Genomic DNA, 70228 nt, shown 5'->3' with positions numbered 1-70228 from the left:
GCTAGTCTGGGTACCACCCAGCTGTATTCCCCAAGTTACTTGCCAATATGCCGTCCTGTCTGAGCTGGATCTGCTCTAACAGGTCACGTTCTTTCTTCTTCTTTCTTTTCTCCTCTTTCACTGTGGCCCCCCTGGGAGGCCCCAACACCAGGAGCCAAAGCTCTGCCTACTTCTCTTCTGGCCAATTATAAGCTGCCCGGCCTTTTCTTAATTAATTAATGAGGGATAATTGGGGAGCAAAGTTTACACAACTTGCTTGTACAGCAACCAGATCTTGAGGACCCAGAATTTTGCGTTTGTATACGTAGCACCAGACCATCCCCCACCAGTCTGTCCTTTCCTCGTTAGGGCTGAAAGCAACATAGCTTACATGACCAGAATGGCTCAGGATGATAGTGGGCTTGGATTTGTAGGATTGAGTCCCTGAGCCTTGCACTGGCCCTGCAAACCTTAGCCCTTGCTTCTCAGGCTTATGGAAAGCAAGCACTGCCTACTCTACTAAGAAAGTCTACAACCCAAAAATAAATAAATAAATAAATAAATAAATAAAAAGAAAAACAGAAACAAAAAAATAAGAAAGATTAAATTAAATTAAATTAAATTAAAAAGAAAAGAAAATCCACAACCCAATGCAAAATGGTATTCGGGGACACCAGGAAACTCTTGGGGTAGACACAAGGTGGACAGTCTTACACTGTGGCTGCTCTCTCTGGACACAGCAGGATTAAGCCAGACAGAGAAGATTCTAAACTAAGAGGCAAGAAATGGATGGCAAGAGACATTGCCCAGGACTCATAAAATGGCTCAGCCTGAAAGAAAGAGCCTGCTGCCAAGCTCGATGGCTAAGACCCACACAGTAGGAGGATAGAACTGACTCCTGTAAGCTCTCTTCTGATCTTCATATGTGTGCGCACACACATATATAATAAAGATAAATAAATGAATGTAATCAAGTCTTTTGAAGAAATATTATTGAGCATAGGAAAAAAATCAGGAAACAATAAAACTTACTTTGAAAGTATAAAAAAAAAAAAAAAACCTAAAGGAAATGGAAAGATGGATCAAGAAAGGAAATTCATTTTTCTACAACATAAAGACCAGGGAATCTTTGAAGACAAATTAAGAAAACGAAATACCCATTCTGCAGCAGATGGAACCTTTCTATCACCCCAGAAGATCCCTTCAGATGGCCACACTCTGGACCATTGCTACTCTCTATTTTTGTCATTTAAGTCATCACTGGTAACCCATCTTATATTAAAAAAAAAAAAAAAAAGCCATGTAATGCATGTGCCATTCTTGCCTGATTGGGTTTCCCGCTACCAGACTCCGCTGTGTGACAACCCACTCTGACTGTCCCTTTGAGGCCCAGAAGGTCGGCAGGCAGAATAGATGCAGGTCTAGGGATGTACAAGAGGTGACCTGCAGAGGGCATGGTGTGGGACACAGAGTCCACACCAAAAGCTGGTAGTCGATGTCTTTCTACTAAAGTCCTGGACCCAAAAGGAAGTATTCAGTAAGAGTGTTTAGGGCTGCTGTCCTGCTGTTCTGCCTAGGGGGGCGTTGCAGACCTTGTTTCTGAGAAGACTGACTGTGATGGACAGGTGCTTACAGCTCCTGGCGCTTGCATGCTGCCCTGTGCCCACGCTTCCTCTGTGGCCTTGCTGCCCTGTGGCCATGCTGCCCTGTGGCCACGCTCCCCCTGGGGCCACACTGCCCTGTGGCCATGCTCCCCCTGTGGCCACGCTGCCCTGTGGCCACGCTGCCCCTGTGGCCACACTCCCCCTGTGGCCACGTTCCCCCTGTGGCCATGCTCCCCTATGGCCACGCTGCCATTACCAGGGACACCAGCCTCCATGCACTTTCCTTTTTCTGTCCCTGTGGGTCTCTGGGATGCAGGAGGTTGAGAAGCAAAAGTTGCCTTCCTTGCAGCCCCTTCTGAGCTTAGCATCCTGCCTACAGAGAGCCAGTGACAGGGAGGCCTGGCTTGTAGATCACAGTGGCTCTTCTAACAAGACTGCAGCTTAGGGCTGAGAGCTTCTGCTGCCGAGGAAGGTGGACTGAGGCAAGATCTCAGATCCCATCAAATCTGGCTCCTTTCATCTGACACAGGCTCCCTCTCTCCATCAGAGTCCTACCCTCAAGCCCCTGAATGTCCAGTCCCCACACACCCGTTGTAGAAAGTATAAAAATATCTAATAATGTTTATTATTAAATTAGCCTATAATTATTACGGCAGTATTATCTAACCCACTGTCATAATCACTAAAAGGCACAGACACCTTTTGTGTTTTAGAGTAGGTTGACCTGGGACAGGGCAGATATTTACCCTCTAAACTATCTTTATCACTTCTCAGCCCCCATCCCAGGTCATCTGCTTTAAGCACTCCTATCTGGGTACTCCACCCCACCCCACCCCCACCCTCGCCCATAAGCCAAACATACTTGCTAATGTTCTTCATCTGGGCTGCATCTTCCTATGTGGAACTTCAGAGTCTTCCTGGCCCACATTGTTCTTGTCTAAGCCACGGCAATTCTGCTTCCTGTTTCTCCTCTGTACCGCCCCGCCCCTCGCCTCACTCCCTGCTTCGTCGTGTCCCCCACCCCAAGCCTGTGATCCTCAAACTCCACCTCTCTGTCTTCCTCCAAATCCCAAGCTTCAGCGCTTTTTATTAACCAATCAACTTTAAATAGGTAGAGGGAGTTTTCACAGGGACAGGTGTACATGAATGAGAATCTGCTCCTCTGGGCAGCACACAGGTCTTGGGGGCTAGTAACTAGCATCAGAATACAGAGCACCAAACCGACCCCCAACACACACCGTGCAAGGTCCACACCGACCCCCAACACACACCACGGAAGGTCCAGACTGACCCCCAACACACACCGCGCAAGGTCCAGACCGACCCCCAACACACGCCACGCAAGGTCCAGACCGACCCCCAACACACACCGCACAAGGTCCAGACTGACCCCCAACACACACCGCACAAGGTCCAGACCAACCCCCAACACACACCACGCAAGGTCCAGACCGACCCCCAACACACACTGCACAAGGTCCAGCTCAGTCTTCAATAATAGGAAAAGTGAATTAGCGAGAGAGTCCTGCTGTCCCAGGATAATACTCAGGGATGGTCTCCAGGGACAACAGCGGCTTTCTCCGCGACTGTACAGCTTTCAGCTTTCTCCGAATGAGCTAAGCCGGTCAGGAGAAGCTGCTGCTGGCTCTGCTGGCCGGAGAATGCCCAGGGAGTATTTGTTTTGGCATTAGCCAAAACTTTGTGAAGCCTCCTACCTTGTAAAGAAAAGAAACAACTGGGCATCTCACCAAGCCACTTACATATCTGCCTACAAAAAAAAAAAAAAAAAAAAAAAAGGTATTTTTAAGCCGTTCCTATTCCCAGAAATGTGGATCCTTTCTCTCTCCTGAGATCTTTGGGGGAAATGCTGTAAAAACATTGTGATTTGACCTTGTGAGTGATCTCTCTAATAATTACCTTTTTTTCTCACTTTTTCCCCCTTTCCAGCTGAACTACTATGACTGTATGAAAGCTGTCATTTCCAGCTCCAGTCATGAGCCCACGGCCTTAGTGATAGGTACAGTATCTACTTCTTCTTTTTGTGGGGGGTCTCCCACCTTTTGGGCTTCTGCGTGGTAACAGACATTCTATACCCTGAGGAGAGCTCCTTGGGGAGCTGCTGAGAAATGAAGGACCCCCTTGATGTCTTATCTCCACCTATGAAATGTACCAACTCAAGCTGAATTATAGTCTATAAATGTAAGTTTATTGGGACAGTGCTGGGTGGGCTCACTGGTCCCAAGGAATGGGGCCAGTGAAGTCTCCATGCAGGAGACAGAAAAGGGCGTGCAGCACAGAAAGAAAGCGTCCTAGCAGAGAGAGAGAGAGAGAGAGAGAGAGAGAGAGAGAGAGAGAGCGCCTCTGGGGGGAGAGGAAGCCCAGGCCCTAAACTAGGAAGTTCAGGTAGAGACTGGAGGATTCTGGGAGAACCTGGAGTCCAGGCCTGCTTTTGTTAAACCTCAGCTGCTCGCCCCAGGTCTGAATCCCAACAACCACCATGCACTCCGAACCACAAGTTAAAATAAACCCTCTCCCCTCCTTTAAATTGTCACCTTGGCCATTTTTGCCACAGCGACAAAAAGATCAACGGACACAAATAGTTCCGAAGAAACTGCTCACACCTGCTTAAACTGCAAGCATTTGCACACTAGTGTGCACTTTCCAGAAGTGGTGCCTGGAAGGGAGATTAACTAGCAGGGCAAAGCAGGGGGAATGATGGCTGTACAGAGTCACAAAACGAACGGGACAGAAGGCCGGACACTGTGTCTGTCCTGCTTTGCTTCTCTGCTCCCATGGGACGTGGCTGACCCAAGGCAGCTTGGGCGTGTGTGTGTGTGTGTGTGTGTGTGTGTGTGTGTGTGTGTAAGATTTATTTAAGTTTACAGGTCACGGACCATCATGGAGGTAGGGGGCCAAGGCTGGAACCCAAGGCAGGAACCTGGAGGCGGAAGTGGGTCACTGGACACTCAAAGAAACCTGCGATAAGCCTCACCCATCCCTGTGGCTCCTCCCAGCAGGTCCCACCCCGCCCTCTGCCTTCAGTCTCTCAGGCTGGGCTTCCTGTTCCCTTCCAGCAGCTTCTCTTTCTGATGTAACCCAGCCACTGTGGCTATGTAGCTTCTTGGTTCTCTTGGTCTCTCAGCTTCCTCCTCTCTCCTCTGTCTTCTTTCTCCATCTTCCTCCATCTCTCTCCATTCGTAGACCAGTTCAGTCTGGACCCTTCCAAATGCCTCTGGCTGGCCTCTCATTTCTATGACAAACCTTCTCAACCCGACTTTGGAGCCTTCGTGTTCTTGTTTTTTCATTCACAGGGTATATTTTGTCCCTGGAGCCATCCTCTTCATGTCTTCGCTTCTTCACCACCAAGAGGTGGACCGCTTTACTCTGCCATGTGCTTCCACATAGCCCGGAAGCCGTGCAGCCAACTGAAAGCTCTGAGACTGGGAAGGGAAGCTGACTAACGTGGTGGCCACGCCCTAGGGCTATGCAATGAGTCCGCAACTAAATCAAGTGATCAAGTGATGGCTGGCGTGCATGTCAGTTTTGCCATGGCAACACCCTGACTTTTCAGTGGCTTCTCCCTCCAAGACATCCTTGCCTATTCCAATGCATTTCACTATGCTTCGGAATTATTTTGTAAAGCTCCTGATACCGTCTTGGAAAACCCCATGCAATTATTCAGTGGGTCTGGGGTCCTGTTTAATTTTTTTTTTTCATGATTCCTTTCGTGTTTAAAGATTTTTTTACACTTGTCAACGGTTCCCTGGTTCCAATGGGATGACCTGTGGAACTTTGTAAAAATCAGGTTACCTGAGTTTTTCCCTCAGAGATTTTGGCTCAGGTGGTCAGATGAGGAAGCTCTCAGCAGGCCTTCTTCCCTCCCGCCGTGCCCTCTACTCCATCTGAAGCCTTCCCTCCCCCGGCACCCCCCTCCCTCCTCCCCCTTCCTCCTCCCCCCCCCCCCCGACTCTAAGAACCTTCTGTGAACTCACCACGCAACCCATTTGTGATGCATAACTCAGATCAGCCACCCACACGATGTCAGCCTTGAGCATTTCTGAGCCTTTGAGAAAACTGACTTCCCCGCCCCGCCCCCCCCCCACCCTTTTATCCTCTAAAAGCTCATCCGACTTACCACAGAGCATCATGGAGAATCGATCCGACTTGTAGCAGGGTCTCGGCCTCCTGTGACTGCTCTCTTGCTGCTTTCTTGATAGAAACCACCAGGGGCCTCTCCCAGGCCCCTGGTTCACAGCCTCGGGACTCTCAGTATTTCCTTTATAAATTTCTGATCCATTGACATTTAAGTCCTCAGAGTGCTAGAAAGAAATGCGAAGTAGTTGGATTTCTTGGGAGCTTTCATTAGTTTTTTTTTTCTTTCTTGGAACTAGAAATGCTTGTTTCTCTAGAATGCTAGTGGGTCCGGATTCTAAGAAGCCAGGACTCAGCCTTTGGAGATATAGCAGCTCAGAACGCAGTGTTTTGTTTGGGAAGATCAAAAGCAATTGTTCCAGAAAGAGGATCAGGGTGTTCTGGTCTTGACTCAGCTGCTAATTCGACCGTGATGCTGGGCCTCGGTTCCATACTTAAATAAATGGTGTGGTTTAGATTTCATCTGAGTGTGTCTCCCAAGGGTCATGTGCTGGAGACATGGTCTCCAAAGTAGTAGCCTTAGGGTATGGTAGATTTTTTTTAAAGTGGGGTGTAATGGAAGGTGGTAAAGTCATCAGGGACATCATATTTGAAAGGTTTTAATGTAGTTCTCCTGAGACCTGGGCTAGTTTCAGAGTAGGGAGTATGTGTGTGTGTGTTTGTGTGTGTGTGTGTGTGTGTGTGTCTGTCTGTCTGTCTCTGTGTGTGTGTGTATGTCTGTCTGTCTGTGTGTATCTGTCTGTCTGTCTGTCTGTGTGCATGTGTGCGTGTGTGCGTGCATGTGTGTGTGTGTGTCTGTCTGTCTCTGTGTGTGTATCTGTCTGTGTGTCTGTGTGTGCGTGTGTGCGTGCATGTGTGTGTGTGTCTGTCTGCCTGCCTCTGTGTGTGTGTGCATGTGTGTGTGTCTGTCTGTCTCTGTGCGTGTGTATGTGTGTGTGCATGTGCGTGTGTGTGTGTGTGTGTGAGAGAGAGAGAGAGAGAGAGAGGGACTACCCTCTCCTCCTCCTATAGCTCCTTGTTTGCTTTCTTGTCATACCCCCCCATACACACACACACCTCCACCACCATGACATCCCTCGTATTGTACTGTATCTGCCTTAGCTCAGTTTCTGTTGCTGTAATGAAACACCATGACTGAGAGCAATTTGGTGACAAAAAGGTTTATTTCATTTTACAGATACAGCGTACAGCCCCGTCACAAAAGGGCATGTGAAGTTCCCTCTTCCCAGATGATTCAAGCTTGTGTCAAGTTTCAAGGGGTGGGGTGGGGAAGCAACCAGGATGGTACCCAAAGGACTCCTCTCCAGAGGCTGAACAGGTGGACTACCTGATCCCAGATTTTAAGCCTACAAAACTGTGATGTAAATAGGCCTCTTTTGGTCCAGCTAGGCATGGTGCTAAGCACCAGTAATCAAAGCATCCAAGATGAGGAGGCAAAAAGTTCACAAGTTCAAGGTCAGCTGGGACTGGGTTGTAAGACCCTGCCAATAACAAGCATCTCTTTTCTGCCTGAGCATCGAGTCTCAGGCATTTTGTCATAGGAACATAACTCAAACTAATACAGTCTAACTGACAGGAGCTCGAAGGGTCTTCCCAGCTGAGGTTCTAAAGGCTCAGTGTGCCATAAGTACCCTTCTCTCATCACAGAGGGAGGCCATGAAAATCATTTACTACTCGAAACTGCAACGAGTCTTATCAACTGAACTTCTCTGGATGCCTCTGAGAGGGAAGGATTAGCCCAAGTCAGCATCATTGCACTCGCTCTCTGTTAGGTGGTATGCTAGATCAGTGTTTCTCACCCTGTGGGTCTCAACCCCTTCATATCAGACATATTTATATTATGGCTCATGACAGTAAGAAGATTAACATTATGAAGTAATGATGAACTAATCCTATGGGGGAGGGGGCGAAGTCACGACTACATGAACTGTCAGGAAGGTTGACAACCACTGCAGTAGATGACGATGCTGACTCTTACGGAGCCTGTAGAATAAAACTTCCAGGAGAGTTGGCTGCACATGGCCTTTGCCATTGTCCCTTCCCACTTTCTGTCTGCACCCTTTCAACCTGGCCTTGATCCTTATCATCACATCAAAGGGTCAGCAATGTCCTTCATGGATCTAATTCTATGAGCCTTTCCCTATCCCATTTCCCCTCTCTGCTACTGAGACATCTGCCCACTCTGGCCTCCTTCCTGAAGTTCTAGCCTCTTCTGCCTCTCTTTCCTTCCCACAGGCTATCCTTTCTCTGTCTCTCTTATCCCTTCCTTCACATCTCCTTGACCAAATGTGGAGTTCAGTCTTCAGTTCTCCTCTTCCTATTTCTGTACCTTTCCCTTGGTAACCCTGTCAGTACCATTAGCACACTGTCTACATGTGAATGCACACCTCTAGCCCATCTCCTCTGGGTATTTGTGACTTCCCTGTCGATCCAGATAGATGATGTACATCAGAGATTCTCCCTCACACCTGTTCTACCGTCTTCTCCACCTCAGTTAGGACTAAGTCCATCTTTCTAGATGCTCATGTCAAAAAAACAAAAAACAAAACAAATAGTCACCTGGAGTCTTCTTTCTTGCAATCAGCATCTGGACTAATGACTCTCTCTGTGCTCGATGCACCAGTAATGTGGCTACTTCCCACCGGGATCATCTCTTGCTTTCACTAGGGATTGCTGTCTTTGCTTATCTAAATCACTTCAAGAAGCTCATAGCTGGTGTCCCTGCTTCCATCTTGTATGCCAGGACCACACAGTCTATTTAGCACATGCCAACCAGAGAGTGTAAAAGTAACTTTGATTCACCAGATGTAATTGTCATCTCAGAGTCTTACTGCAGAATAAGCTCACCCTTATGAGATCTTTCTGAACTCTGGCTGGCTGGTTCGACTCAGCTGTTCTGGCTCAAACTCCTCTCCAAGATGACTGATTCAAACTGGCTTCTCTTGGCTTCTGACTATATTGCTCTGCTTGGGAAAAACTGCCTCTGAACTCCACAAACTGAACCGCAGACTGCAGGAACTCAACTGCACTCAACTGAAGTGCACTAAACTCCACTCAATTCAACTCCACTGCACTGGCTTCCAACTGACTGAACTGAATCCAACTCTACTCTTTCCTCTGCCATGCTGTCTACTCTACTGAACTCTATTGTATTCTACTGTGTTGTCTTCTCTGATCTCTCTCTGCTGTACCCTACTCTACTGTCTCAACTCTACTCTACTGCTCTTATGTAGCTTCTCTTTCCTCTCCTGTTCTCATAAAAGTTGGTCATATCCTATCTCTGACTCACTCTGTCAAATCTTTCTCTGAGTCATCACTTCATCTATCCCTCAATTAGATGTCACTTTCAAACACGCATGCTTCCTTCTACAAAATAACTTTACTTTAATTGTTTGGGATTAAAGGGGTGTGGTAAGGGTGTGTCTATATCCCAGCCATATCATTCTGTAATCCAAGGCACGTGTGCATTCCAGACAGATTACTAAAACCAGCAATGTTGCTGGATTAAAATCCCTCTGCAAAAGAGAGAGAGAGAGAGATGGTAAAACCGGATGTCACATTCCCCCCAAGGTCCCCTGATTTGTTATTTTTCTCTTTACTTCTGTGATAAAACACCATGGCCAAAAGTAACCTGTGGAGGAAAGAATTTATTTGGCATACATGTCCAGATCACTGTTCTTCTCGAGCAGAAGTCAGGACAGGAACTCAAGCAGGACAGGAACCTAGAGGCAGGAACTGAAGCGGAGGTCATGGAGGGTTGCTCACTGGCTTGCTCTCCACGGCTTATTCTTCCTGCTTTCTTGTACCACCTGCCCAGGGACGGCACCGCCCATAGCGGGCTAGGGCCTCCCATATGCCTATGGGCCCATTTCGCAATTGACTTTTCCTCTTTCCAAAGGACTCTAGCTTGTGTCAAGTTGTCCAAAACGAGCCAGCATATCTGGCGAACCCCTCTTTCACTTGAATGAAAGCCAAAGTTTGCTCTACGTGACTGACCCTAGCCCGTACCCATCTGTTGACAGTATTTGGGACCATGCTTTCTTTTTCTGAGAAGATTCCCACAGTTCTCACACAGCTTACTCCACCTGCCTCAACTCTTTGCTCGCGGGTTGCTTCTCGCTAATTTATTCTCCACTTCTTCGTGTTTGGGAACTGCCTAGCCTCCTACTCCAGCCTTCCTTGTCTTGGCCTTCCCTGACCTAACCCCTTTCTGATCTGTTGTGTGTGTGTTCTTTATGGTCTTGCTCCCCTCAGTGCCAGGAACCCCCAACTGTTTTTTTTTTTTCATTGTTCGTTTCCAGAGGGTTAGAAAGGCACCTGCCATCTGACAGGTACCCAACAAATGTTCATTAAGGGAGTTCGCTTGCAAAGCCAGAGCTCAAACCACATCCATCTCTCATGCAGCTCTTTGAAGGGTCACACTCAGGGGCAACCAGAGTGCTGAGGTGACAGGCGGTGGTGGCACACGCCTTTAATCCCAGCACTTGGGAGGCAGAGGCAGGTGGATCACTGTGAGTTCGAGGCCAACCTGGTCTACAAAATGAGTCCAGAGCTCTGTCTCAAAAAACCAAAACCCAAAAACAAAAACTGAGTTGCTGAAGCAACAATCGTGTCACCTGTTTTTCTTGCACTTTGTCATCCTCACCACACCCCACCTCCCCAAACTCAGCTGATCCATGTAGTCCCCAGTGCCTGCTGATTGCTACAGTGTGTGTGTGTGTGTGTGTGTGTGTGTGTGTGTGTGTGTGTTTATGTGTGAGAGAGCATGTGTCTTTTTTGTTTGTGTATGTGTGTGTATCTATGTGTGAGAGAGTGTGGGGTTTTTTGTTTGCATGTGTGTGTGTGTGTGTGTGTGTGTGTGTGTGTGTGTCTGTGTACGCCTGGCACCCTCAGCAGCAGCCACAGTCACAGCCTCATCAGTGAGGTAATTCTTCTAACCCTAAGACTCCCCCCATTGCCCCCTTTTAAGCAAAGAGACCTGGGACAGAGCCTGGGAGGCCCCGCCTTCACATACTTGGAGGATTTAAAGCTTGTCTTAAGGCCAGCAACTTATTCCCAGGTAGATTTACCTTGTGAAAGGGGAACATGATGACAGAAGAGTGTGGCTGCCTGCCAAGCACCTCATCCCACTGTCAAGCCATTGGAAGCACTTCCCGTACTGCGGTGTATTTAAGGCAGAATGTCTTGCCTCACTGTTGTCTTTAATAAATATGCAAAGGAAAACGTGTCTTGGTTAAGGCCACTGGGAAAACGGGATGCTTAACAGTGTCTTGTCGCCTACACACAGGACCAGGGTTCCATTTTGTGGCCCCAGATCTGTAGGGTACCTACCTGCTTTGGTGAGGAAAGAACTGGAGAACAGGGGCTGGAGAGGTGGCTCAGAGGATAAGAGCACTGGCTGCTCTTCCAAAGGTCCTGAGTTCAGTTCCCAGCAACCACATGGTGGCTCATGACCATCTATAATGAGATCTGGTGTGCAGGTGTGCAGGCAGAACATTGTATACATAATAAATAAATAAATAAATCTTTAAAAAAAAAAAAAGAACTGGAGAGCAAAGAGGACCACTTGGCAGGGGAAGGAAGAGAAGTGAGTCCGAGGAGGTCAGGGCTGGGCTTCCTGAGAGTACAGTGACCTGGCTGCTGACCCTACGGGCCACTGTGGCTTGGGAGTGGCATCTGGGTCAGTCTGACGCTGTGAGTCACATTCTCACGTCTTCCAGCACCATCATCCCTGAAGACTTGCCTGCTAGCTAATGTGCTGGGGACCTGAACTGGCACTATATTTGTTCTCGGTTTCCATGGTGATCGCTTAAACTTTTCATCATCCTTCTCTTCAGACCTTGGAGAAGAGCGATGCTCTCCGGTTTCCATGACAACCACTTAAACCCGGCTCCGTGTCCGGCTCCACTTGGAAGAGAGTCGCCGGAGTTCATGCAAATGAACTGGCCCTACCCTATTTTTTTACTTGGGCAATAAAGCAGAATTCAAATAGAGTGACACACCTGCGTAGAAGTTTCAGAACTCTGTTCAAAACCAGGAGGGTGAATAGCGTGCCAACTGCTATCTGAGGCAGGTGTCCCTCGTCGTCTCATTGGCACTTAAAGTGCTCACCCAGATGCTCTGCCTAGTTATGCTGTCTTATAAAGGGGGGAGGGGCAGGGGGCGGGGCGGAGTGGCTAGCCAGCGTTTCTACCCAAAACAGGCTTTCACTGTTGTTGGGGAGATAAACAGGGCTCTCATCTCAGTTCTCTGTCCGGTACGTTCACTGAAGGTGACCCCAGACTTGGATGACAGACGTGAGTAGTGTGGAGGTCATGCACAAGTCTCTGGGTGACGTTCCTCGCTCTCTAGTAGGACTAAGCGCAATTCTCAGCCTTGGGGCTTTGGGCCAGGCAAAAGGAAAGCGGTCCAGAGAAACGCGAGGTGAACACGAGGCCCCCCCTCTACATTTCTAGACCTCTCTCTGAATGCCACGACAGAGATGTCGCCCCGAACCAGAAGTGCCAAGAAGCAGACCCAGAATAGTGGCGACATTGAAAACTGCAAGTTTGCACTGCAAATAGGGACTTTGCGTTTCCCTTGAGGAATCCCCCAGAATGGTCCCTGAATAGGGTCTGCGGATGGAGCCGCACGTGACCTTGAAGGCGGAGCCTTCGGTGACGTCATGGAGCTTTCCTGAATGGCGCTTTCTTCTTCCTGATTCTTGGGAACTTGTAGACCGTGTGCCTTGTAGTAACAGGCACAGCACTCGAGCAAGCCTGACCCTAGGCCAGTGGCGTCACAGGCGATGAGTGGGGGATGGGAAACAGAATATTGTTCCTTAGCCTTCTTTCTCCAAAGCTCTTCTAAGCTGCTTGGGACACAGTGGAGCTGAGTGTCTGGGGAAAACCAGGCGACAGGGGTCAGCTTGATTCACCCTCAGGTCAGAAATCCACAGGTGGACATTGATCCGACCATCTGGATCCTATTGTTAAGACTCCTAAACCAACCAATCATTTCTGCTCAACATATCTGTCCAAACAAATATAGGAAACAATTGCCTGGTGCTCAGTGCACTTCAGTGGAGTTTCAGGGCGGCCTGGGTTCAGAGTTTCCTTCTGCAGTCCTCTTTGAAATTTGAACATTAGTTTTTATGTGTATGGGAGTTCTTTCAACATATATGTGTATGTGCATCACACTCATGCCATGTCCCGTGGAGGCCAGAGAGGGCATCAGACCCCCTGGAACTGGAGTCACAGGTGGTTGTGAGCCACCAGTAGATGCTGGGAATTGAACTCTGGTCCTCTGGAAGAGCAGCCAGTGCTGTTAACCACTGAGCCATCTCTCCCGGATGGCCCCGGTGTTTTCTGGATGGCAAGGGTTCTGTGCTTTCTCACTCTAAGATGGAGATGGCTGTGCTTGAAAACTGAGTTTCTGAAAGACACAAAAAGAAGCATTGTCAGAGAGTCCCAGACGATGAAAGCCTGATGGCATGCAGCCTTAATGCCACCGCTGCCCTCCCAGGTGTCTCCTGTCCCTTTTTAGGAAAGCAGAAGGAGTGTTTTCTTACTCGTGTCACTTTTATTTTCAGCCTGTCTGGAATTTAGCCCCTGGGGAATGAAAGAAAATGCCCGAGTCATTACCGAGAACGAGTCTGGGACCTTAATAAAAAAAAAAATTAAAAAAAAAAAACATAGGCTGTTTTTGAGAATTGAGTGATCACAGTAAGAGACCGTGTCTTGTTTTCCTCTGGATATTTTTAGGGTTCACTACGGGAGCAACAAATGTCAAGGAAAGGCTAAAAGAGATGAGAAGCGTTGGGAAGACTGTTAAGCCGGGGGACAGCTCGGCGTCCCTTGCCCTGCCCGGAAGGCATGCAGAATGGGCTCGCACTGTGTTCCGCATCCGTAAAGGGGTCCAGACTTTCTCCTTCTGCAGGAGGCAAAACCTGCTGGTGACAGGTGGCATGGATCGGCTCATCCGGCTCTGGAACCCTTACTTGCCTGGGTAAGCTGTCTACCGAGAGCATGTGACCGGGGACCCCCTGTGAGAATCATTTAAAAGCCTGTGTCCAAACTTAATCTCCCCCGTCACAGAGCCTCTAAAGGCTGGAGAGACGGCTCAGCGGTTAGAGCACTAGCTGCTCGTCCAGAGGACCCAGGTGTTCTAGTCCCAACACCCACATGATTGCTCAAAGTCATCTCTAATTCCAGCCCCAAGGGTACCCGGCTCCATCTTCTGGCTCCCATGGACGTGTTGAACAGATACACACACAGGCAAAACACTCATACGCATAACATAAAATATTTAGTATTTTTTCCTTTTATACCTGTTATGAATATGAACCCCAGCCCGTAATGCCGGTACTTAGGAAGGTTAAGTTCAGGGCAACCTGGGCTACATATGCAAAGCAAACGTGACTACTTCACAATGACACAGAGCTGTGGGATGTCATTCGCCCGGATCTCTGTGACTTCCTCCTGTGTGGCGGCATCTTGCCCTTACCTGGCCACGATCAGCTACAGAGAGAACCAGAGACTGTTATGTGCTGTGACTGTATCCTCAGCATGCCTCACACCCAGCGGCCCCACATATCCTCCTGAGAGCGTGGGGTTCAGCCCTTTCAGAACTAATGACTCTACCATGCCTGCATCTTAACAGGATCAACATAAGCAACCAGGTGTAACTGACACAAGAAAGCCATGACGGTTCTGCAGAGGCTGGGGTTGGGGTCCTGGAAAACCTGACAAAAAGTCACCGAAGGCTTATGGCTACTAGCCCCTCAGTGGGATACTGTCTTACGCTTTGGGCCAGGCCTGCAGGTCACACAGTAGGCCCTTCTGAGCAAGCACCCAGAAACATGTTAGTGTTTCATTCATTTTATTCTCTTCCTACGTGTGTGTGTGGTATGCGCTCATGTGTATGCACTTTAGCACGCCTACGCGAGTGCTTGCGCACATGCGTGTGTGGCCTGAAACTGACGCTGAGAGCGGTCATGATTTAGGTTTCTGTCAGCTTGGCATAAACTAGAGTCCTCTGAGGAAAAGGGACCTCAAGTGAGGAGATGCCTCCCTCAGGAATGGACAGTGGCCTGGGAGCTGCAAGCTGAAAAGAGCGCTTTCCTTCCCACGTGATGTTTTTAACCACAGCCATGGAAAGCAGGCAGGAGTCTTCCTCTGCCCCGCTCCACCTACTGCTCTGAGGCAGAGCCTCTCAGCTGAACCCAGAGTTTCCTGTTACCGGCAGGATAGCCAGCCAGCTTGCTTGGAGGATCCTCAGTCTCTGAGTGCTGAGTAAGAAACAGGGTGCCACTCCCCATGCGACACCTCTGTGGGTTCTGTGGATACGAGCGCCATTTCTCAAGCCTGTTGCTGCACAGCAAGCGCTTTGTCCCCTGAGTCATCTCCCCTAGTCCTACCTTCTTGATAACCTCTTGCGAGCTGCTGTGTAGCAACAGCTGCAGCCCAACTGTCATCTCTGGCCCCTGCGTCAAGTCCGCTTGCCAATGGGACACTTGGAACCCAGGGAAGCAATGGCAGAGGCCGAGCCCCACAAGCAGAAGTACGGATGTGGGGGAGAGTGAGATGTAGGGAAGCTGATCTCTGTGTTCTGGGAAGCAGGAATCACATAGGCTATGTTCATCTATGGTACAGGCGGTAGCCAGGACCACGAGGCACAGCGGGTAAGACCTTAAATCTCTATGGCTTTCTCCTGACCGCCTGCAACAGACTCGCCTTTCCCATTTACAGGGGCAACAAGCTACTCACCCTCTAGGGTAATAATGAAAATAAATAACAACGAGAAAAGGGAGACTCAGAACAACGTGCAATACGTAATAAAAATGTGGAGGGATGGGTCTATGGCTAGGGTGTGAAGTGAATTAAAAAAAAAAAAAAAGATTCAGTTACGGGGTTAAGAGCAGGCCTGTGGTCTCCGTTAGCCTCAGTCAGGCTCCTTCCTCCTCCTCGCCCAGCCCCCACCGTGTTGTGACCCTCCCAGAGAACCCAGGCCCTGCAAGGGCACTTTAAATTGCACCTTATATTGTAAGCCCAGATTTTAATGCCATTTACTCAAGTCTATAGAAAGCACCCAGATGCCACGGAATCGATGGCAGCCCCACCCCAGGCTCCCCCTTACCTATTCCTTTTATGCAGCTATTGTTAACAGCTGGAGAAAGCAGAGCATCAGGTTTCCTCTCAACCCAAGTTCTGTTGCTGAAACTGCTAATTATTTCGCCTCAGCCCTTTTATTACATGGAATACATACCAGAGGGAAGTGGAGGCCTCCAGGATGAATGGAACACCAGATCCAGGCCAGGATGATGTTTGCACTTTAAAAATAGAGCAGGTAGACTGGCTTGGTGCTCATTTGCTCTTTTCTTTCTAGAAAACCAACAGGTGTGCTGAAAGGCCACAGGGCTCCTGTGATCTACGTACACATAGCGTTTGAAGAAAAGAAAGTGCTTTCCATGTCTGCTGACAACACAGTCAAGGTCTGCCCCTCTCGTGGGTTTTTTTTTTTTTTTTTTTTTGGCAGGGGGGTGAGGGTGGAGGTGCTTTGAGACAGGGTTTCTCTGTGTAGCCCTAGATGTCCTCGACTCGATTTTGTAGACCAGGCTGGCCTTGAACTCACAGTGGTCCCCCTGCCTCTGCCTCCCGAGTGCTGGGATTACGGGTGTGCACCACCACACCCGCTCCCTCTCATGTTTTGATGATGTTCCTTTAGGCAGGTTTTATTCTTTAGCTGATTTATTTATTTATTTATTTATTTATTTTTGAAACACAGTCTCTCACTGTAGCCCAGAATAGTCTGAAACTTCCCACAGTTTGTCTCTCTTAGCCTCCTAAGCAATTTGCCTGTCTCCATCTTTGGCAATGTGGGAGTTGGGGGGGCTCTGCCTTAACGATGGCTTGTGTAGTGTTTAGTTGTGTGCATTTGCTTTAGTAGGGGTGTGTGTGTATATAGGCGTATGTATGTGTGTGTCTACGTAAGTGTCTGTGTGTCTCTGTGTATATGCGTGTTTGTGTGCATGTATGCATGTGCATGCATGTATTTGTATATATGTATGTGTTTGTGTGTGTATTATCTGTGCATGTATGCATGTGTGTGCATGTAAGCTTGTGTGTGTATGTGTGTGTATGTATATGTGCGTCTTTGTCTCTGTGTGTCTGAGTCTAAATCTTTGCACATGTGCCCAAGCAGCTGATTGCCAGGGAGCTCTCCATGCTGGTGTTTGGGGTGCTGTGCCGCCCTCCCAGCATGTGGGCCCTTGCCCACACACTGCCCATAGACCCTGTCCGAGTCATTTCCCCATGTGTCTGGAGGACAGAGAAGTGAGCTGGGAATCCTGCCCTTACCACCACTGGCTAGCTGTCATTCCGCAGCGCACGCTGGGCACGCGCCTTCCTGACGTGTTACCCGTGAGCCTCAGAACCTAAACATCTCTGACCTAGATGGAGGCAGTGACATCACAGTTTGGCTTTGTTCCTTTCATATACTGAAGATCCTGTCCGTGTCTAACAGTTGGTTATCCCGGGGCCTCTGTCGTGCGCTGATTGCTATGCAAAAAGCAGTCTGACTGGCTCTCTTCCCCGTCGTTAGACTGGCTTCTTCAGGAGTGTGACTTGACTTCACAAGCCATCTGCTGGCTTTACTGAGCTGTTGGTGGACACAGGGTAGGGATTGGGAACACATTGGTATGAGGAGGAGATCCTGTCTCAGAAAGAAAGAAAGAAAGAAAGAAAGAAAAAGAGAGAGAAAGAAACAACTCCCTAACTTTGGGTTAGGCATTAGTTTCTAAAAGATAACATCAAAAGTTCAAGAAACAAAAGAAAATAAATGAGCCTTTGCCAAAATTAGAAACACCTGGGTTTGGCCAGCATTAATGGGAGACATAAACAACGTATGTAATGGAGGCGGATATTGCAAACCATATGCTTGATAAGGAACTTGCATCGAGACCACAACGGTTAGTGCTTAGCAATAAAGCTACTGACGGCCGATGGAAACACACACGGGTAAAAGAGTTGAGTGGACCCTCCTTCAAAACTGGCCAATCATGTCACCATACAATGTTCAACATCACAGTCATGGAGAAATGGAACCCTGAGATACAGCGTCACACTCGGGAGGATGGAGAGAAAATAGACATGAGCAGATGCCGGTAAAGATGAGAGGAAATGGAAGCTTCTATATATTGACGTGAAAATGCCATATTTTTTTTTTCAGGAGTCAGTTTATCATTTCTCAAGTGGTCCTGTAGGACCCAGGGACTCCACCCCAGGGATGTGCTCAAGCATGCATCCCTCAAAAATGTACTTGTCAGTGCACATAGCAGTATCATTTGCCATGGTTAAAGGGTAGCTGCCACTGACATGTCCAAGCTAGTAAATGGTGAAAATACAACAAAAATCCAGTGTGTGAGAGTGAAAGAATGGAGCATCTGTCTACGTTATAACATGGATGAGCCGTGCATGACGCTTGGTGAGAGTCACAAAAAGCCACACTTTGTCTTGCTTCTTCCGTTTGTATGAAACCAAGAGACATGCAGCGTTTTAACCAGGGACTGCGTGTGGACAGAACACAGACTGGCTGACATGAGATGGGGTCCTGAAACACCGATGGGATGTCCTCGTGGTAGGTAGTGCAGATGGCTGTGTAATCCCGTGGCCTGCTGAAGATGGCTGTGTAATTCTGTGGCCTGCTGAAGATGGCGATGTGATTCTGTGGCCTGCTGGGGATGGCTGGGTGATTCCGTGGCCTGCTGAAGGTGGCTGTGTAATTCCGTGGCCTGCTGAAGACGGCTATGTGATTCTGTGGCCTGCTGGAGATGGCTGGGTGATTCAGTGGCCTGCTGGCGATGGCTGTGTAATTCCGTGGCCTGCTGGCAGTGGCTGTGTGATTCCGTGGCCTGCTGGAGATGGCTGTGTAATTCCGTGGCCTGCTGGAGATGGCTGTGTAATCCCGTGGCCTGCTGGAGATGGCTGTGTAATCCCGTGGCCTGCTGGAGATGGCTGTGTAATCCCGTGGCCTGCTGGAGATGGTGTAATCCTGTGGCCTGCTGGAGATGGCTGTGTAATCCTGTGGCCTGCTGGAGATGGCTGTGTAATCCTGTGGCCTGCTGGAGATGGCTGTGTAATCCTGTGGCCTGCTGAAGATGGCTGTGTAATTCCGTGGCCTGCTGAAGACGGCTATGTGATTCTCTGGCCTGTGGGAGATGGCTGTGTAATTCCATGGTCTGCTGGAGATGGCTGTGTAATCCTGTGGCCTGCTGGAGATGGCTGTGTGATTTCGTGGCCTGCTGGAGATGGCTGTGTAATCCTGTGGCCTGCTGGAGATGGCTGTGTGATTCTGTGGCCTGCTGGAGATGGCTGTGTAATCCTGTGGCCTGCGGGAGATGGCTGTGTAATTCTGTGGCCTGCTGGAGGTGGTTGTGTAATCCTGTGGCCTGCTGGAGGTGGCTGTGTGATTCCGTGGCCTGCTGAAACCCCCTGAATTGAACATGCTTTAAAAATGCGAATTTTTTGATATGTGAGTTGTAGTCCAATACGAGCAGTTTTTAAGGCAAGAGAAGAGTCAATGGGGGGAGGGAAACACCAAGATTTGGGATCTAAGCCCAGATCTGAGGCAGGGAACATGGCAAACACGGGCTGTAAGGCCACAGAGCCACTGGACAGAGCAAACTAGGGTTTAGGGGGGTAGGAGCTGGGGCTAGTGGTATAAAATCGGGCATTATTAGCATTTAGGTAGAATCTTAAACTCTGGACTGGGTGAGATGACAAAAAGAGAGTGTGAGCAGAGGAGGGGAAAAGTCTGCCCAAGACTGCAGAGCCTTTTCTCTGTGTGGGTCCAAGATGGCTCCTGTACCATGAACCTGGGAAGGCTGCCAAATACAAACAGCCAAGACACTAAGGATGCAACATTTATATAATTCCTGATTGTGTCAGGGTTCTTCTTGCTATAGGTACTTTATTGTATATATGTATAGTAATATAAATGTATATGTAAAAAATCAAAAATATTTAATGAAAACGAGGGGGGGGGAACGTGATTCCGTACAACCAGCTGTGGAGACTACAGACAGCAATAGAGCGGGGCCATGGCACAAGCTCTGTGCAAACTTGATTAAAATGATGAGATTTATGAACTCCACTGTTTGATTTATCTTGAAAATCAAGCTCATCTGAAGGCTTCATCCTAAGTCATCGTGTGGAGGACTCTGAGTTTTTAATGAGCTTTTTCTCCCGCTTTGAATCTTGCAGCTCTCGGATAATCATAATCTTCTATGTGGGGACATGTCTTCCATCCGACTCTCTCTCTCCATTGCCTCCCCATTCCAATCTCAACTTGTGATTACAAGATTAGCACCCGGCCCGTGGTGACTCAGGCATATTGAATAGCTTCCCAATGTGTATTTAAAATATATTGAAATCCTGTCTTGGAAATATGGTGTGTAAGTTATTTCAGACTGTATGATTCCTAGCAAACAACAGCTAATGAACCGGAAGCCAAGCAGTTCAATGCCTAGCATGCCAGAGTAGACAGCCTTCATTCTTTGAATTATTTTCCAGCCCAAATATTTTACTCCTCCAAATCATGGGGACATACAAACATTTCAGGAGGCTTCTGGCACTCTCTAACCGAAAGCTGGTGATGGATTCGGGTTGCCTTTTTCACTTGGCATCCTCTGAAAATGTAAGGCTGCAAGCCACACATGGGGCCGTCTTTTGTCAACTAGAATTAGAATTCAAAGAAAGCCCTTTCTTCCAAGGAAGGTGGCGTGGCAGAACACGCTCCCTAGCATAGCACGGCGGGCGCTTCTCTTAGGTACACCCCATGCTTTCTCTAGGTTAAGGCAACAGGTTTGTTTCTGTCCGTTTTAACACTGGTGGCTCTGTGAGTGAGTGCTCCCACTCATGAGCGGGCGTCTCCCCGGTCAGGGGGCCCACCCTCTTCCTCCCATGCTAAGAGGCAAGTAAAGAGTTAACAGTGCTGCATGCTCCTACCTCAGCCACCTCTTCTCAGTCAGGAGCTGAGTTCCAGCCATGGTGGGTGAGTGGGAAGTGCCATGGGCCTTGGGTGGGTACCCTCTTCCCAGTAATAATTCCAGAAATGGCCGAGGGCATGTGGGTTAGGGACAGGGTGACAGAAGGAGACATCCAACCCTGAGTTTAAACTCAGAGACCACAGCCAGGGGGATTCACTCAGTCCTTCGGAGTTGACTCGATTCTTCCACTGGGTTACTCTTTCCCACAATGGGAGAAAGGCACGCCTTGCTGAGCATTCATCCTTGCTAAAGGCTGTGGGTGCACTGGGCTCTCTGCACAGCGGTTTTATTGGGTGAGGCTGATTTCAGCCCAAGAGACGTGGGTAAAATGTGCCAAGGCAGGCTGATGGCTTGATAGCCAAGACGCAGCCACTGGGTGAACTGGGGAGCAGCTGGAGTCAAAAATGGCCCTCTCTGCTCACGCCTCTCACTTCTGCTCCTCTCGTGTGTTGACGTGGTGAGCTCCTGCGTCACGCCGGCTGGGTTTGCAGTAGCTTGGACAGCTTGATGCCAATTTGGTAACTCAGCCTAAGCTTCTACGTAACAAGTATCTCCCCACCTTTCCTTCACGGGTCTTGGGAACCAACTCATGTGACCTGAGATGGCTTTTCCAGACTCCAGAATCTCATGTTTTCTCTTGGGATCCTTCTGTGTTAGTCCATTCCTTGGGGCTATAACAAAGTACCTGAGACAAGCTAACTTACAAAAGAGCCCAGGTTTGGTGCTTCTAAGGCTGGGAAATCCAACAGCATGACATTGATGGCCAATTGGCGTCCTCTTGCTGTGTCAGAAAACAGTAAGAGGCACGGCATCGTCAGTCAGGGCAAATGTGCCAGCTTAGGTTTCCTCTTTGTTTTTCAACACATTTTCAGGTGCCCAGGGTGGAGCCAATGCCTTGCACATTCTAAGTGTCTTAGTTAGGGCTTTGTTACCGTGAAGAGACACCATGACCGTGGCAACTCTTACAAAGGAAAACATTTAACTGGGGCTGGCTCACAGTTTTCAGAGGTTTAATCCATTATCATCTCAGCCGGAAACATGGCAGCGTGAAGGCAGACATGATGCTGAAGAAGGAGCTAAGAGTTCTACACCTGGATCCGCGGGTGGCAGCAGGAGTCTATGGAAAACACTGGGTGGTAGCGTGAGCATAGGAGACCTCAACGCCCGCCCCCGCAGTGACGCACTTCCTTCAACAGTGCCACTCCATAGGGGCCAAGCAACCCTATTCAAACCGCCACACTAGGCAAGCAGTTCACCACCAAGCTATACCCGTAGCTCCGTCTTTTCTGTCTTATGAGCCACTAACTCCATCATGGGAGACCTATGCTCATGACCTCATCAAATCCCAAATGCCTACCTTTGGATACCATTAACATATGAATTTAGGGTTTGAGTTAGCCATAGAGACCTTTGGAAGCATGCTTGAATCAAATGGCTGTGCCGCTTAGCTTTTTTCCCACCCAGCGAAACGAGTGTGCTCCACCACATTGATGCTGGAGAAAGGAGAGAGGGCTGTCCCTTGAGCCAAACACACTTGGGGCTGCCTTTTCCACTGGGAGTCAATAGTGAACATCCACGCTGACTTCACAACGGCCACAGATCCACACGGATACTAGGATGGGCTGGAGCTTTTGTAGCCAGTGCGCTGCCAGCTCTGAAAACAAATGGGAAATAAACAGAGTCTAAATTCCAAGGGTTAGGGTGCAGCTGACCAGACGAAGGCTTCCAACAGCGTTTGGCATCTGGGTCAAGGAAGACAAAAAACCCTGTGTGGGCCCACGAGCTCACTCTGGTGAGATTTTCCTGTCTTGGCTACTTTCTGGCCTCTAAGTCCAGACGTCACTGGATAACATCTGCCTCCCCAAAGCTGGCTTATGAGACCAATGGCTTGTGAGGATTGGCTCTAGTTTGCTTCAATGACCTGAGTATTAGGGGCTTGGTGCCCAGCACAGAAGCTTTGGGGGTGGGGGAACGTCTAAGGACTTTGTATTGGATTCCTTGGAACTGTGGGTCAAAACAGACCTTTCCTCTCTCTAAGTTTAGCTTTGAAGGTGTCTACAGTAATGATAGAAAGCTGACTCACGTGGGCTGCCGTAACAAAGTACCAGAGACGGAGTGGCTTAAATAACAGAAATGTTCCGGCTCGTAGCTCAGAGGCTAGAAGCCCAAGGTGTCAGGTGGCTTGGGGCCTTTGGTGGGCTGTGAAAGTGAGCTGGCCCCAGGCCACCTGCCTACCTCCTGGCTGTCTTCTGGCAATCCTGGGATTCTCCGATTGTAGACATCCTGCCTCTATCTCTGCCACCATCCTCACGAGCCATGTTCTCACCGAGTGTCCCTCTAACTCCCCTCTTCTCGACAAGCCGCCCGCCGCAGTTGAGTAGAGTCTAGCACGCTCCGCGGTGATCTCTTCTTTACTACTTGCGTCTCAGCAAAACCCCATTTCCAAATTTTGCCTCATCCTGAGGAACTGGAGTTATTTGCCATTTGAAAGGAGGCTAGCAATTTGCCCATAACAAAAAGGGAAGGAGACCAGGACTCCAGGTAGCTGGCACAATGGCTTCAGCCGCTCTCCTCTCATCCACCACAGCCCTCCCCAGCTCACACAGTCTGCTAGACGAATACCAGAGCCACCCACCACATGCTTTACCCGCATAGCAAATCATTGGCAGAGATATTAGTGGCGCACGCCTTTAATCCCAGCACTCGGGAGGCAGAGGCAGGCGGATCGCTGTGAGTTCGAGGCCAGCCTGGTCTACAAAGTGAGTCCAGGATGGCCAAGGCTACACAGAGAAACCCTGTGTCGAAAAAAAAAAAAAAAAAGAGAGAGATATTATTCTAAGCGTGTTGTACCATTACTATATTTTAACCACGTCTCTAAGTACTGGGTTTGTTTGTTTGTTTGTTTGTTTATAATTAATTTTCTAAAATTCTTTAAGCATCACTCTAGAATAGGCAGTTTTGTCTCTCTGTTGTACAGGCAACACTGAGAGGAAGAGATGTTGGGGACTTGCGTGAGGCTGCCCAAGTGGAGCCCCATGGGTTCCAAGCCAGGCAGATGGACTTCCGGTCCTTCCTGTCCTCAAACACCAGCCCCGCAGGAGCCCGTCCCTGGGACGTCCAAAGATCTGCCCGGTTACAGGGCTGGTCTTGTATGAAGATCTGGGAACAGGGTTGATGAGCAAGGTGCCACAAATCGGATCCACGCATCAGCTCCCCATGAAAGGGTTGATGAGCAAGGTGCCACAAATCGGATCCACGCATCAGCTCCCCGTGAAAGGGTTGATGAGCAAGGTGCCACAAATCGGATCCACGCATCAGCTCCCCGTGAAAGGGTTGATGAGCAAGGTGCCACAAATCGGATCCACGCATCAGCTCCCCGTGAAAGGGTTGATGAGCAAGGTGCCACAAATCGGATCCACGCATCAGCTCCCCGTGAAAGGGTTGATGAGCAAGGTGCCACAAATCGGATCCACGCATCAGCTCCCCGTGAAAGGGTTGATGAGCAAGGTGCCACAAATCGGATCCACGCATCAGCTCCCCGTGAAAGGGTTGATGAGCAAGGTGCCACAAATCGGATCCACGCATCAGCTCCCCGTGAAAGGGTTGATGAGCAAGGTGCCACAAATCGGATCCAAGCATCAGCTCCCCGTGAAAGGGTTGATGAGCAAGGTGCCACAAATCGGATCCACGCATCAGCTCCCCGTGAAAGGGTTGATGAGCAAGGTGCCACAAATCGGATCCACGCATCAGCTCCCCGTGAAAGGGTTGATGAGCAAGGTGCCACAAATCGGATCCACGCATCAGCTCCCCGTGAAAGGGTTGATGAGCAAGGTGCCACAAATCGGATCCACGCATCAGCTCCCCGTGAAAGGGTTGATGAGCAAGGTGCCACAAATCGGATCCACGCATCAGCTCCCCGTGAAAGGGTTGATGAGCAAGGTGCCACAAATCGGATCCACGCATCAGCTCCCCGTGAAAGGGTTGATGAGCAAGGTGCCACAAATCGGATCCACGCATCAGCTCCCCGTGAAAGGGTTGATGAGCAAGGTGCCACAAATCGGATCCACGCATCAGCTCCCCGTGAAAGGGTTGATGAGCAAGGTGCCACAAATCGGATCCACGCATCAGCTCCCCGTGAAAGGGTTGATGAGCAAGGTGCCACAAATTGGATCCAAGCATCAGCTCCCCGTGAAAGGGTTGATGAGCAAGGTGCCACAAATCAGATCCAAGCATCAGCTCCCCGTGAAAGGGTTGATGAGCAAGGTGCCACAAATCGGATCCACGCATCAGCTCCCCGTGAAAGGGTTGATGAGCAAGGTGCCACAAATCGGATCCAAGCATCAGCTCCCCGTGAAAGGGTTGATGAGCAAGGTGCCACAAATCGGATCCAAGCATCAGCTCCCCGTGAAAGGGTTGATGAGCAAGGTGCCACAAATCGGATCCAAGCATCAGCTCCCCGTGAAAGGGTTGATGAGCAAGGTGCCACAAATCGGATCCAAGCATCAGCTCCCTGTGAAACCTGGGTCTGTGGAGAAGCAGGGAGACTGGTCATCTCCTCATGGGACTAATAGAGCCTAGAGACTCATGGTCACAACTGTGCCCTCTCTCAGGTCACCTTTCACACTCCCATGATCAAGGGGACCAGGGACCCCTTTCAACATCTTGGTGGGGATGGACATGGGTTACAGTTTGAACTTGGTCAAGGCCAGCCCTACTCACAACAAACAGCGGCTGTGGCAACACAGCAAATGTGCAAAACGTGTTACTAGCTGAGTGTGTGGCACACACAGGATTTAGAGTCTGAGGGAGATCCTAGTAAAGAAAAAGGAAGAAGGAATCAAAGCCCTTAACTTTCCTCTGTTTCCTCTACAGATCTGGGATCTTGAGACCCACGGCTGCTGCTGTACAGCCTCTTCCAGAGCCACTGGCCTCACGGGAGAACTCACAGCCTGCCTCTACCTCCCCGGACAGAGAGCCCTGTGCGTGGCCACGGATGGCCTGGCTTGCCTTCACCTGAAAGTGGGGTAGGGGACTGTCTGCCCTCTGAGCTTTGTAGGTGCAATGTCCTAGAGGTTTCTAGAGAGTTCCAGTGGTATGGTCAACATCCTATTTATTGCTCAGGCTGTAGGCTCTGAAACCACAGCCCTGAGCCTCCAGCCTTCAGCTTGTATTTGATGAGACTCTTTCAACACTACCTTGAGCTAGCGACACTGGAGTAATCTGTACTATCCAGAAGTGACTTCTCCCACGCACTAACATTAATCCTCTAGAACATAAAGATTCATTATATGGGAGCCAAATCCAGATCCAAAGGCAGAAGCTAAGCAAACGGAGATCTGGGGATTTGGAATTCCCACAGCGCTGTTGCCTCTGCCACACCCCGTGCCTTAGAGGCACCCCCACCCGCAAAGCAAGCTAGCCAATCAGGGCAGCACATGCCCAAGTGGTGAGAAAGGCTGGAATCAAAACTCCTGAATGGATTCTCTTCCCCAGTACCAGGGACTGTAATGCCTTGGGAGTGGAGCCTCCTCAATTCCACAAGCATTGCAGCTTCCTTGACACCCCTAAGCCCATCCCCACCAGCTAGAGCACCGTTGCCTCATTGGCAAAGAATCCAGTGGCCACTTGCCATCCCTTTCACCTCTGCCCTGCCTGGGCTGACACTGTGATCTTATGCCTCAGGAGGGGACACTACACATCTATACCAGGGGACTCCGGGCACCTTAGCTGTCTCTGCCTGAATAGGGGCTTCCTAGTCTTATAGTGCCGTCAGGTGTGCAGAGCTTGTTCAACCCTTTGTAAGTGCATAATTAGTGACCCAGGAACTGAGAATGGATTGTTGTGGCACGTGGGAGCCCGGAGCAAAAGCAAGGCCCCCCACCTTTGGAAGAAGGCAGTCCTCTGGCTTCTTTCTGCACCAACGCCCTTGCTGAAATGAACCAAAGGGAGAGGCAATGTTACATTAAAAAGACAAAACAAGGAGGCAGGCATGGTAGTGCACGCCTTTAATCCCAGGACTCGGGAGGCAGATGTAGGTGGATCTTCTCGAGTTCAAGGCCAGCCTAGTCTACAAACTGAGTCCAGGACAGCCAGCGCAGCACAGAGAAAGCCTGTCACATTGTTTAGGGACTGGAGAGGAGCAACCACATTTGATGTGTCACAACCATCTATAATGAGATCCGGTGCCCTCTTCTGGTGTGCAGGTGCTACACACAGGCAGAGCACTGTATACATAATAAATAAATAAATCTTAAACAAAACAAAAACAAGAAAAAGCACAGGGAACATACAGATGTAGAGACACACAGATTGGCACACAGACAGAATTGGAAACTGTAAAATATAAGCAAAAGACCTGTAGAGTTAGAAAAAGGAAAGAAAGAAAATGCCCAGACAAGCATTATGAAACAAACAACTTCTAAAGATGCCATTGCCTTTGTTTTGTGTCGGCCTCTTCTGCTGGTCATGGGACCTGGCTTTACGAATGCCTCATATACCAACTGAGAAGCAACTTTTCATCTGGGAGTGGTTATGGGTTGGCGATAGCTTCTGGCCTAGGGATGTGGGTTAGTGTTCACCTCCACACTCACCTCTGGCCATGCTGCCACAGTGTCTCTGAGGTTGCTGGTGCATCAGTCCTGCTGTGTTTAGAAGGCTTTGTTTCCTTGGTGTTTCCGGTCCCCTCTGCCTCCTCTTCCACAGGATTCCTTGAACTGTGAGGGAGGGGGATTGATGAAGACACCCCAATTAGGAGTGCTGCACACTGTCCAGCTGTGGGGCTCTGTGCTCCCATCTGCTGCAGGAGGAAGCATCTCTGGTCATGGCTGAGGGGGACACTGGCCTATGAGGATAGCAGAATGCCTTTAGGAGTCGTTTTGTTGCTTTGATAGAGCAGGAGTGTTTGGTTTCCCCTAGGTCCCCGGCCTATCTGGTCTCAGTTTCCTGGTCACCAAGCAGTGTTGGCAGTGGGTTCCATCTCATGAACTGCTTGTGTTTTTAGGGAATCTCTGTGTGTCTCTACATCCATACGTGCTTCTTGGGCTTTTTCTTTGGCTCTTTATTTTTCTGTTTGTTTGGTTTTGTCTTATTTAAGCTTGTTTGTTTTTATCTTTGTCCTATTAAAAAAAATTTTTTTAGATGCCTGTTTGTTTTCTAGCGAAAGAGCAGGAGTGGATGTGGATTTAGGTGGGCAGGGTAGTGGGAGAGAAGCTGGGAGGAGCTGAGGTGGGGGTGCATAATCAGAATATGTTGTATGAAAAAAACAATCCAACAAACAAAAAATAATCAAATCAAATCAAGACAAACAAGCAAAAAAAAAAAAAAAAAAAACCCACAAGGGGTGGGAGAGGTGGTGGTTCAACACTTAAGAGCCCTTGCTGCTCTTGCAGAGGACTGAGGTTAAATTTCAGCATCCATACGGGTAGGTTGCTGGTGACTCACAACTATCCATAAATCCACTTCTGGGGATTCTTTGCCTTCTTCCGACTTCTGCAGGCATGAGACACCCATGCGGTGCATGTGCACACATGCAGCCAAAACACTCATGCACATTAACTAACTAATGTAAACCAAAGCATCAGACAGAAGGAAATCTACTTCCTGGAACCCTTTCTCACAGCCTGCAGGAAAGCATCCTCCATGCCCTTAGAGGCCCGGAGGCTAAGGCATAAGCCACGCCCTTCTGTGGAAAAAGAATTCTCCCCCTGCCCTGCCAACTTGAGTACCGGGGTGCTTGGCATGTGCTTTGAGCACTGAAAGGCTCTCTGCTCTCTGGGATCTAAGAGCACAGAACTCATTACAGCCAGCCTAGCGCAATTTGTTATTTTTGTGCGGATACTGGAAATCAAACCCAGGTCCTCTGGAAGAACAGTCAGTGCCTTTAACCTCTGACCCATCTCTCCAGCCCCACACAGGCCACTCATAATCCCTTGTCACTCCTCCTGGCTACACAGCATATGGTCCTCCTCCCCACCACAGCTTTTAGCAGGGTCCGGCAGTTCTGAGAATCCAAAGCCAGGGTGTAGATGGCCCAAGACAGGGAATCCTTACAGTGACTGCCACAGCCTGTGAGGCTCAGATACTGCCGCACGATGGCGGCTAGCTTCCTGAGCGCCACCTTTGTCCTCCCCACATTTCCTCCTGATAATTGAACATAGGTGTTGGATAGGGGGATGTATTTTTTTTTTTAAGATTTATTTATTATTTATATAGTATTCAGCCTGCATGTGTGCCTGTATGCCAGAAGAGGGCACCAGGTCTCATTATAGATGGTTGTGAGCCACCATGTGGATGCTGGGGATTGAACTCAGGACCTTTAGAAAAACAGCCAGTGCTCTTAACCTCTGAGCCACCTCTCCAGCCCAGGGGATGTATTCTTAATCCACTTGTAACTGGTCAAACTGCGTGAGTTAATTTCAAGGGGTCTGGATATGGCTTTAGTGGCCAAGAGAACACCCTGCTCTTACAAAGGACTCAGGCTCAATTATATTTATTTTGGTTTTTCAAGACAAGGTTTCTCTGTGTAGCCTCAGCTGTCCCGGACTCGCTTTATAGACCAGGCTGGCCTCGAACTCATAGACATCTGCCTGTCTCTGCCTCCCAGAGTAGCGGGATTACAGGCGTGCGCCACCACGGTGCCCAGCTTCTAGTTCAATTTCTAGTACCCACATCAAACTGCCTGTGACATTAGTTCTAGAGAACATGACACCTCTATCCCTTCAGGCACATACACTCATGTGCATAAGCCCCAACACATACACATAATTTAAAATATTTTTTAATCAACTGCATGGAAGAACAAGCACATTTCACAGCATCACATGTGAAATGTGAGCCTGTCCCTCTTCGCTGAGGAATGAAGCCATAGAGCCAACTGGAATGGCTCAGAAGAGTCAAATAGAGGCACAACTAAGTGGTACAGCCGGGCTCCGGAGCGATCTTGATGGGGCATGCCGAAACAGGCAGCTTCTGCCAATCAAACTGCTGTTTGTTCTGCCTGATAGAATTGTGTAGAACAAACAGCGCACTTGATTGATTTCTTTTGGAACGCAGTGACTGGAATTCTGCTTCGCGGCAAACACAATCTCTAGTGCTAACCAATTAGGCCCCTGGTCGAGTCCGCTGTCGCAGCCCACCCCATCCCTGCTGTCATTCAACTTACCCGACTTCATTTGCAAAGCCTAAGCTCCTCCCCCAGCATCTGGGAGAGAGGATCAGACCACTAGCTAGAGGAAAGTCTTCTCTCTCTCCCCTTGGTTCCTCCCGCCTGTGGACTTCCTGCCTCCTCCTGCCCGGCGACACAGACCCCACTCTCACCTCCTAAAGCCCAGGACAGGCTGCCCTTCCTTGGAAAGAGTTAGTTGTCCGAGCTTCTTGTCTGGGGCTTCCGATGAGTGGGCGGCCCTGCCGTTCTCCTGCGGCCAAGCTTGAGGATTCACTGCACAAGAATTAAGAGAGAGGCGACATGGAATTAACGTTCAGTATTATGTGCCCTGCATCCAGGCACTTATATCTGTTCCTCACGTTTCCGTAAGGGACTGTATTTTGCAGATAAGGAAATGAGGCCAAGAGGCTTGCGTGGCTGTGGAGTGCTAGCCTCCCACGTATGGGGAATGGATCCAGGCTCTGATGTGCCCTTTGTACCTGCACAGGGCCTGCTGAGACCGGCTTGGCCTCCTCGCTGCAGTCGCTGTAGCACACACCTATGGTTTTATGATTGATGAGGAGACAGAATCAGAAGGGTCTCCATCAATCAGTCAATCAATCAGTCCTCGCCATGTTTCAGTCACGTGTGTTCTGAGTGTGCCTTAGCATACGTCAATCACGTGTGCTAGCTAGTCTTGAGAAGCTGCCCACACATCTATCTTTCCCTATTTATTCCCTGTATCCTTGTCAAGTTTCCTGTTGCTGTGATGAAACACCATGACCAAAGCAAGTTGAGAGGAAAGCGTTTATTCAGCTTATATCAATTTATCGTTGAAGGAGTCAGGATAGGAGCTCAGGCAGGGCAGGACCCTGGAGGCCGGAGCTGATGCAGAGCCCGTGGAGGGGTGCTGCTCACTAGCTTGCTCCTCATGGCTTGCTCAGCCTGCTTTTTTTTTTTTTTTTTTTTTTTTTGGGTTTTCGAGACAGGGTCTCTCTGTGCTAGCCTTGGCTGTCCTGGACTCACTTTGTAGACCAGGCTGGCCTCAAACTCACATCGATCTGCCTCCTCTGCCTCCCGAGCACTGGGAGTAAAGGCCTGCGCCACCACTGCCCCGCTCAGCGTGCCTTCTTATAGAACACAAGACCACCAGCCCTAGAATGGTATCACCCACTGGTGGTGAGTTGGGCCCTCCCCCATGGATCACTAACTAAAAAAATATCCAACAGGTTTGCCCACAACCTAATCTTATGGAGGCATTTTCTCAATTGACTCTCCTCCTCGTTGATGACTCTAGCCTGTCGCAGATTAGAGTGGGATTTTGGGCAGTTAGGCAGATGTCCCACGTCCCCCCCGTCCCCCCTTTCTCTGTCTCCAGATCTGTGCCAGAGCCCCACCCGGTGCGTTCCCACCGAGAGCCCGTGGTTTGCTGCAGGTACAACCCAGTCTTCAGGCATGTGGTCAGCTGCTGCGAAGCATCCGTAAGTCTCTACTCCTGACGTCTTAGCAATGACGACGTACTTGTGAGGTAGCCTGGCTGCTCCATCTTCCCAGTAGAGCTGCGCAGCGTGTTCTCCCAGCGTTCTATTCCTAGAAGTCCACAGTGGGACGGACAGTCACTTCTGATCTGTTAACAATCACGTATCGTTTAGACAGTCTTTGCTTAGAGTCAATAGGAAAAGCCTGCGGTTTCCCCAGTGGCTCCCAGTACGAGCTATTTGGAAAGACCATCCCACTCAAGTGTTGTCGCTTGTTTTTTTAAACTCTAATTTATTTGAGGTATTGAAGCCTCTACTTCTCTTCCACCAGTCCCTTCACCCTAGGTATGAGAACGAATGTTAGTGGGAGAGAGGGCGCAGACCCCTTTACTTCTCCCAGCTGTTTAGGGTCAATTGGGTTCTTTTGGGGCAATAGAAATCTCCGTCAACAGCAGCAAGCAGTCCCAAACATTTCTCTGGCCTCTCAGCACGCTACATGCCTCACGCCACCACCGCGGGCACACTTCCTCTCAGAGCTTTCAAAGTCTTAGACCACACCCCTCTCCACGCCCCCAAGAGGCGGGCCGTTACCGCGGGCAAAGACCACGCCCACACGAAACAGTTATAAACTAAAGCCCGAACTAAGACCCCATACTTGGGATTAAAACAAAATTTACATAACATAACGAAGTTTACAAAGAACCCAAAAACTTCCTTATGCCCAGGAGTCATATCCCTGTGGTTATCTTGTATGTTGTAAAGCAAAGACTTCTCATTAATGGTTGAAATTCTAAACTACTGTCTGCTCAGAGGACTTGGAACCTTCCCCAGGGTGGGGACTGACTTCATCCATCAAGCTAGAGGACATTGGATTCTCTGGAGTGTGAGGACTCCCATTTAGTAGGCTGCTAGAGGGATGGACCCGAAAGACAGCAATTGCAAGAAAGGGAAAAAGTGTGCTGAGGGAGCTCGTAGGTCTGGAAGTTTAGAAGGTACAGAAAATGAACCCCACTCTCAGGTTCTTTTCTGCCGGCTTCGTTAAAATGCCGGGACATAGGCAACTTCCAGGAGACAGGGTTGGTTTTAGTTCACATTCCAAGTTGCATTCTGTTGTCGCTAGGAACTCAACGCTGCAGAAGTGACAGGTCATGCTGCACCCACAGTCCATGAGTGTGAGCTCAGGTCACACTGCAGCCACGGTCCAGGAGTGTGAGCTCAGGTCACACTTCACCCACGCCCATGAGTGTGAGCTCAGGTCACACTGCACCCATGGTCCAGGAGTGTGAGCTCAGGTCACATTGCCTCTTGAACTCAGGATAAACCTTCCTACCTCAGTTTACCCAAGCTGAAAAAAATCCCAGCCAAACGTGCCCACAGGCTGGCCTAATCTAGACAATCCCAGTGAGACTCCCCACCCAGGTGAGTCTACGGTTGATGCTTAACACCGCCACACCCACCAACACCTTGATTCTGGACCTTGACTCTCCAGACTGTGAGATAAAACAGGTCAGCTGCTTTAGTGATCTGGTGGTGGCAATTTGCTGAGGCTGTGTTAGCGAGCCAATACGTTCAAGGAAGCCAGCTTGTGTAGGAGTACGGTTTCTAGGTAAATGTTTAAGATTAATTTATTTTTATTTAACGTGCCTGGGTGTTTTGCCTGCATGTACGTATGTGTGCCATGTGTTTGTACTGTCTGCAGAGGCCGGAAGAGGGTGCAGGATCCCCTCCAACTGGAGTTATAATCCGTGGGTGCTCGGAACCGAATCCCTGACCCTCTGGCCATCTCTCCAGCTCCCCTGCACTGTCATCTTTAATATTTAAGTCACCAGACTTCTAAAGTGCAAACACCCTTTGACTTTTGAGGCATTATCTCTCAGCCATCTTTCTTTTGACTTTTACACAGGTGGTGAGAGTGTGGGACTTTGAAACGGGAAGACAGGTGTCTGAATTTATAGGGACTCACGGCAGTGCTGGCATCACCTGTCTGACTTTTGACTCCAGCGGACGAAGGTACACACACCCTTTCTCTCGTGTCAGGAACCTCTCAGCAGGGTGACCCGGGTCACGTCATCCAAGCGCGACAATCTGTTTCCTAGGCTTGTGACTGGGGGCAGAGATGGCTGTCTGAAAATATGGAGCTACAACAACGGACACTGTCTCCATACCCTTCGGCATGGCAAGTGAGGCGGGGGTGGGAGGGGGGGGAAGGGCCGGGCAGCCCAGCAAGTGGTTCCCCGTAAAGTGTCGATTCACAATTGTCCCCTTATCATAAACGGAACAGAAATCAAGAAAGATAAAACCTCCAATGTGTGTAGCATCTCCCCACGCCGTCTCTCTCTCTGTTTCATGTTATTTCACGTTTTTGTGTAGGCTCTGTTTCTTAACAATTAAACTTTATTATACAACCCAACTAGCTTACACAAGAGGGAAAAAAAGTTAAAGGGAAAAAAGAGTGAACCTTCCGGTATCCGTTTCACAGGACGGGTCCTTAGGTGTCTCTGGCCTGCGTGCTGGTCCAGCCTGTTCGCTGATCCACGTGGGCTCAATCCCGATCTCAACCTGCTGTTGCTCTCTCCTCTCCGCCTCTCTGGGTCACATGCGAAGGGCGGTCTCCTTCTCCCATTGAGGGTCAATTAGAAAAACAATAGTCCAGATGAAGTCCCCAGGTCTGCTTCCTAAATTCTCAGCCCAGGATGGCTCCACTTAGTCTATCAAAAGGTATCCATGGGGTGTCCAAGGGTAAAGCCCGGCAAGACTGCTTTCACCTGTGACAAAGCTTACAGTCTTTCCCACATTTCTAGAGTTGGGTTGTGTGGTGGTATAACCACATGAACTAAATGCAAGTCTCTTATAGATCTCTTTATGTGCCCCAAGGCTATTTATTTATTAATTCATTTTGCTACATTTATTCTTGGAAACGGATTCCCCAGTTCTGGCCTCTAAAATGCCAACAAGCAGATAAGCATATTCTTCAGCTGTTAAAGGGGAATAAGTGTGAAGTCAAGGTGGAAAGAACCATGAAGCTAAATTCCCAAGTCCCATTCCCAAACCTGCTTTGCTCTCTGTGTGACCCTCTGCCCTCTCCCTCACTCAGTGTCACATGCTACTGGGTCCTACCACGAGAAGCAGCTTCTTGTAGCTGATCAAGGGCAGAATCAGACAGGGAAGGTGGCCACAAACGAATGGTGCTTTAATAAGCCAGGCAACATTTGGCCCTGCGCTGAGCACGAGAAAGTAGATGACGACGTCTGTTCCGCTCATCAGATACATTAGGGCAACACGTGAAAGCTGAATCAGCGAGAGCAAGTAAAGAAAAGGTTTAATGTATTTCTAGATGAAAATCAAAGTGAAGTCTGTGATGGCACCTACATGGAGGTAAACCAAAACAGGTGAGTTTCACCCAGCTTGAGTCATATTCAAGTGGAACCTTTTTTTTTTTTAATCTCCTAGTTGGAAAATCAATCTGTTGTATTAGTTGGCTTTTCATCACTGTGGGAAAAAATGTACCTGAGATAAACACGGGAAGGAAGGTGCATTTTGGTTTATGGTTCCTAAGGTCTCAACCCATCACCAGCTAAGGCCTGTGGCAAGGTGGGGACACGAGGCAGAAGGGTCGAGGTTGAGGAAAGATACTCGTGTCATGATGACCCAGAAGAAAAGTGAGAGAGAAACAAAAGCCAAGGACCATTTACAGATTTCAAAGGCATATGTATCCCCAGGGACCCACCTCTTCTAACTAAAGCCCAACTGGTTTTTCTTTTCCTTTTCCTTTGTTGTTGTTTTGTTTTGTTTTTGTTTTTTGAGACAGGGTCTCTCTGTGATAGCCCTGCCTGTCCTGGACTCACTTTGTATACCAGGCTGGCCTTGAACTCACAGCTATCCGCCTGCCTCTGCCTCCCCAGTGCTGGGATTACAGGCGTGTGCCACCACTCCCAGCTTTCGTTTTTCTTTTCTTAGAGATTTACTTGTTTTTCGTGTGTATGCTTGTCTGCCAGCATGAATTTATATGCATCTCATGTGTGCAGGTGTCCGTAGAAGTCAGAGGCATAAGATGCCCTGGAACTGGGGTTATAGGCAGTTGGGACCCACCCGATATGGGTGCTGGGAACCAAAACAGGCTCTTCTGCAAGAACAGTTTGTGCTCTTATTTGCTGAGGCTCTTAGCAGCCCAGTCAGCTATGGATTCACTAGTGGGGTAGCCCATAGAAGAAGTTAGCACCCTATAATCCAGTCACCACCAGTTGGAACATCTTAATTTTGGGGGCCTGGTGGCCATAATGACAGTGAAAAGAATTTTCCAGAATATTCCGGGGGGGGTGGTCCTGGATGCTTCCTGGAGGTAATTTAGGCAACCAGGCTCTTCAGAGTGCTGAAGCAAATTTCTGCACGTTGAGGTAACCACAAAATTAAAAACAAATGGAAGTTGAAGTATTAAAATGTCTAATTATGTTGTTGTTTTAGGTGTGTCATAGCCGTTGGATGGGATAGAAGAATAAATGTGTATTTTGTAAGTGAAATGTAACAAATGAAAGCATTTCAAAAACCCTCCTCTAGGATTGACTTTCCTCCCTTCCTCTTCCCCCTCCTCATTTTTCAGATGTATTTTTATTTATTGTTTTTAATTATGTGAAGGTGTGTGTGTGTGTGTGTGTGTGTGTGTGTGTGTGTGTGTGTGTGTGTGTGTGTAACTGTATGCATATGCATGCAGGTGTTCACAGCAGCCTGAGTGCTGAAAACAGAACTCGGGTTTTCTGGAAGAGGAACCAGTGCTCTTAGCCTCTGAGCCATCGCTCCTCCAGCTCCCTGCCCCTCCTTTAAAAAGATTTGAGCCTGCTTTTGCTGCTATAAGGCAAGCGACACACACAAGATTCCCTTTCTTTATTTCTCCTCATCTTCCCTCCCTCCTTTTCTTTTGAAAGCTTTCCCTCTCAGTGTCTTCCCAAAGGTCCCCTTGAGAAGATGTACCAGCTAGGAGAGCTCTCAGGGCCTCTGGGATCCTGGGAACCTGAAGTGGTACCCGCCATCCCTGTAAGAGATGACTCACACCTTGTCCTGCATCTCTTCCCACTGGGCTCCTCCTCCACAGCCGGATGGGTTTCCCAGCCTCCTTGCTAAGGCTCAGCGGCCTGGCTGACCTGACCGGCTTTTCCTTCCTTCCTTCCTCCTGGCCTGTCCTTAAAGTGTCCCAGAGCCTCTCTAATCAGAAAGAGGAAATGAAAGGCCACCCGTAAACATTTCTGCAGACATGAAATCCTTCTTTATAGAGGGGATTAAGAGACAGAACTTTAAAGTACCACCTGAGCGAAGTTTTAAATGGACCTGTGACATGTTATTATCCTGCTTGCTATGCTGGGTGGTCCTGGATTTCCAAAAGGCTTTAAATGCTTTCCGTCCTGTCCTCTTTATCCACTCACTCCAACGCTCCCTATATTTCACAGCCTAAGCCTCGCATCTGAGAGTGATTTGAGAGATGACTACCTGGGAAATTTTAGCATTGAATTTGTCCTTTGGTATTACAGCTTCCCAGGCTGATGGTGTCGGGTTTAGCCCATGAAACAGCCTTGGGTCTTATTATGAAGGCAAAGCTATGCGCGGGATCCAAGAAGCGCTTGTCAGTTGACATATGATTTGCTGAAATGCAATCACCCAGACGTCAGGAGTGGATTGCTTTTTATTCCCACTGGCACTTGGGGAATTTGCTTTGACATTTCAAAAATCTGCATCAGTGGTGGGGTGAGGGGTAGGGTTATGAAATGTGCCAACACCTTTTCTTTCTGAAGTTTTGAGTGTGTTGGCAGCTCATTTTATGGATAGCACAACGTGTCCTCTTTGGCTCTGTATACAGGACGTACCTCGTGATTGCCATCATTTCTGGAAGCCTCAGCCCCACTGGCAGGATGACCTGGTGAGCCCCAGCCTGCTGTCTGGCCCTCAGTGCACACAGTGAGGACAGCCTTCCCTCAAAAGGCTCCCCTGTGTATGCTGAGCCTGCCGCCTGCTCAATTTCTCAGAAGCTTGTGCTACGCATGGCAAGACTCCTGCCTGTGTAGACCAAGGTCCAGGCAGCTGCCTCCTCTCTGGGGAAAAGAGATGGCCCCAGTGTTCAAGTTTTGGTGTGAGGCCAGAGGGGCGGAGTTCAAATTGTTAAGAGCCCCCATGTGCAGGGAGCTCAAGGTGGGGGAGGGTGTGGTTTTAATGGAAGCCGCATCCATTCCCTGCTTCTTGGTGAGCCAGATTGTATCCATGGTGTCATGACATTCTTGACTCTCTGCGGCTTGTTAGAGGACCAGTGCTTGCTTGTTAGGGATCAGAATGTCCCCAGCTCTCTACAGCGTCCCATGGATGAATGGCTTCCTTCAAAGCTGTTTGGATGCCAAGAAGATGTCCACACAGAAAACAAGGCCACCCCGCCCAATTGCCTGCCATGGCCCTACACACTGTATGTGCCCTACAAATATTCCAAAGGGGCTAGAATACAAATTCCATCATCTTAGTTAGGGTCACTATGCTGTGATGAAACACCATGACCAAAGTGTTTATTCAGTTTTATGATTGACATCGCCCCGTTCATCACCAAAGGAGGTAAGGACAGGAACTCAAAGCAGGGACCTGGAGGCAGGAGCTGATGCAGAGGCCATGGAGGGTGCTGCTTACTGGCTGGCTCCTCATGGCTTGCTCAGCCTGCTGTCTTATAGAACCTAGGACCACCAGCCCAGGGATGGCACTGCCCATAGTGTACTGGGCCCTCTCCCACTAATCACTAACTAAGAAAATGCCCTACAGGCATTTTTTTTTTTCCATTTGAGGTTCTTTCCTCTTTGATGACTCTAGCTTATGTCAAGTTGACATAAAACTAACCAGTCCACTCATGAAGTCTGTCCTCCTTTACAGTGCAGAAAACCTTGTTCAAGTGCCCAGCTTATACTAATTACCCAGTAATATGATCTCATTCATTCAGCACCTACTAAGTGCCTCTTGTAGACCAAATATGTGTTGTTTATGGGAGCTGCAATGATAAGTGAGCTCTGGCCCAGCCTCGCCTTCACGGAGTTTGCAGCTTAGCACTCATCAAGGGAAATAATAGTTATAGTTGAGGTTTCCCAGGGGAGCCACGGCCTTTGGCTATCACACTTGGGTCAGTGAAGGGCACATGCGTTTAGTCCTCCTCATGCATATACATATTTATGGGGCACTGGCGAACTCATGCACTTAGTAGGCGGGCATGGAAGAGACAGATTCTTGAGAAGCGCACAGAAAGCTGAGGAGATGGGAAGGCGGGAATGTATGTAGCAAATGACAGTGAGTAATAGATCACATGGGAGAGCCGCGAGCTTGAGGTAGCCATTTCTGGGAGACTGAAAGATCACTAGGATTTTGTTTTGTTTTGCTGTTTGTTTGTTTGGAAGGGAAAGATCCTCTTCTTGAGCAGGAAGAGGAGGAGGTGCCTGAACACAGTGCGGAGGCATAGACGCCTGGCCAGCCGGCTAGGACTGTCGAGAGTCTGATGGGCTGGCGCATTCTGCATAGGAGAGGAGATATGCTAATGAGGTTCACAGAGCTTAAATAACAGAGCTTTAGCTGCCCTGGTTCCCCAAGGTTCCGGCGAGGGCTCCCTTTCTGGCTTATCAGTAGGTAGCCGGCTCCTGTCAGCATCTCTTTGCTGCATCCTCACACAGCAGAGGGAGAAGGAGCTGTGTGTCTCTTCCTGTTCTTAACCAAACACTTATCCCAACATGGAGGCCACACCCTGGCGATCGCATCGGACACCGATAACCTCTCCCAATACCAGCACCTTGGGTCTGGTCAGCGGTTCGCACCCTTCCTAACGCTGCAGCTCTTTAACACAGTCCTTCATGCTGTGCTGACCTCCAACCATAAAATTGTTTTCATTGATACTTCATAACTGTAATTTTGCTATGTTATAAATACTGTTATGAGTCATAATTTGAATATCTGATATGTGACCCCCCTGTGAAAGAGTCATTCGACAATCTCCCCACTCCCAGAAATGATCATGAATCACAGGTTGAGAACCACTGGGTTAGAATTTTGATGTGTGAATTTGGGGGTAGGACTTAAAACATTCAGACCAAGAATAGAAAACATTACATCTGGGCTAGGACACCTGGCAGTAGAGGATCATGGGAAGGAGCCTTCTCTTTCCCAAATGTCTCACAATATAATATATGTTCAAGGAGACAGAGCCTCGTAGGGGACACTCTGTGGCAAGTGCATGAGGACAAGGTTAGAAGGATATTTTAATACGGTTGAATGGCACCAATCGCCACAACATTGTAAGTGCCCCACATGACAAATGTGAAACGCTTGTAGCCAGGGACCCTTGAACCCTGCAGCTCTGCTCTCCACACGCCAGTTTCAGGCTCTCACCTTCAGCAGAGGCACCTGGGCAAAGAACCTCCTTTGAGGGCAGCACAGAGCTTGAATTCCCCTCGTCAGTTACGCTTCAGTGGAGGGCACCTGGGAGTCCTGGGGTCCACTCTAATCTGTCATTCGCGTTTCTGGGAAACCATGGCTTGGCTCTCCTGTCCCACTGCTATCCACATGCAGCCTGCGTGCCAACACCTTGACGGCAACCTGCTTGCTGGCGGGATGGTGAAGTAAGGACACGCTGCTTCCCTTAGAGATTGGGGGTCTAGAATTGAGAGCTGTAACACAGCAATTGCCATGCCGAGAGAGTCTCCCACGAAGAGGTGGCGGTCTCAGAGGACCCCTCTGCCTCTGACTTTAGGAATCCAAATGTCCCTAAAGTTGCTCTATGTGACTTGGGGTCTGATTTTTCTACTCTGTCTTTCTTTCCTAGCGCCGTGGGCACAAGGAAGACATTCTCTGTGTGGCTCAGTGTCCGCCTTTTCTTCTGGCCACCTCCAGCTACGATGGAGAGATAATAGTTTGGAATGTCGTCTCAGGCCACATCTACTGCAAGCTGAACACTCCCGGGGATGGCCAGGACCCTAGAGAAGGTAGGTAAGGGGGCAGCTCCACAGCCTCTGTACACAGACCGCTGTGATTTCGGGTGGCCTGTGAGCATGACAGGATGACTTTCCGGGAGCAGCTTCAGTGAGACAGCTCAACTTTATTCGAGGGTGAACAAAGGCTGTATGATTCTTGGGGAATGTGCAAAGGGTTGCTGGGTAGGTGCATACTACTGGCTGGGGCTTGAAGTTTCAGGAATGTTTTCCTTGCATGTGGCAGCACTGTCCTGTCATATGAACAGGAACGGAGTACCTAGTTATCCTATGAGCAGCGGGGGCAGAGTGTTTGCAGGGACCCGTGTTAAAGATTATACTTCAGGTATGGTCGGAGGCCTCCGTGCCTACACACACTCTCCAGTTGAGGTCAGGCAGGGACAAAGAAGCCCCTGCTGAGAAAGGGAGTCGTCCATTCTGTGCCTGACTTGGGAAAACTGTCTGGACGTGGTGGACTGTGAGCTCAAGCAGCAGGGTCTTCCAACAGACTTGGCAAGCTAAAGGAATATCTGTTCTAGGCCACTTCTTGTTTGGGAGTGATTGGCTGTGTGTCACGTGTGTACCCCTAAAGCTGGGAGAGAGCCTAAGAGTTCAGAAGCCCAGCTCACATCTCCGGGCACCTGTTTGTCTGCTCCCAAACTGAAAGGTGTTCCCACTGAGACCCCCCCAAGCTTTGCCACCACCAGGTGCCACAGGGTGTTGGTTGTTTTGGCATGGAATTCGGAAGGTCTTTCATTTCCTGAGGCCTGACCCACAAATCCTTAGGGAACGGTGAGTGAAGATTAGATCCCTTGCTTCAGGCATTTTTAACTCAGGAACTTAAAAAACAAAAAACAAAACAGAACAAAACAAAACCTGAGTCTTTTAGTCAGAAAATACTTCTGGGCTGTCAGGAGCTCCTGGTCTTAATGCAGAGACAAGCTGTGGGTACCAAGTGAGTTTAAAAAAAAAGGCAAAGTCACGTAGTCAGCGTGAACACCACCTAGAGGACATAGACACTAAAGCCTCTGGCAATCTAGAGGTCAGAAAGGAATTCTTCCCATGGCCTCAGCAGCTTCTGATCCCCATTCTGCACTTGTTTAAAAAGATTATTCTCTGAGACACTCTCTGAGAACACAGAACTGTTTGTTTGGTTGGTTGGTTGATTGGTTGTTTTTAATCTTTTGTGAAGAAAGAGATGGCATTCATTGCATTATGGAAGTTTATTTTCTTTACCATTAAAATGAAATTAGCCAGGTGTGATGGCTCACGCCTTTAATCCCAGCACTGGGAGGCAGAGGCAGGCTGATCGTTGTGAGTTCGAGGCCAGCCTGGTCTACAAAGCGAGTCCAGGACAGCCAAGGCTAACACAGAGAGACCCTGTCTCAGAAAACCAAAACTAAAACTAAAAATAATAAAATAAAATGAAATTAAGGCCACTACTAGGATGTGAGACTGGCGGTTCAGGAGGCAATTCTGATACAAAGCCCTGTTAGAAACGACGACCTGCCCCAAGTTACCATGAGGACTGTAAACTGTAAGCAGGCTCTTTTTGAGACTCCCTTCTGTTACAAAAATAGAAATCCAGCCATTGCCACAGTAACACTCTTCCACGAGGCTGAATTGTCACACACCACAGGCAGTACTGACCCGTTAGCTCTGTCGTCAGCCATTTTCCTACAAGCTTATTTTATCTACTGCTCACACTGTCCCTGAGAGATAGGCGCTGGCTCCCTGCTCTCATCGGCAGGACCTGACACTTGGGAGTTACACAGTAATCATCAGTAACAGCTGCCGTGGGGGGACTGACTTTGAGAGCAGCACTTTGGGGTCACTAATCCCTTCAGCCTTCACAGCAAGGTCACATAAGGGACTTGTGTGGTCGCCCCTGTGAAAGAGAAGGTCCTCTCCCTGACACAGATGGCCACAGCTGAGGTGTCAGTGGGTGAAACACACTCCTGGACCCCACATGGGTAAGAAAGAGACTGGCACGCCTGTGCCACACTGTGTGCCTCTGCAGCCATCCCTGGGATGAACGTGGCCCACTTCCTAGTACCCTTATATTGAAAATTGGGGGCCATAAGCATTCAGTTTCTGGCCCCTTACTTACACACAGCATCCCATTTCCTCCCGGAAGCTCCCTCCCCAGCCTGGTGCAGGGAGGGCCATGGAAGGCCCGTGCATTTCCCAGGCTCCTTTTCCACAATGTCCTTTGTGGCCCTTGAAGGCGGTGATTTAGGTAGGTTCATAAGATTGTTACTCACTGGCAAATATTTGCATTTCACAGGGCTGGAGAGATGGCTCAGGGGTTAAGAGCACCTTCTGCTCTTCTAGAGGTCCTGAATTCAATTCCCAGCATCCACATGGCTCATAACCATCTATAATGAGATCTGGTGCCCTCTTCTGGTGGGCAGGCACACATGCAGACAGAACATTGTACACATAATAAATAAATAAATCTTTTTTTAATATTTGCATTTCATGTACTAAAGGACACCAGGGGACTAGGGATAGAGTCACAAACCCTGCAGATGAGGCATCTCTGGGGATGTAGAACTGGGCTAATTTGCTCAGGAATTGGCAGTATCCGTTGACTCCCGGTTTGATACCTGCCTTCTCCACAGTGTCTTCTCTGCCTTGGCCAACACAGCCCACTAGAGACACCTTCCCTGACTCTGTCCCCTCCTGAACACACCAACAGCATTTTGATGGTTTCTTGGGAGTTTTCATTCGCTTAATTTAGTTCTGAGTCTCTGCTGCCGCTTGTCCTACGCTCAGCACGAGGCCTTATCCATAGGACATGCTTAGCTGTGGGTGGAGAATAAGCACGGAGGGATGCAGATCCCCAGGTCATGAGCAAATATTCCCATTTGCTCCCAGGAGTCTCCCCTCCTGACAGCAGCCTACTGCTCGCTGTGCAGGCGAATTAATTAAAGATGTCCTAAAAGTTGCTCAGCCAGGGGTGCTTTGAGGGGACACGTCCACACATCCTGGGCTAATGCCCACCCTGACCTCAGGGCACTTGGCTGTTTATGTTGCAAGGGTTTCTCAGAGCTCTCAACCTCTCCGTGTAGCTTGTGCCACATTCTCTAGAAGTCATGGCTAGGGGCAAGGGCTTGGAGGGGCCATGGGCTGCTGAAGACATTACCCCTCTGTCCCTGATGGGTTCTTAGCCAAGGAGGCCACCTTACTCTGTTTGCTTTCCAAATGCAGCTAGGGCAGCTATATGTTTGAGAGAGAGCTGAGTATGCATGTTGGGAGAGAGAGAGAGAGAGAGAGAGAGAGAGAGAGAGAGAGAGAGAGAGGAGAGGAGAGAAAAGACAGAAAGAGGAGAGAGAGAAGAAAGAGAGGAGAGAGAGGAGAGAGATTTGATGGAGTGGGAACAGACAGGGATATATATTCCTCACCCCCCCCCACACACACACAGGGTTTCTCTGTGTAGCCCTGACTGTCCTAGACTCACTTTATAGACCAGGCTAGCCTCAAACTCACAGCGATCCGCCTCAGGCAGGAATATTGTGAAAGCAAACCAAAGAGCTGCCTCCTTTCATTTCCAGATCCTGACAGAAGTGTTTCCCGACTCGCCTTTCTAAAGACCCGGGTGGCAAAGTTGGACTCAGCAGCTGCCTCCCTCATCAGCAACGGGCCCACAGGTGAGGCCTCTCACTTCTGAGATGAGGCTATCCTGGTCCAGGTTGGGTGAGGAAGCACCCACCACCACCACCACCACCACTCTCCCCCCCCCCCCAACCCCCGCCGCCCCAGCTCCCTCTGCGATTTCACTGCTGGCCTTACAGATCCCAGGCTAGCCCCTCAGCCTGTGTCAACCTCAGCCTGCCCTACAGGAAGGCAGTCGTGTAGCTAGACCCCCAGGTCATCTTCCTCCCAGCCACATCTCTCTGCCCAGCTCTTCCTACTTCCTGCTGGGCCCCAGGACACCTTCAAGAGAGGCTGACCTCAAGCATCCCAGGGAGGGCTCGAGGCCCATGCTGACTGCACTAAATTGCGCTAAACAGAAAAGCAAGCCTCCAGGGAAGGTGGCATAATCAGCCACAGGTAGCGTCACAGAGGAACCAAAGAAGGAAGGCCAAAGGGCCACGTAGCGAAGAGCTAGCAGGGTGCTAAGGCCAGTGTTGGAGCTGCCACATTCTAGGGAGGAGGAAGTAAGGGCTCGGCACGGGCCATTACCCAGGAACATGACCTCCAAGCTCCAGCTATAGCAAGTGGGCCCAAATTCAGCTGCCAAACATTCTAGGACTTTAATAAAATTGCAAAGGCAGTGCCAGTGCTGTGTTGTTAGCTGGGGAGGAGGAAACTGGTCCCAGGGTATGGGGTTGTTTGTCACCAGCAAGAGGGCCTAGCTCTGCTTCCTTGTCTCAGCCCCATGCTGATGGTCTTTTGGCATCGGGTGCTGTTGGGAGGCTGGGGTGGGGGCTCAGCTGTCTCTGACTCCTTTCTGAACCATTTTCGTCCTTTCTGCTTAACTTGGGGGGATGTGCACAGCCCCCCTTCCCTCTCCTAAGGGAAGAGCAGGGTTCTGCAGCTATCCCAAGAGGAGATGATATGCATGGGGCCCCCCACTTCACAAAGGCTTGCTACGTGAACTTACATGTAAAACACAGGCAAGAATTGAGGCCACTAGGCCAGGTACAACATTCTGACAAGTGTTCAAAACAGTATACACACACACACACACACACACACACACACACACACACACACACACCCCAAACTGGGAGACATTAATTCCCAGAGAGGCACATATTGCATTGTCCTTAACAGTCAAACAAACAAGCCTCCCCTGCCAAGAAGGCCACCCTGGTTAGAGTGATCTAAATCAAAACCGCCCCTCAATGTTTCTGACAAAGCACATTAGGAAGAGATGTTTGCCCCTGGTGTGAGACCACAGGGTCTGCCCAGTGCACATCAGAGCCCTTGGTTGCCTGGGCTAACCCAGTCCTTACTGCTTCCCCCCCTCCTCAGGTTCTGTCACTTTCTGGAAGCTCGTTAGTGGGGCTGGGCCCCTTGCAAACTTCACTCCGGTAAGTTGGGGGACCAACCAGGTAACTTTCTGGTTATGCGCTGGCTTTGTTGTTTTTGTTGTTGTTGCTTGTTTACTTAGCTTTCATATCAGGATTGTCTGCCAGGTTCTAAATATTTGCTTTGATAGCTTCCTGAGATTTCTAATTGGCTAGGGTTGAGTTACTGTCTTGGTTGTTTGGTTGGTTGTTGGGTAGTTTGATTTGGTTTGGTTTTATAAACCAGGTTTCTCTGTGTAGCCTTGGCTATCTTGGACTGGCTCTGTAGACCAAGCTGGCCTCGAACTCAGAGATCCGCCTGCCTCCCAAGCACTGGGATTAAAGGCGTGCGCCACCACTGCCAGAGTCACCTTCTTATTTATTATCTTCGCCTTTGCTGTTTCTCAGTCCAGAGGAAAATCCCAGGTGAGTAGCATCGTGGTGACAGCAGGAGACACCCTCACCTACCTGGCTGACCAGCAGGGCTTTGTCCATGTCTACAACATCCAGGAGTATGGCCTCCAGGGACCAGAGCTGCAGGCACCCAACTGTAAGGAGCGGATTTCCTCATGTTAAGCCCTAGATGGGATTGCTTTGGTTCTAGTGCGATGTTCTTATGGGAAAATTAAATTGTCTCAGTGCTGAGGGATTACTCTTAAAGCCCTTGGAAAGCAGACTTGCAGAAAAATAGTCTCCTGAAAACATTTGACGCCAGCAGAGACCCAGGAAAAGGGGCCATGCGTTAGCAGACGGTGCTCAGTGCTCAATGGCAACCGAGGGCGCATTGACAGCCTGCGACTAACGCTGCAAGTGGCAGTTCTACTGCTAGAGATTTGGCGAAGGAAGTGGCAAATGTGCACAGAGATTTACTTGTAAGATGGTGTAACAACACATACACACAAAATACAAACCACTGAGGGGCCAGTCTTACACATAGTCGGTGCTTGGTGCACACTTATGGGGTTAAAGCAGAAAGACCAGCACCGCCACGTCAGTGTCGCCTCCAACTGGACACACACCCGTATTGGATTCATTCCTGCAGGATCCTACTCAGAGGTCTTCTTTCTTTTCACTCAGCAGTGACATCCTGGAGGGCTCACATCGGCATGGTGACATCGTGAGTACCATTCTTTTGAAGCGTTCAGTAATCTATAAAGGAAGGGAAACAATTGTTATGATCAAATCGATCCTTTTGAAATCCCTGTGAGCTGGCCAAAGGAGGAAAACCGCATTTCCATTCTGTCCCCAAGGAAACAAGATGGGCGTGGGCCACATGGAGCCAAAGGGAGAGATCTCAAGTCCTCGTTTGTCTTGTCTGTGGGTAGTTCTCCCAGCATTGGCACACTCAGGAGCTTAATAGGTTTGGATTCATATGAGGCTTGCAAGGAGTCAGTGCCGGGGGGCGGGGCAGGGTGGGGGGTTTGGGGGGAGAGAGAGAGAGACAGAGAGAGAGAGAGAGAGAGAGAGAGAGGGGGGAAAGAGTAAGGAGAGAGAGAGAAGAGAGAGGGGAGAAGAGAGGAGAGAGGAGAGAGAGAGAGAGAGAGAGGAGAGAGAGAGGGGGGAAAGAGTAAGGAGAGAGAGAGAGAGAGGGGAGAAGAGAGGAGAGAGAGAGAGAAGAGAGAGAGAGAGAGAAGAGAGAGAGGAGAAGGAGAGGAGAGAGAGGAGAGGAGAGAGGGAAGAGAGAGGAGAGAGGGATAGAGCGAGAGGCGGAGAGAGAGAGAGACAGAGAGAGAGAGAAAGAGAGAGAGAGACAGAGAGAGAGAGAGACAGAGAGAGAGACAAAGAGAGACAGAGAGACAGAGAGAGAGAGAGCACAAACTGGCTAGGACGTTCTTTCTGACCACTTGCTTTGCTTTTACACCCAGGCTGGTTGCCTGTGAAGTGGTTTCTTGTGCCTCCCACTTGATGTCTGGGGAGTGGCCCTGGGATTTTGGAGGGAGCGTGGTGTGAGAGGAGGTGGCGGAAAGGATGCTTTTAGTAATGAGTCTGGCTTCTCTGTCCCATTCGCTTGGATCCAACGTCGCTTTCTTGCAGAGCAGCGTCTACAGGTCTCGTCTTTCCATTTTTATCTTGCTAGTCTGGAGCTGATAGAAGGAGACAGCAGTTTACTGTCATCCTCCCTTGACTGCACTGTGCGCCTGTGGAGCAAAGATGGGGCCTATATAGGTAAGGGCCTGCCTCTGCCGAGTCCAGGGCCAAAGGTGCCAGGGCACCACCAAGTCACAAATCCTATGTGGTAAAGTCTGCCCAGGCTGCCCCAAGCAGAGTGTCATAGACAACTGTTCATAGCTCAGCGAATGGTTCTTTGTTTGTTTGGTTTTGGTTTTTCGAGACAGGGTTTCTCTGTGTAGCCTTGGCTGCCCTGGACTCACTTTGTAGACCAGGCTGGCCTCGAACTCACAGAGACCTGCCTCCCAAGTGCTGGGATTAAAGGCGTGCGCCACCACCGCCCAGCACTGCGAACAGTTATTTCTTCTCCCACGTCCCCACACAGCCTAGTGAGGAATCTTCTTGGGTTTCAGTGCACACATTATGGGGCTGCCCTCTATGGTCTCTTAAAACAAGAGGCACTAACATTATTAGGTCTCATGACCTTATTTGAAGCTAATTACCTCACGAGGGTCCCTGTCTCCAAATGTAGTCATCTTTGAGGGGGGCGGGAGTTAGGGCTTCAACATAAACATTTTGGGGAGCTGGATTTGGTCTCTACTATAACATCAGCTTCTTGTCTCCAAAAGAAAAAGAAAGACGTTTGAACCCATCAGAATCAGTGGGCTGGAGGCAGTCCCTTTGGGAAGGAACCGTTTTAACACAAGGATCACACGCAGACATTCAGCTGTATGGCGGCTAAAGATCTGGCATGTCTGGCCTATAGTAACAAAAATAGCCTAGACCGCTGCTTGGAGAGACTGTGGCCTGTCTGCGTACGGTGCCTTGACCCATAGCTTGTGTGGCTGCTTGAGTTATCTTTCAAGTTCCTTGTACATTAGTGAGTGGCCTGCACACTTACATGGTAAGAAACGTTTTGGGACTTGCTTTCGGGGGACAATTGTCCTATACTTGTTTTGTATGAAACTACCAGGGACATAGCTAGCTGCACTGAGGTGGCCTTGGCAGTCTTAAGGAGATCTACCTACATTAGCAGGAAGCCTCACTCTGGCTAGAAGGTAGGTTCACATTGTTACCTGCCTGGTCTTTTTATTTATTTATCTTTATTCCTCCAGGGACCTTTGGGCAGAATCGCCCCTGGGATGTTTTCACTCCTGCGTCATGGGGTCACCCAAGGGTGCCCTTTGAGAATCTGACTGACCATCAGAGCCTGCCCACCCACCGAGTACTGGAAACGGATGTTCCTGCTGGGTACTGGGAAGGAGAGAAGGCACAAGACCCCATGACGGAGGAGGAGAAGGTCCTGCCGGAGGTTGGTGTCTGAAAGCAAACACTTGTGTTTCCTTTGTGGGTTCTCTGCCGAGCAGCGGGGTGCAGACATAGCCTGAGATGAGCACGTGATCACATGATGTGGTGGGTCAAGGCAGCAAGGGGGAAGAGGCTGGGCACTGGGCCAGGGGGACATGCACTTCATCTGTGGGGTGAAGGAGAGGCTCACCTAGCCTCTCTCTCCTTTCACCTATAGAGAGGCTGCTGTCTCTAGCGTTGGAACACAGGAGACATAGCAGTGTGTGTCACATCAGGGCAGACCCTGCACATTCAGCCCATACTTACTATTCTGAGATGCATTTAAAAGCCGGGGCTCCTAATAACGGAGAGGAAGCTATGATCAGCTTAATGCCCAGCTCCATGAGAGTCAGCTTTGGAGCAAGAGATTTGGAGAGGGTCCTGGTTGATGCAGCCTTGATTTAGAACTCCCATGAAGTAGATGGATTTCCAGGACACGCTTGCCCTTTAATAAACCGAAAGGAAGGTCATCTCGTGAGCTCTGTCGCAACTCAAAGCAGGACTCCTGCTCTGCCACCAGATCCATGTCTGCAGTTTCTTTCTTGGCAGCCTCATAGAGTACAGATCTCCCGGTATAACCCAGCCACTGGCTTCAGCTTAGAGCCCCAGAGGTGTTCAAAGCAGAAACAACAGATGCAGGCCAGCGCGCTCCAGGAACAGCTTCTGTTGCACCCGGAGCGTCTCCGTGATGTTGCTTTCAAGGTTGTCGCGTGATACCACACCACAAGGTTGTTTCTAAGATAAAAAAGGACAGAAACCCAAATTACTGAAGGACCTGAGCCCTTATATCGTGTAGTTATCCCAGGAATCCAAATTATAAAATTGCAGAGTATGGTGTTTTGTTGCTGTTTGTGGGAAAAGGACCCCCCGCAAGTTCCACTCTGAGGTTCATCCCTTAGTCACATGATCTCCAGCAGGACCTTTCTGCTGCACTATAAAAGAGAGGCTGGGATTAGATGATCTAGATGTTTCTTTCTGGCCGTAAAAACTGCATGCTTGTGGCTGGAGAGATGGCTCAGAAGTTAAGGGCACTGACTGCTCTTCCAGAGGTCCTGAGTTCAGTTCCCAGCAACCACATGGTGGCTCACAAACATCTATAATGTGACTTGGTGCCCTCTTCTGGCCTGCAGGCAGAGCACTGTATACATAATAATAAATAAATAAATCTTTAAAAACAAAAAACTGCATGCTCATCTAAATTTTTGTTAAAGAAGTGCCTAATATGTTAATTGGACTTTGAATGTTGGTAGCGCCCCTTCCAAGATGCCGAGAGAGTTCACATGACCACAGTCAATGCAAGTTGATTAGATGCAGAAAAGAGCTCACAGGAAAAAACGCCACATACCAACTGGTGCTGGCACAGAAACTCCGGGGGGCGGGGGGAGCGGGAGAGGGATCTTCTCCAGTCCTGGAGCCAGTTCAGCTAGCCTGAGTCTTGTTCTAACACAGAAAAGCTACTGCCCCACCGCCACCCTTGGCTCTCGATCCTTGTCAGAGTGGGCGTGGCTTCTGGTCTCAAGGCTCTGTCTTCTTTCTCTAGACTGAAAAGACCCTGAACCGTCGTCCCTTCCCAGAAGGCGCCACCGCCCTCATAGAGTCGGAGGTGAAAGCTGATGAAAGCCAATGGTCTTCGTTTTGCCGGGGGAGGTCAGTCTGGGAAATCATGCGGGTCAAAGAAGCATCCCTGGAAAGAACGTAGCCATCATGGCTGAGGCCTGCTAGCCCTTTGCTTCCTACATGTGTCACTGAGGTCACTACCCAAATATCACCTTATCCATGTAACTTAGCAATCCACCCCACCCAACCTCTGCCATGCCATCTGGCTACCGTCTTTGCTGCCGGCTATGTTACTGTGGCTTGTGTTGCTGACCTCAGCGGCACATCGGGAAGTACACACAGGTACCCTGTGTGGCCCTGGCTTCCTGGGGGCCTGGGGTGAGGAGGAAGGCCCCAGAGCTTCTAAAGCTGCAAACTCCCAGCTACCTCAAAGCCCTGTGTGCACTCCAGGCACCCATGCGCTCACTGGAACATGGCAGGTTACAGAGGAGCAGAGTGTTCCCCTCCAGGCCCAAAGAAACAGCCTAATCCTCTGATGTTCCCTTTACCGAGGTCTTTAGGATGGGTGCCTGGGTGACTGAAGGCTCTATCATTATCACGTGACCAAGCTCCTCCCCTGTCCAGCCTATTTCCATCCACACAGTTCCCTAACAATAAAGACAGCTGCAGGGGCCCCTCACCTTCCACTGCGCCCCTGGAAGTGCAAACAGGGGCACGGAGAGTGGGGGAGGGGGTCCAGCTGGGTGAGCATCCTTTGTGGGATATTCTGAGAATGCCCACTTACTTCTGCTCACATCTTAAGGGCCAGCACTTAGTCACGTGGACACAGCTGGTCACAGCCGAGGCCATGACTAAGGACAGGAGGATGAGGAAAGGATTCACTAGGGCAGCTAGAACACTCTGTCCAAGTAGCTAAGAATGTAAAGTGCTCTGGCTGCTGTTAAAATTAGAGTCTGTCACATAGAAACTCTGCCCACCATGATGGAACATGCCAGAAGGCGTTGCCCGGAAGCCACAAATCCAAAGTTTGACTGGGTTGAATATCTAGCTTGTGGGAGAACAACATAGACTTGGGGTTTAGTTAATTTGACCACAAGTCATTTCAGCTTCCTGTTGATGTACATGCCAATCTCCCGAGAAGGTACGGGGTATACCAAGATGATGACGTGTTGGAGTTGGAGCCTGGAAATGGGATGTTCCTTCCCCTTTGCTGATACCATTAGCATCTGTACCCTTGGCCGAGCGGGAGCTGCAGGCTGAGTGAGCCCTGTTTGTTTGGTTTTATTCTTGGAGACTGGATTTCTTTGTGTAGTCCTAGATGCATATTGTACACCAGGTTGGCCTCGAACTCACAGCGATCCGCCTGCCTCTGCCTCCCGGGTGCTGGGATTAAAGGCGTGCGCCACCGCTGCCTGACTGAGCCCTGTCCTTTACATGCCTCCAGTTGCCTCTCTCCTCAAAGGCACTGCTGTTGGAGATGGGCTGGGCAAAGATCCCAAATGTCATTCAGAGCAAGCGCGGCAAGAAGCCACTATAAGTGCTGTCTGACTCTCTTGGGTCCAAACACGGAATGGTGAAAGGGGAATTAGCTCTAAATTCAGAATTGGGTTCTCTGAGTTTTCTTGTGGCAGGGATAAAGCCGGCGAAATGTGAAATAAGAGGCAAGTGGTAGAGGAAAGAGGGGGCAGTGCCTCTTGAGTGGGTCCTCGCCCATCAGCCCTGGCGGTTGTTTGGCAAACTATAAATGCATGCCTTTTAGGGCGGGGAGCCTTAGAAATGATACGCACATCCTAGCAGTAGGTTATTTCAATTTGCAATGCGCGTGCCGCATGTCCATTCACTAGTCTTTGGATGCGCAGCGCAGCATAAACAAGCTTTTACAGAAGCGAAGTAGAAACACGAAGACATCTGCAAAGCACCTAAGTGCAGTGTCCTTCCTGGTTTCTAGGATTCCTCCAGATCCTGGTTTGTCCCCTGACTGCCATCGGCCACTAGCTGATCATTTCACAGCCTCTGTCTTCAGCCTTCACAAAGGCTTCTTTGCTTTTCTCTTAATTTTCGCATTAGTATAATTTTTCACTTTGTTCAGATAAATTTAAAATCACAGCTAAGTATGCAAAGTGGCACAGGTCAGGTGTGGAAGCAAACACAGTAGGTTCTGGGTAAAGCGCGCACCTCTCCCCAGTGGGCAGAAGAAGGCTACTGTTGTGCTGTCTGGCACACGGAAGTGTTCACAGGGCTGTGAGCATTTGCAGGGTGGGTACTGATGGGGCCGCCCAGACCACCAGTCCCTTTCAGAAAGCATCTACTGCAGCGATCCCCAGTGCAACAGGTTCTCTGCAAGTCAAACCGAGCTTTCTGCAGGGGGCGGCAAGAAAGAGCATGCGTGGGGGAGGGGAAGGCTGTGTCCACAGCCCATTGGACAAGGTGCTCCTACCTCCACTGCCCCAGTGAGGCCACATGTGGAGGACCTCCCACCCGAGGCCGTCTCAGGCAGTTAGGACTCTGACCAGTTCTCAGTATATCACTGGAGACACCCCACTGGTGATCTCTGTGGAAAAGAACAGTGATGCTATGGAGGCCCTGCTGCTTACCTGGAATTAAATCACTAGAAGGCGGCCTTGCTGTTCTTTAGTTTTCCTGCAGTTGTCCTCTGAGGCCAAGCCTCGGGCTTTTATGTCAACACAAAGAAAACACAGAGTGTACCTGCTCTAAACATGGGAATATGCCTTGGGCAAGTGGCAAATGATTGGGAATCAAGCAGCCATGGCCTGCAGCCCCAAGGTTGGCACTCGGGTAACTCGCTGACATGCCTGCCTACCGCCTGGGGTCCCTTTAAGGTTTAAACAGAATGCTGGGAGGATGTCTGGGAGAAGCTGTTTCCCTGGCTCAGCAGAGCGAGGTGAGGCACGGAGAGATGGCAGGGAGCCACTTCAGAGAAATGGTACTACGGAGGTGAATAGAAGGCCCGAAAGGATGAAAGGATGTGGATGTGGGAAAGGGGGAACAGGACGGCTTTGGCAGAGACTGGCCAGAGAGCAAGGGACCAAGATGGCAGCAGAGCACCAGAGACAAACCATGTTGCAAGAAGCAGGGTTCAGTACCCTTCGTTCCCCTGAGCACTCAAGGTTTTGTTGAAAAATCATCCCCTAGCTTGGCAAGGTAGAACACTCCTGTAATCCCAGCACTCGGGAGACAGAGGCAGGTGGATCTCTATGAGTTCTAGGACAGCCAGGGCTGCACAGAGAGCCCCCGTCTCAAGAAACTAAAATAAATAAATAAATAACAAAAAAATTAATGGCATAAAACAAACAAACAAAAAAATGGTGACCATCCTCTCTGGGGAAAGCCGGTTAGATGTTTGCTTCACAGCATTTTGAGGGCACTGATCTGTGCCTATGCTTTACTATAATACAACACAGGGACACAGTCACTAACGGAGGAGTCTGTCCTGAAGAGGAAAGGCAGGTCTCTAGCCTCCATTGCTTCATGGCTTGATCTTGCGTGATGGGAGGAGCGTGAAGCGCCATGGGAGCATCTGTGCAGGGCATGTTTAAGGAAGAGGGTGTGCGGAGAGAGGGAATAATGCTGATACCGGAAAGACATTAGCGTGAATGTTAGGGTGTGGCCATTTGGAAGGGGTTTTATTTTTATTTATTTATTTATTTATTTATTTATTTGGTTTTTCGAGACAGGGTTTCTCTGTGTAGCCTTGGCCATCCTGGACTCACTTTGTAGACCAGGCTGGCCTCGAACTCACAGCGATCCGCCTGCCTCTGCCTCCCGAGTGCTGGGATTAAAGGCGTGCGCCACCACGCCCGGCTTGGAAGGGGTTTTAAAGGGAGACGGGTGCTATCACGTACACGAACCTGTGGGTACTGTGCTAGGTGAAACAAACCAGTCACAAAAAGACAACTACCTCATAATTCTGAGGCACAGAGTGGCTGCTGGCAGGGCCTGAGGAGAAGAAAACAGAGGATGCTGTTCGATGTGCATGTCTTCAGTAAGGTGGAAGAGTTTGAAAGCTGAACACAGTGGAGGCAGGGAGATCAGGAGTTCAAGATCACCTTGAACTCAGCTATATAGGGAGTTTGAAAGACCAGAGGCCAGCCTTGGGGGTGCATGAGACCCTGTCTCAGAAAAGTAAAAGAAAAACGTTCTGGAAATTAACGGTGATGGAAGTTGCACCACAGTGTGAATGTACTAAATATGTGCTTGGGTCAGGTGACCAATTATACAATGTATTTAATAGCACCATTAAAAACAAAGAACTGGGGGGGACTGGAAAGATGACTCTGGTTCAGTTCCCAGCACCCTCATGGTAGCTCAGAACCATCTGTAGCCTGACTTCCAGGGGGAACTGACGCCCTCTTCTGGCCTCCACCGGCACTGCACACATGGTGCGCAGACACACATGCAGGTTTACACATACATAAAACAAAAACAGTTTAACAAAATTTAAAAGGGAAGAGGAGGTAGGAATGTGATAGAGCAAATCCCTTTAGGAAGGGAGAAGGAACATTCTGTGTAGCTCAGTGGAGTTGAGTGTTAGGGCTAGGGAGTGACTGAAACAAGAAAAGAATTATATCAGGTAAGAGCAGTTGGCGTTCCAAGGTACCAAGAAATGACCAGAAGAAAAGAATTGGTGACAGCCAACCAAGGGGAAGGAATCAGGCACATGTGTTTGGAAGGCATGCTGGGGTACTCAGTGGGGGGGGGGGCTCTTGTAGCTGCCAGCCCCCGGACACCCAAGGAGTCTTCACACACTTTCTCTTCCCCCAGGCTGTTGTCAACACGAAGAAAGTCTTGCTGGAAAGTGCCAGAGCTCAAATGGCCCAGCATTTACCAAGCCCTCCAGTGCCATGAGGTTGCCTGCGTGTCTGCTCTGGGGGAGAAGCCAGATCTGTCTGTTATTGGTTCCGACGATTTGTTCTCTGTCAGCGTCTACAGCCAGGAACCCGAAGCCGAGCTGCTGGAAGGAACTCTGGCCGCAGAGTAGCTTCTTGCCTGAGGGCTGAGGGCCTCAGCTTCCCTCCCTGGCCACTTCTTCCCTGTGAGATAGAAACAACGTCTGCCTGAGCTTAAGCTTTGGTCCTGGAGGAGCAGAGAACACACGGAGGAATGATCTCAGAGCATGTGGGCTCCTCCAGAAGGAGCAATTAGAGATGAAATTTCAGAGAACAGATCAGATTCACGGTGTCCTTTCTGGAAAGGCAATGCTTCGCTGTGTGGAGGGAGCCCAGACAGTGGCCACAGCCTGTGGCCCCCCAAACCGCTCCCCTGCCTCAGGGCAGGGCAGAGTGGGGAGGCTGCTGGGAAAACACAGATGGCAGTTTGCTAGAGTGCTTTTTAGCCAGGGAGGCCTGCTCTCAGACAGAAGTGGTCTCCCCTCAAATCCTAGCAATACCCTGGGAATAGGCTCTGTTACCACTGAGGAAACTGAGACTTCCAGAAGCTAATGGACTTGCTGTAGGAGACAGAGATCTATTGTCGTAGGATACTTAATCATTCGCTGGGTTTTTCCATTCACCCAGTCTAGCTCCCAAATAAAAGATACAGAGACAGACTCCTGGTTGGTTTTTGTTGTTGTTGTTGTTTAATGTATACAGTGCTCTGCCTGCATGTTCACCTGCAGGCCAGAAGAGGGCACCAGATCTCATTATAGATGGTTGTGAGCCACCATGTTGTTGCTGGGAATTGAACTCAGGACCTTTGGAAGAGCAGGCAGTGCCCTTAACCTCTGAGCCATCTTTCCAGCCCTGTATTAGATTTATTAATAAGCTTTAAGCCCAATAACTGGGCAGATCTACTTTATACTAATCCTCTAAGTTGGTCTGGCTACTTCCCAGCCACACGTTCTGTGTTACTTGCCATATTGGTCCTGCCTGGGCTGTTTCTCTCCCTCAGGCCAATTCCTCACAGTAATGTCTTTTCTCTCCTCCTCCTCCTCTTCCTCCTCTTCCTTCTTCTTCTTCTTCTGCCTCCTCTACTCATGGTTCCTACCTGAGACCCCAAGCCCAGGACAAGGAACTCCACCTCCCTCTCTTCTGCCCAGCTACAGGCTCTCTGGCTTTTTAAAAACTAACCAATCAGAGATAACTGAGGAGCAAAATTTACCCAACACAGATCAGTGTACATGCGAATGCACTCGTCTGGCCTGCAGCCAGCTCTCGGGGCCCAGAACTCAGCATTTGTGTGCACAGAGCACCAGACCAACCCCCCTATAATCTATCAAGAGGGGTGTGGCATTTTCTCTACCCCAAAATGCAGGAGAGGCTAGGTGTAGCTCCTAGGAGCTGAGGGCCAGTCCCTCTGTTGTCAGTACAGGAGGTAGCTTCAAGGCACTGGTGGCACAGGCCACTGTGGTCCTTTAATTCCCACCCCTTTTGGGCTGCCACCGAACAAACTCTCAAGACTGAAGTACATTCCTGATCTTGAGATGGATCATTGTGGGGTTTTCTGCTGTCCTTATAAAAGACAAAAAGAGACACATGGGAAAGAGAGGAGGGGGGAGGAGGGGGGCTCCCAGAGGCTGGGAGAGGCAGACAGGATGCCTTCAATTCCCCCGGAGGACAGTTTTGCCCACACATTGGCCTCATGCTTCCAGGTCTCCAGAGCTATGAGAGAATAGATGTGTGTTTGAAAGCAGCTTGTGACTACAGTGCACCGGCTGAAAGCCCAGAAAACTAACGCAGGGCGGGCACTATGCTTTCTAGAAGGAACTCAGACTTCCCTGAGGCACACGGAGCATCCTCTGCCAATGCTGAACTGCTACCTCCGATCTTGCTCTCTCATGCAGTTCACGCATGTGTGTGTCAGGCTCCTGGTAAGCTCTGAGGACACAGACAACTAGGAATCCGCTCTTTTTTCCAAAGACCGTGCAGCCTGGTGGCGTAGAGATGCACATCACTATAGAGTGTGAACTGTGAACATCAGGGCGCAGGTTAGGGGCGTGGCATGGGAGGTTAGGGGCGGGGCCTGGAAAGGGGCTTGTGAGCAGGAGGATGATGGACAGGTAAAGGTTGCTCTTCCATAATCCTGATCACTTCTGAGTCACGCCTGTGTGGAGCTATGTATTCATGCATAAATGTGTGTGTGTGTGTGTGTGTGTGTGTGTGTGTGTAAGAGAGAGCGGGGGAGGGAGGGAGGGCGGGTCAGGGAGGAATAGAATTTGGGAGGCACAATGGCCCTTCCTACCAAAGTCCCCCTCCATCCCACCACCCCCAGACCCACTGCCCTGGTTTCATTGATGAGAAGAGGCTGGGTTCTATTGTCCTACAATTGGTATGGAAAGCCCTGGGCCAGCCAAAGAGGGCCCTGAAAATGGAGAAGAGGCTGAGGGGACTTTAGAGCAGGGCCTTGCATGCCCATGGCACTCCTTCCGTGTGTTTCCTCCTAGGCCGTCTCCCTCCTGGTGTTCTGGCCAACCCTTTTTGGTTCCTTATAACCCTCTCACTACCAGCCTTCTGAAGGTTTCTGTATGAGTCTCTCTATTAGTCATTCAACAAACACTGTCTACCAGACTGAAGAAGGCCGTGCTACATTCCTCCGCTTGAGAGCGAGGCTGGATGCTGAGCAGAGGCAGGTGCCCAGACCACTGCCTGCTTGGAGTTTCACACCCAGAGTCCTGCCGCCTTGAATTACACTGTCCTTCCTATAGAGAGCACTCTTCCAACCCAGTGCAGGTCAGCTAGGTTCTCTTTCACTGAGTAGCCAGTGGCCACACCTCCTCTCTGAGGACCAGAGCTCAAACCCACAGAGGGAACCCTCAGACTGCCAGGGATTGCGAGACCAGAGCACAGTGGCTGCTGTGCAAACCGCATCCGCTCCAGGGTGCAGAGGGACATGTGTTTGTGTCTACATATGAAACGCTGCAGCTAGGAGAGGTTCCACTGAGGTTTTTTGGTTTTTTGTTTGTTTGTTTGTTTTTGTTTTGGTTTGGTTTGGTTTTTCGAGACAGGGTTTCTCTGTGTAGCCTTGGCTGTCCTGGACTCAATTTGTAGACCAGGCTAGCCTTGAATTCACAACGATCCTCTTGCCTCTACCTCCCGAGTGCTGGGATTAAGGGCGGGCGCTACCACACCTGGCCTCCACTAAATTTTATTCCTGTGACTGTTAAACCCAGGAATCACGTGATCTCAGATCTGTACCACTCAGTAAGGACTTTAATCAGCTCATCCCAGTAGCTTTAGTGGCCAGGTAGCCAAATGCTTCCTACCTACCTGGTATGTCTGCGTCCCTCAGTGGGCTACCCTGAATTCTTCAGTGGCTCTAAGGTGACCAGTCTGCTAACTTAAAACTACCCTCAGGGTTAAAGGCTTCCGTTTGGTAGGTGATCCAACCAGAACTTGGATCATAAAATGGGCTGATTAGGGTAACCCCAGTCAGTTGTATCTTAGATATGTGACGTAGTCATAAATGGCATTTTGTGAGAGAATGGGAGTGTTTTCCTGCACATAGTGGTAGCCCGTATCAGGACAAGAAGGCCCCTGTGAGCTGTGAGTGCTCGGGCAAGTTTCGTGTTGAGCCTGAAACCGAGGAGCCACATGCTCACCACATTGTTTCCTGCCTATATAAATAAAAAACAAGAGATGAGAACGTGACTGAAATAACAGTAAGCACTGATTTGGTATTTAAAGGTTTGTTAAAGGATGTTTCCCAAGAGCTTTTCTTGTATTTGTGTGAAAGCTATCAGAATCCAAAAAGAATTGTTTGTATCAAGCTACAAGCAGCAAACAAACAAACAAACAAACCTGGAGGTCGTAAAGGAGGGAGCTTCATAGCTTTGCTAACGCCACAAAGGACCACGTCCACTGCCACCTCAAGCAAAGGCTTTGCACCCTTACAGAGAATCCTCCCTGGCCCAGCCTCATCCATCCCTGACTCTGTCGGCCCTCGCCTGGCCTTACTCTTGTGTCTAGGTGCCCGAAATAATCAATTCTGAGCCCATGGATTATGGTTTCAAGGTGCACTGTGTGGATTTGCCTTTGAAATCTCCCGTGCTCTCCTAGTGCTCCCCTTTGAGGAGGCGCTTCGGAACTGACTGAGGCTCAGTGCCGGACCCCTCAGCTGTCGCGCATCTTTGGGACCAGGAAGGAGCCCCTCAGCTGTTGCGCATCTTTGGGACCAGGAAGATCCACCTGGTGCTTCTGGGTTGCAAACTGATTCTCTAGACATAGCTGGCACCTTCTGGCTCCCAGATTGGCCCTGAACCCAGACGTGGCCCTGGGCACGCATCAGTAACTACACACACCAATTTGTAGTTCACCAACCAGGAAGAAAGGCACGCTCCTGCCTCGTGGATGTGTTGATTCAGGAAGGCACGCTTTCAGACAGCACCGGAATGGAATGGGAGCATGCTTGTGTGCAGTGTTGGCAACCCTGGGTAGCACCACTGTCATCGCACCCTCACTGGGTGCTCACTGTACAAGATCGCAAACACTGCACCAGTGGCTTAGTAACTTTCACCCACCACCATGAGGAGGCAGAAGCTGATCTCACTAGCTGAGGGTAACGCCAAGGTCGTGTGGGCTGTGGAAAACCACCAGGATCCAGATCAAAGTGTATGAGTTATCAAGCTGGCATTTGGTAATTGTGCCAACTCTCCCCTCCTCCCCACTTCGGGGTACCTTTCTGTATTTTACTAATCAAGGCCACTCTGAGCACACTGGAAATGGTACCAGGGCTGGGGAGCTGGCCCAGCGGTTCAATCCCTTGCTGCTCTTGTAGGGCACCAGAGTTCAGTTGCCAGCACCGACTTGGTCCAGGGGCTCCAACGCCCTCTACTGGCTGCCATGGACAAGTGCCCAAGCAGAAAATTTTAAAACCTTACAAATACAAAGGGAGCCAAGGGTGAGGTCACCAGACTAAAGATAGCCCTTGGGAGTTAATAGGCATCTTAGGGGACCATGCTTAGCTCTCCAGAGAGGGTTGTTTTAAAAAGCAGGATTGGCAGCTATCTGGCTCCCTCAGTGATCTCTCCTTCCCATCCTTAGGGACATCCAACAGCTTTTGGGAGGTTCAGGACAAGGTTTCTCTGCATAGCCCTGCCTGTGCTGGAACCCGCTCTGTAGACCACGCAGGCCTTACAGTGGAGCTGACCCACTGCTACCCCAATCCCCCACCTCACATCTGCACCCATTTCGTGATGCAGTCAGGAACCTTTCCAGAGCTAGTATTGTGCTACTTGCATCTTAGCTTCCAGAAGGGATCTTTTTATAATGTGCCTACCCTAGGGTACTTTTGTTACGGCCACCAGGGCAGGACATCTCCAGGATGTTCAGTGGACGTCAGGCGGTACGCTTCCACAAAACGACAAAGAAACGCTAATATTTTCAACTGGCTTCAGTAGAGAATTCACCAAACCATCCGTTTTGATCACTGGGTAATCCTAACGTCTCATGTGTCTGTCGGTCAGTCACCACAGGACAAGGACCAGGAAGGCCACAGGTGGCAGCAGGGCTACGCTTACTTTGTGTTTAGGTTTTACAGTGTAGTGTGGCCAGCAGGTGCTAGTTTCCCCCCAGTGCTGTTCTGAGTCAGTGACAAAGCCAGCAGTTTAGAAATGACACCACAGGGTGAACTTTATTTTAAAGCTCATGAGGCATTCTCAACATGATTCTTACGTTTCCCGTGTCACAGCTGCACGGGACAGCATGGTGATAGTCACAGCCTTGCTTGGCATGCTGCTACAATTCACTAGCTTGTGTTGTACTCAATCAATTTGCAGTAATGAAAGCAAAATCACGCTACGGGGCAGACCTAAGTTTTGAAAGCCTTATGCAAGTTAGACTTAGTCTCATTTATAAACACCCACAGCCACACACATGCGGGAACAGAGAGCACAATGCAGAAGCACAACCCTGGCAAGAGTAACTAACTGCTTAAAGACTTGATCCCAGTGCACGGGAACAGGCAGTAGAGTCCGGTTTCCTCCTGGTATGAGCAGCAGGACTGTACAGAGCTTGACGTGGGTCACAACTCCACAGGAATCTGTCACCAAGGCCATTTGTTCTCCTTTAGGGTCAGAGACTACCGACTCAAGCTTTTCCTTCCCCTCCCCCATAATACACAGAATTTCTAGACAGTCTTTTAAAAAAAGAAAATATAAATAAACTCAGTCTGTTGTACAGAATCACACACAATGGCAAACATTTCATGAATGGGAGGAGGAAGCCAGCGCGGTGCCTAGTCTAGGTCCATGGTGACAGAGCCCTTCTCGTTAGGGTGGCATTCACCGTTCTGATGAGGAGCTTCAGCACCAAATTTATTTTTGCCTTCTAAATCTTCTTCTTTCTTGTCAATATTTGGGCCATTTGGAGTTCTCTCCAGTTTAGGTGACTCAATTTTTGGTTTGGGTTGAGTTACAACAGGTTCACAGACATTGTTCAACTCCTAAGAAAACAAAAGTCATCAGATTAACTCAGATAAGCGTCTCAGCCAATTCTATTTTCCTCATCAACCCTCAGCTTCCTCAAGGTGACTACCGCCTTCTGTGGTTTCTCGGGGACCTGAGAGGTGTAGGTGCTACCGTCATGCACCCTGCAACACAACAGGGTCTGAGTGATGAACTCCTGAGTGCGGCAGGGACAGTGACTTGAGGTTAAGTCACCACACGGAGGTAATGCGTGTTTACAGCTGCAAACACGTTCCCCGGCCTTCCCCCCTCCTGTGTTGCTCCTGACAAGAGCTACTTCATTTCCTTCTCAGACTCTAGCACAGCGCAAGGCTGGCCCTGGTCAGACGCTCAACCCAGCTGCAGGGCACAGCAAGCATCCTGACCCCTCTGCCCTACTTTGTCTCCCTGAGGATTAACGCCTGGCAGTGTTGCTTGCTGGTCTCCCTCCCAGAGAAGCAGGCCTGACTGCGCACTCAATGTCCGCTTCCCTAAAGACAACAACTGCTGGCACGGACAGGGCAGGGTTCAAGGATGTGCTGCCAACGGGACAACCAGGGCTGGGGCAGAGGTCTGTTCTGAATTAAGGAAGAAGCCAAAGATTTATGGTCAAGCTGAACGAGAGTCCAGTCAGTAGCTGGCACCAACATTCACCTTGATCTTCGCTCTTATCTCATGAGCACGCACAACGGGGTCCTGATCAAGACTCCTTTTAGCTTGAGCGTTCATGGCATTGTTCATCCACTCCATCACCTCATTAACAGACTTCTCAACCTTCTTCATTTCAGATTCATCAATGTGGTTGTATTTCTCATCCTGGACAGAAAAGGCAAAGACCCGCTATAGAATACTGAACAGCTACAGCTACTCAGACCTACTTTCCCTAAGTTCAAATCCACCCTGGTCCCCCAACACCCACACTGCATCACTGAGCACCATGTACTCAGGTCACTCCCCACCTTGCTTCTGAAGTCCGCTGCGATCTTGGCGTAGTGCTGCAGCCGCTGCCCCAGCTCCTCCAACACTTTTGGCCGCTCCTCGGCTTCTTGAAATCGGACTTTAACGGGAGTGCCCATTTTCTAAAACAGTGTATAACAAGTTAACAGTTGCAACACTTCCACTTTAGTAAACGTGCATGGCTTAGGATGCAGGCTTAGGGGAGGCAGGCGCTTACCATCAACTCTTCCAACTTGTCGATGTAGGCTTGCTTGGCCTGGTCCTCACCCTCCTCATACAGCCAGTCCTCTGTCTCCGTGAGAAGCCTCAAGAACTTCTCGTGCTCCTTTATATGAGAGACAAGCATCAGTGGCAGCATACCCCGACATGCATCTCAGCAGTGAGCCCATGGAGTTCCCCAGGAAGGATCGAGAGGGCACTGGGTTTCCCCTTCCCTGGCCTGTGGCGTCCGTCTTACATGACTTTACACAGCCCCCGAGACTCACACTGCTGTACCAGGAGACCCAGCTCCAGGTCATCTTCCCACCCAATGCTTGGGTGGTGGAGGAGCAATTATGTCCGCCTCTCCAGAGCTGTTCTCTCGGTGATGCCAAGCAGTAACTACAGCACTGAGGCACACTGAGGGCTTGGGGACTAGAGGGCCCTACCTGTGAGCTGTACAAGCTAAGCCCCGTACCACAGCAGGCTGCTGTCTTCCCTCCTAGTGCCCTCTGACTCACAGCTGTGCTTCTGGGTTTACCCAGAGGTCATTTAGGCAGGTGAAGGACAAAGGGGGTGGTGCTGCTTAGTGATAGCGCAGACTGAACCTGCCTCACGGTGACGGTAACAGACAGCTGCCCAGAGAACAGCGTCATAGAAGCATGGGCCCTGAATTATCATTTGGCCCCAGTGTCACATGCCACAGACTCAAGAACACATGTCACCATGTTCTCCCTTCAGGATAGTGGAGACCAGGCAGGTGAGCCTTTCCCAAGGCCTGCTCATTTTCTTTTCAGAACACTCAAGTGACCACAAGCACAGAGGCTTAATTAAGGGTTAGGTCTGACCATTAAACGCCGGCCCTGAGCGTACCTGCTCGCATATGAACTTCCCGTATGGCCCGCATAGCTTGTCCCTGAACTCGTACACACACTCCTCCACGGCATTTTTAGCGTCGTTCCTCTCCTTCTCCAGCTTGTCCTGCATTATCATCTTCCCCTGTCAGGAGGCAGACGGTGCTCAGAGAGGCCAGCCACAGCTCACAGTCAACATGACGACAAAATAAACCCGTCTCCATCTCTACCTCATAGACATTTCTCTAAAACTTCACGGTCCTTAGGTTTGTAAATGTTCACACAGAGGTTGCTTTCTAACAATGCTAGGCCATCCCATTTTCATCACAGTCTCCAAGCAGAGTGCTCCCACCTCAGAGTGGGCCTTGCTCATCCTCAGCCTCTTGACTGAAGGCATAGTGTGCTTTAAGAGGGGATCCTAGGGCCTTCTTCCTACTGTGCCTGTGCTCAGACCGTCAGCCAATTATTAAGAAAGAACGCAGCAATGCTTAAGCAAGCACAGCTACCTAACGCATAGACCCAACAAACTCAATATAAACTAAGCAGAAAGATCCACCCTTTTGCCTTTATCCTATCTCTGAAATCGCTGCAGCCTTCACACTGAGTGAAGAAGTAACCACAGATCCCCTGCGCTACGCAGCAACAACCAAATCCAAGCATCTGCTTACAGCACTTACCTCTGTCTCAATATACATGTTAAGCAGGTCTCTCCCTAACTGCCACACCAAGTTGGCTTCTACAGGCAGCTCCACGTTGACCATTTTTATTTTAGGCTTTTTAGCTTCTGGAGGCTGATCAACTTTCTTTTCATTTGCCTTGAGGGTTAAAGAAAAGAAAAATCCTTAATCATTGGAGAAGATGACAACACTGTATGCGCGGGCCCCTAACTCATGCTGCAGCTAAGTGCGCCTGCGTCCACGGCCCACAGCGTGGGGCCGTAAGGGCTGTGCTCTCTGCTCACATTAAGCCTTCATGTCTTGTCCAAATCCCTTTAAACTCAAAACCAAATTACCTACTTATCTAGTCTAGAATCTGACAATAATTTCACATAAACTCATACTAGATTTGTTTCAATTTATTCGGTTCCTGAAACGCCTGTTAGTCTCTCTGTCCCACCACAGTGCCTGCTCAGTGCCCGCAACCCCTACTGTGTACAGAGAGAGGTGCTACCTGCCTCTCAGCTGTATCATTCCTCATTTGGAACTTTGAGGACCGCAGGCACAGTGGCATGCCTGCCACCTCAGTGTGTGTTTGAGGACAGCTTTGGCCACATAAAGAGATGAAAGGGTCTTACAGTAGCAAATGGGATGCTGAGGCAAATGACAGGGTATCCCCAATCCAAAAAGCTCCTCAATCTACCTGCCCCATGGAGAAAACTCCACAGCATGTGACAGGTCACAGCCAGAACACAAACACCCAAAACACACTGCAGAAATATGGCTTCAGGCTCCGGGAGGAGTATAGAACACACCAAGTGTCTGATATCCTAACCCTAAGGTATGTCACTGCGCAGGACACTACTAAAACAAAAACTAACCCCCCCCCCCCCCCCCCCCCCCCCCGCCGACCACCACTCCCAGCAAGCATTTTGGATAAAGGCTAGTCACAGTGTATCTTACTACAGACTCTGCAAGTCACATGCGGTCAAGGCTACAGAGGGGCGTCTCCTGTGCTGTCCACCCCTCTTTCTTCCTGCCCCAGCTGAAGCACAGCTGAGGATTCGGCTGCAGAGTGGACTGCCTGGGCTACCAGTCAAGACGGAAGACCAACCCCATGGACCGCTGCCCCGGGAACTGGAGGACCACAAACGGCATGTTCCCTGGCGACTGCACCCTTCTAAGAGTCGTGGACCAAGCAGTTGGCCAACACACCACACCCTGATCCCCAACAGAGAAAAATAAACCCACTGCCTAGAGCCCGCAAGACACAGGAGTGCAACTGGTAATTCAGGAACAAAACCAAAGAGTAGTCAAGACAGCAGTCAGCAGGGGCAAAAGGAGCACAAAAACGTAAGCAACCTCTGACCAACTGACAACACAGCATTCCAACCCAGGTGAGAAGCCCTCCAGGTGTTTTAAGGACTGAGCTCCAACCCAACATCCTTTTCTAGAAAGGTGCTGAGGTAACTGCATTAGTCTGTAGACATCCAACCCTAAATCAAGGGGAATGCTCCAAACAACCGCTACCACCTCAACACTTTTTCTAAGAGGAAAAAAAGGGAAAGCAGCTTTCAAAAATTCAGCTCCTGCTGAGGGCCACAGATGAATCTGGACCGAGGAGCCAGAACCTGGCAGCAAATCAGCCCTGATCTCCGTCCCGCAGTGCAGCGTTGTTGTACCCTGCCCGAGTGAGGGTGAGGTATCCTTAGTAAGAAGGAGAGGAAGCCAGACTCTGAAGGACAGTCAATTGCTCACACAGCGCAGCCTGAGTGGAAGCAGGGGCTTCCAACTGTCTACCTGACCACTAGCTTTAAGTCTGCCATTTTTAAAGGACACAACAGTTTTAGTTAGCTTAGGAAATATAGCTGGCCATTACCCGACCATCACATTTAACTCAAAATTGACAAGTAAGTTGAAGGAGAAAGTTTTGGCTCCTTAGAACCCATGCACTCATCAATAATCAACTGGCTTTAATTGACCCTGCAGCATCGTTGCTTCTGGCACTAGCAGGTACTTGCGACCTTGGCAGGGACCTAAAGCAGACCCCTGGCTTCCATACTACTTGCAGCTGGTAAACCCCTACAGCCCACAAGTCACCGGATCACATCATCAGCATCACATGCTGCCACATTGTCCAATGCATGAACTAGAAGAGTCACTCACTTTGTCAGCATCTGGGGCTTTGTTCTCTTCTGAGGTAAGTTCAGGTGAAGGGGGAGACTGTGAGGTTGGTTGGCCATCAGTTTGTACCTGGGGCTGAGTTCCAGCTTCAGTGTTGTCTTGCTGGATATGTTTCTGAAATGAAAGCCCAGGCACAAAGGATGTAGAGAGCAGCTGTACTCGTTGTTTAAGTTACAGGGCCCCAAAGACAGGACTGTCAGATGCCTGAAGTCTTAGGGGGTGGGCAGGAAAGGTACCAGAGATACAGAGCAGTGTGTGAAACTTTACCATCTCACCTGGAAGAAACTTCATGAATGACAGTGTTACAGTTTGTTATAGACACACGAGGGCTCTCACTGCTGGGGACAACCCAGAGCTCCCCTCAAAGGACCTTTCACCTAAGCCTGTACACACATGACTCTCACAAGCACAGGACACGGGCTACTACTAGGCCAGGCTGCTCCAAAAGTGTGGAACTCGAGCAGCAGCAGCAGCAGCAGCAGATGTGCCTGAACGGCGTCACTCCAGAGTTACAGAAAACCACCGCCTATCGGCCATGCCAGGCCTTCTCATTCCCAGCTTGCGACTTGGCTATGTTACCTCAGAGGAACCCAGGACAAGAACAGACAGTGCATGTCAACTAACAACCTGCCTAAAACTACGGCTTATAGGCAGAAGGGAAAGAAGTGCCCCTCAAGGCTCTTTAGTAGCCCCCAGTCCTCAGCAAATCTGTGCCTGCTATCATCACCTTTCCCCATGCGAGGGAGCGGAGGCAGAGGTACTAAGATAGCTACACCCTCCCACCCCCTCCAGCCTCCACACTTCCACCCACAGCTGCTAGAACCGAAGGCACGAGCCCACTCACTCTGTGAACAGTGTCCAGAGGTTCATATGATGCTAATGGTCCTTCAGTGTACCAATGCCTTTCACCAACACAGCACTGCCTCCATCTTTTAAGTCATCTCTGCTGCCCCCAGAAATCAACTGCAAGTCTATGCTAAGATGAGCAGTCACAGCTCCACCATTATCTTTGAGATCCCTCCTCTTGCCTCCCCCAGCCCAGAAAGCCATGGTAATAAAAACAAGTCCTAGAATACCAAGGCCAATTTTGCCAAACATTGAAAATGAAACAAAACCTGCAAATTTTTTAGTTTTTTAAAAAGAGATTTACTTATTATGTATGCTGTACAGCTGCAGGTCTGAAGAAGGCATCAGATCTCATTATAGATGGTTGTGAGGCACCACTGGGAGCTGGGAATTGAACTCAGGACCTCTGGGAGAGCTGTCAGTGCTCTTGACCTCTGAACCATCTCTCCAGCCCTTTATAGTTGTTTTTAACCAATCAGTATCTGATTTAACACACACCCTTGAGAAAGAAGACAGAAACCGTCCTACCTTAGTTCTGTAAACTCATGCACCTCAGTCACAGACACAGTACTCACATCCACCATTAACAAGACCAACTATCACTACACAAAATGTTGGCCAGTGTCATACAATTGAAGAAAATTATTATTTGTCTACCCTCCTGTAGCTTAGAAAGAATAGCTTAGAAAGAAGTCAACTCTACTTTTGAATGTGATGGTCTCTCAGCCACTTACATCCACATCCGAGCTTTCTGCTGGTCTCTGGTTTGGACACTCCATGTCGGCCTCGACAGAAGAGCCCTCATCCTCCTCGGTCGGGACCTTTTCCACCATGGACGCCGTGGAGATGGTGAAAATACCATGTGTGTTCACACGCACTTTGACTTTCACTCTGGACTTTTCTCCATCTTTCTGTGCAGACACATTCTGAACAACAAAACGGCCTAGAGCAGAAAGGAACTGCTAGTTTAGACACAGACTTTCATTTCTATAAAGACAGTGAAAAAACCTAGAGTCTAAGAAGTCAACTGTGAAGGAAGTGCCACTCCAAAACCATCCGCATCCCCAACCAACTTCAAGTCCCTTGGTGGGCACTCGTGGGCTACCGTCACCATGTCACTAACCCTCTGTGAGGACGCTCACTCTGTATAAACACTCACTGGCAGTGATCTCAGTCTCCTCCTTCCCCAATGCCAGGTGGACCAGCACATAGCAGCCGTGAGAACCCACGAGCAAGCTAAGGCACAGGAGAGCAGGCCCACGCCCCATTCGCAGGCTTTTACTGTTGTTTTAAATGGGAACATGGGCTGAAGCACACTACACCTGCACTGCAAAGGCAGCGCTACAGCGGTGACTAGGAACACTGTGAGCCTGCTGTCAGCTGGTCTTCTCAACCCGTGGGGGGCTTTCAAGCGACCCTCTCAAAGGGGTCATCTAAGATCATCCGAAAACACAGGTATTTACATTATGATTCATAACAGCAGCAAAATGACAGTTATGAGGTAGCAACAAAATAATTTTATGTTTGAGGAGCACCACAGCACTGGGAACTGTATTAAAAGGTTGGTCATTATAATGAACACTTACTGTAGAGCCCAGTGCCAGCAGCTCCCACCACTAAATCACAAGCTCCCGAGGGCTGCTGGGGTGGCTCAGTAGGAAAGTGCTTGCTATACAAGTGCTCAGTCCTACAACCTTTTCCTCCAAGGATGGTATTCTGTCCAAGGTCAATCTTGGGACCTAAGCAGAGAACCAACCCCCAAACATTGTCCCATGACCTCCATACATTCACTCATACACAAAAAATATGTATTTTGACAGGCATGGAAATACACCTTTAATACCAGTATCCAGGAATACATAGCCAGACCCCCATCCTCAGAAGCAGGTGCATACCGTGACTTGCTTACCTATTTTTGCTTCTGGATATGGAACTCCTTGAGGGTCAGAATAGAATGCTTCCAGCTCAAAAGGACCCCTTCTCAGGAAGGTGAGAACTTTGGAAAAAGGAGCGGCATGGTTCCGGCTGAACACCTCGTGCACACTAGGGAGGGAGGACGCAAAGACACTCAACAGCTCACACTCAGTAAAGACAGACACTCTGACCTCTTCCTAATTCCACCCCAGCAATCATTCACAATGACTAAACGAAGATGGTCAGGTTTGGCCACCAGAAAGGTGCTGGTCATGCAATTCTTATTGAAGGCAGTGCAGCATGTGGAAGCCATCTGTGGCTACATACCCTTCAGTTTCTTCTGAGTCGTGGTTCCAGACCAGGGATATTGGGAACGGAACTGCATCTGTGACGGAGAACTCTCTAACTTTAAATGCCGGAGAAAGAATTGCACACTTGAAAAGACAAGGGTTTTTAAAGGTTAAAAACATCATGAGCACACATTATTTCCACACAACAGTTCTGCTGGGATGGGCAGATCTGAACTGTCTGCAGTGTGTTTCACCTTAAGCATAAAGAATGTGTCATCTAACGCCATGTTAGTCACTAGCCGTACAGACAAATCATGAACCCTGGGCTAGCAATTCTAATTCCAAGGGCTATAGACTGAAAACAGGTTTTTCCAGAAATGCCTTGCTGGTGGCATTTTCAGCTATAAGCTGACTCTCCTTTGATGTGTACACCCACAACAAGTTCTACTTTGTTGCTTTGACATGTCAAAGAAACTAAAAAGGGTAAAACTTAACATGTCTGCATTTGCTATAGAATTTGTAAATGAAAAGCAGTGGCAAATTCAAAATTGGGACGG

At 49.5% G+C, this 70228-nt stretch overlaps 2 protein-coding genes across 3 annotated transcripts in view; one reads left to right on the top strand and one right to left on the bottom strand.

Moving 5' to 3' along the window:
- Positions 1-13521: 13521 nt before the first annotated feature.
- Positions 13522-55504, top strand: LOC127203295 (WD repeat-containing protein 49-like). The gene is made up of 18 exons (XM_051162083.1): positions 13522-13721; positions 16101-16206; positions 25633-25784; positions 31281-31383; positions 33284-33390; positions 33477-33556; positions 34715-34769; positions 35842-35887; positions 37226-37285; positions 40202-40361; positions 43904-43999; positions 45330-45388; positions 45773-45914; positions 46442-46481; positions 47442-47530; positions 48589-48785; positions 50361-50467; positions 55160-55504. The coding sequence occupies exons 1-18, from the start codon at positions 13522-13524 to the stop codon at positions 55374-55376; spliced, it is 2016 nt and encodes a 671-aa protein (XP_051018040.1). The 3' UTR covers positions 55377-55504.
- Positions 55505-61552: 6048 nt separating this feature from the next.
- Positions 61553-70228, bottom strand: part of Hsph1 (heat shock protein family H (Hsp110) member 1) — a 17375-nt gene continuing 8699 nt past the window's right edge. For both annotated transcript variants that reach the window (XM_051162844.1, XM_051162843.1), the window contains exons 9-18: positions 69709-69815; positions 69377-69510; positions 68202-68410; positions 66604-66735; positions 64459-64596; positions 63801-63926; positions 62947-63054; positions 62732-62851; positions 62427-62588; positions 61553-61771 (exon numbers count right to left, since the gene is read on the bottom strand). In XM_051162844.1, coding sequence (XP_051018801.1) covers positions 61565-61771; positions 62427-62588; positions 62732-62851; positions 62947-63054; positions 63801-63926; positions 64459-64596; positions 66604-66735; positions 68202-68410; positions 69377-69510; positions 69709-69815 — 1443 coding nt within the window. In that variant the 3' untranslated portion in view covers positions 61553-61564. The remainder of the gene's footprint in view (positions 61772-62426; positions 62589-62731; positions 62852-62946; positions 63055-63800; positions 63927-64458; positions 64597-66603; positions 66736-68201; positions 68411-69376; positions 69511-69708; positions 69816-70228) is intronic.

Source organism: Acomys russatus, chromosome 19 (assembly GCF_903995435.1).
Source record: "Acomys russatus chromosome 19, mAcoRus1.1, whole genome shotgun sequence".
NCBI classification, from domain to species: domain Eukaryota; kingdom Metazoa; phylum Chordata; class Mammalia; order Rodentia; family Muridae; genus Acomys; species Acomys russatus.
This window is presented reverse-complemented; position numbering and strand designations above follow the sequence as displayed.

Bases quoted from the DNA above. Each gene is read 5' to 3' on its own strand.
- LOC127203295 (XM_051162083.1), top strand. From the start codon at position 13,522: ATGAGAAGCGTTGGGAAGACTGTTAAGCCGGGGGACAGCTCGGCGTCC. The intron at 25,785-31,280 runs GTAGGGGACTGT...CTCTGTCTCCAG, and splicing joins TGCCTTCACCTGAAAGTGGG to ATCTGTGCCAGAGCCCCACC. The intron at 33,391-33,476 runs GTACACACACCC...TCTGTTTCCTAG, and splicing joins TTTGACTCCAGCGGACGAAG to GCTTGTGACTGGGGGCAGAG.